The 72,089-nt window shown below is 40.8% G+C and overlaps 1 protein-coding gene and 1 non-coding gene across 2 annotated transcripts; both read right to left on the bottom strand.

The window, feature by feature from the left end:
- Positions 1-5,728: 5,728 nt before the first annotated feature.
- trnag-gcc lies at positions 5,729-5,800 on the bottom strand. The gene has a single exon. It is a non-coding gene; the product is annotated as a tRNA-Gly (tRNA).
- A 37,992-nt stretch (positions 5,801-43,792) lies between these two features.
- eef1e1 (eukaryotic translation elongation factor 1 epsilon 1) lies at positions 43,793-70,040 on the bottom strand. The gene is made up of 4 exons (XM_034171049.1): positions 69,909-70,040; positions 57,000-57,197; positions 49,550-49,645; positions 43,793-44,632 (listed from the first exon to the last, which is right to left on the bottom strand). Exons 1-4 carry the CDS (start codon positions 69,990-69,992, stop codon positions 44,489-44,491), a joined length of 522 nt encoding a protein of 173 aa, XP_034026940.1. The 5' UTR covers positions 69,993-70,040; the 3' UTR covers positions 43,793-44,488.
- Between the last annotated feature and the right edge of the window lie 2,049 nt (positions 70,041-72,089).

Here is a 72,089-nt window from a genome sequence, read left to right as displayed (position 1 = left end):
GGTGCCAGTCTCTAACAGCTTCTGAAAAAATTCTGATGGAAAAAAAGTCCTTTTCATTCCGCCATTTCCAGACAATGAAAATCCGACAAGGGGGCAGGACCACTCCTTCCCAAGGCGTGCTCACAGGCGAATGACGTCACCGACAGGCGTGGAAAAACTCACGCATGCGCACGAGGGTTCAAGCATGTCTGACGTAAAAACATATGAATGAAATCCACACAGTTTTTGAAAAAAATAAAAAGGACCGTTACTTTATTGACAGACCTCATATACTTTGTTTTCGGGGAAAAAAGGCTGCAATCAGCGTCAGGGAATATCGCCTCTTTTCTGCTTAAAACGGCCTCGTTTCTGCTTAAAACTGACTTTAGAATGATTTAAGAGGTTTTACCTTGTCATCTGATGGTTAATAATACCATTAATCCATCTGATCGCTTTGGGTGAAGAGACTTTCTCAGATGAGCTGCTGAGCTCCGAAATGACGCATGCGCAGTAGAGGCAGGGCGGACCAATTTTAGGGGTGGGGGTGGGGGGGAGCATTCAGTCTGCGACACCAGGACCTTCTTGCGAGACAATAGTATGAAATATTAATCCATCGTGCTGCGCCCTTGATTAAGATTGTTCAACATTTTGATTGCTCTGTGATAGACTGCTGGTCTGTCCAGAGTGTACCCTGCCTTTCACCCAGTGACCACTGGGATAGGCTCCAGTCTCCTGTGACCCTTAACTGGAAAAAGCAGGTTCAGAAAGTGGACGATAGATGGGCCATTTCAATACTAAATTGTCAACCTGTGCCACTCATACGATGGAAATGTAAAAGCACGGAATATAATTCCTTAAAGGTTGGCAAATCAGAATCAAATTTTTTGTCCACATACAAGGAATTTGATCTGATGTTCTATTGGTGCACAAACAACAATAAAAAGAAAGGGAAAAAAATACTTCTGTAAGAAGCAACTCGTGCATAAACAACAATAAAAATAAAAAGGAAAAAATACAAAGAAGTGAAGTATGAAAGAAGTGAAGGAGTCAAATAGAGAAATGGACAATTGTCAAATAAATATGACATGGCGGAATGGGGCTGTGCAAGGCATGCAGATGTACAGTACCTTTCAGTGCAGGGATGATCAATCTGTACTTTGTGGGAGTGGAGGGGGGGCAACAGGGTAAATAGGGGTCTCTGGCATTATTTATAAGTCTAGCTGCGGATGGAAATAAGCTGTTTTTGTGTCTTGAGGTTTTAGTCCTGATGGACCTCAGCTGTCTGCTAGAGGGGAGGGTAACAAAAAGTTTGTGTCCTGGGTGAGAGGGATCGGCCACTATTTTTCCTTACTTGTCTCAGTGCCCTGGAGGTGTACAGGTGTACAAGTGCTTTGAGTGTCTGATGCAGATGGAAAAGCGCTGTATAAATGCAGTCTATTTACCATTCCATTTACAGGTCTTGTCGGGCAGATTGGCAGATTGCAGCCAATCACCTTCTCTGCTACGTGGATTATACACTGCAGTCGGCTCCGGCCCTTAGCAGTGGCAGCAGCGTACCAGACTGTGATGGCACCGTAGAAGTTCACCATCATTGTTTTTGGCAGATTGAACTTCCTTAGGTGCCGCAGAAAGTACTTCCTCTGTTGTGCTCTCTTGGTGAGAGAGTTGATGTTCAGCTCCCACTTGAGGTCCTGGGTGATGGTGATCCCCAGGTAACAGACGGACTCCACAGTGGTGATTAGCATGTCACACAGGGTGATGGGGTTGGCCGGGACTGGGTTCTTTCTGAAGTCAACAACAACCAACAACAACAAAGCTAATTATTTAATTCTGATGTAAAAAATGCAAACAGATGTGTGTATGTGTGTGTGTCAGGTCTGGAAATATGCGATAGTGCCACATGTGACTACATCTACCACAGTATGGAAACACCCCGGGTTCCGATATGTTACCATTCAGGCATCCACCCATTCCAAACCCACCTCTGAAAGAAGCTATTTCCTGTCACCACCAGGTGATACGTTGAGGTCCCCTTGGCCTCCTCCATTTGCTGTGGTCCTCAACACTGAGGCACCTAAATAGCTAACACTGACTCACAATACAAGCAGTAGTTCATGGTGAGAACCAGAAGATCCAACAAATCAGCTGACCAATGCAACACTTGATGCTCCATCATCTCCACACGATGGGATAGTAATCAATTACAGCTTTAAGGGGTTGGCTTTGTCATTTGGCCATTCTCTCCCCTCCTCACCTCTCTTCTCCTCTGTTCTCCTCTCCTCTCTGTTTGTCCCTGGAGGTGCTATCTTAATGTCTTTGACGAAACTTCAGCCAGTGTTGACAGTGACGGTGCCCCATAGGAAAGCTGTGGAGAGGACCCCAGTAGGACTATAATGTCGGGTTTGAGCGGAGGGTCCATCACACTGTGTCACTTATATAAAGCACAAAAGCCAGCTGGCAGGGTGTATGACACTTCTGACTATAGAGACAGAAAAACAAAACAAAACAAACAAGAAAACTTCTTTTGACTTCCAAAGAAATGCTGTCGAGAGGAGGTACAGTTTCATTTGTTGGCTTTTTTGTATCACACGTCACTAACTGTTGGTTTTTAAAATTATTATTAAAGCTTTGTGGAAAAGTGGTATTGCCTTATTTTTGGTCCATAATATAAGAATATCTAGTTTTAATACGATACAAGGATAATCCGAGTTTTCAAATTCTCTCCTCTAATGAACACTGCCCCTGTAGTTACAGTCGGTTACACAAGATTGATTTTGTTCAGATTAAGCTGCAACAGAAATGGAACCAATTCATAATTTCTGGCAACAAAGTGACACTAATTTTCCACCATTTAAAAAAGTATTTTGGAAAACAGTACATTTCAAAATGCACTAGTTTGTGCTAATTTCTTTTGCTGTCTCCCATTTTCTCTGGGTCACCACAGTGGATGGTTAGTATGTAAACAATTGCTTATATATTAACTGTCAGAAAATGTTAGCATATTTCCATAATAGCATTACACATTGTGAGCTTGCTAAGATGCTACACAAAAAAAGAAATGCAATTCATGAAGCAGTACATGTCTCCTAACATTATTATTATTCAATAATAATAATAATAATAATTATTATTATTATTATAACAACAACAATTTCCTTAGGGTACTGACATTAAAATGACTGTAAAACACAATTACTCATATTTTAAGTTGCATTTTTCTTAAAATAGTATTTGAGGTCCTGCAATTTACCTGCACAACTTATATACCGAAAAAAAAACACACGTAAATAGAACCCAGTTTTTATCGATTATCATTAAAGTTGAAATTCATCACACATTTCACTTATTTCTGAATATTTATCAGGTTTTCATAAATTTTTAAAGCTTTTATGATGAATTAAATATGCCTAAAACACTTGCACATGATTGTACACTCATTGGCCACTTTATTAGGTACACCAATGTAACTGCTTGTTAATGCCAATAGCAAATCAGCCAATCACATGGTAGCAGCTCAGTGCCTTTAGGCATGTAAATGTGGTGAACACAACTTGCTGAAGTTCAAACTGAGCATCAGAATGGGGAAGAAAGGGGATTTAAGAAACTTTGAACATGGCATGATTGTTGGTGCCAGATGTGCTGGTCTGAGTATTTCAGAAACTGCTGATGTACTGTGATTTCACACATAACCATCTCCTGGGTTTACAGAGAATGGTCCAAAAAAGAGAAGATAATTCAATGAGCAGCAGTTGTGTGGACAAAAATGCCTTGTTGATGTCAGAGATCAGAGGAGAAAGGGCAGACTGGTTGAATGGGTGACTGCATGAATCCATCAAGTCAGTATGGACCAACATCTCTGAGGAATGATTCCAACGCCTTGTTGAATCTATGCCACAAAGAATTAAGGCAGTTCTGAAGGCAAAAGGGGGTCCAACCCGGTACTAGCAAGGTGTATCTAATAATGTGGCCATTGAGTGTTTTTGTGTGTGTGTGTGTGTGTGTGTGTGTGTGTGTGTGTGTGTGTGTGTGTGTGTGTGTGTGTGAGTGAGAGAGAGAGAGAAAGAGAGAGAGTGATTTTTTTTGTGTATTAAGCATGCCAATGCTTGTTTGTGTGTGCTAAATGGTATTATCACATGCTCCTGTCCCTGAGGTTATTGGATAAATGAAAGTTGTAAAGTGCATCATGACAGCTGTGAAAGTCACAAGGGAGTCTGTCAGCACTGTAACTAAGGCAATGCTGTGCTGCCCCCCCATACACACACAGATACATCTGTAAACAAATAAGCTCTCAGATAAGTTTCCAGTTCATAAAAATAAAAGCGATAAAACTGTTTTTTGTTTAACATCCATCAGCAGAGTGCGTTGATTTGGTACTGATGCTTCATTGTGCACATGCTGTCTTGTGGTCTGCTGTTGTTTATGTTGTCGACTGGCCGTTTAAAGTGTGAGTACCGCACTCATGAAACACTGACCAGCTTCTACTCCACCATATCTCAGCGGCAGTCACACTACATTTACTGCTTTAGCTTTACTTTCCTGCTTTGGGCCCCTTCACACATAGTGCGAATTTGGTCAATTTGTACATAAAGTGCACACGAAGCAGGAATCGTGCAAAACGTGTAAAATCGTAGCTGCCTCGTACACCTGTTGCTACAGCTATTTGCGCACACCAGCGGCTGAAAGACAGAGTGTACGCTATGCAAGCCCATCGGTCCATTCGCGGCAAGTGTCGGCCAAATTCCAGGTGACACACAAACATCTAACACTGCTCGCATGGCACTTAGACAATGTGTGGCCATTCACACTATTAACACAACAACAGTCAGCATGCACTGTGTTCCTGCTCGAAAGACACCGCCGCGTGCACGAACCGTCGCACCGGCATCTCCTGACTTCATCCCAATGAATCCTGGTGTTCCTCAAGGATGTGTGCTGGCTCCTGACTGTTCAGTGCTTGCATGGACCGAGCATTGGGTAGGGTTGAGAAGATCACCGGCTTAGGTGCATTTGTTGGCCAAGAAAGTTTTAATGATATTGACTTTGCAGATGATGCCGGGATCTTTGTGGAATCATTGGATGTCCTGATTGCAGCACTGGAGGAGTTGGAGTGTGTTAAAGATTTTATATATATATGTTATCACTGTTAAACATTTGTACCTTTTGTCTTCTTTCTGATGAGAACGGTGTTGTGCTGTTTGCACTTAAACCCGAGAATGTACGTGTTATTCAACCTTGTTTTAGCATGCTGGGGTCAATCTGAACTGGGAATGAGGAGCTGGATGTACTTATTATTATTATTACACAACTTGTTTTCGTAGCCGCTAACGACTGGGAGTAAAAGAACTGAAGGTTGAATTTGACTGATTGTGATGTGATGCTTAGTGTTCCAGGCAGATGCAGAACAGCTGATAACTGCGAACGAGATGTGCTGACCTTCGACGATAAGAGTAAAAGAAAGAAACTGTTTTTGCTTACAGCTGCACTTATTGACGTGTGTGTTTATGTTACGGGAAGAAACTTGTCTTGCGTCATTCCCCCACCCTTAGGACAAGTTTTTGTTTATGTGATGAGGGATTCACTAATAAAAAGAGCGGAGCGCAGGCCAGACTTTAGTGTAGCCTTGGTGTACAGCCTGACTGCACTCCGCGCGTAAAATTTGACTTTCTGTCTCACTGGTGTTTCTTGACTCTGTTTGTCTTGTTAAAGGTTTTAAAAATGTTTGGAGGAGAAAATACCCAACATTGACTGGGGGCTCGTCCGGGATTTGAACCCGGGACCTCTCGCATGGCAGGCGAGAATTCTACCACTGAACCACCAATTCAGTTGATGGACTGAACTCCATTCGTGGTCCAACTCTGCTCCAATCAGTGGCTGACAAAGCTGTTATGACTGTCAGTCCCAATTCTTGCCATTCTGTCAAATATGGCTTACAAAGTGACACATGCAAAGGCATACCTGTGAATCTCAATTTTAAAATGTCTTCAGTGGCACCTGTCACTGTTATGACAGCTGTTGAGTTGCCATCATGAATCAAATCGGTCATTGTCAGCTTCACAGGTGAAATATTTTTCAATTTGTTTTCATACACTGGTGTTCCTGGCAATATGCCACTATGGACTCTAAATACACTCTCAAATCTGCATCTAAACTCTGTCCATGGTTCTCCTTCTTTCTGTGTTGTCCTGGTAATTTCAGTATAATTTATCTTTGGTCCTAACACACCTTTTGCACGTGTAATCATAGCTTCCACTCTTGTTTTCAAGACTGCATCATCATGTGGCAATGGTACGCCATCCTGGTCTGCAGGATTCCAGTCTCCGCGTATCTGACTCCATTTTAGGGCCACATGCTTTCATCCACACCTGTTGGACTTCAGGTCCACTAAGGTGGTAAGAACTTCTAATGTTTTCTATATCCTGCATAAATCCCTCAATGTCGACATGTGGCGATGGTATCATGTCGACTGCTGCTTTGATATCATCAGCATTCCATGTTCGATATACGAGCATGGTTGATCGATGTCCTGCTGTTCCTGCACGAGGATTTGGTACTTCTATCATAGGATAGGCACCTCCCTGGTCACTGTGTTCTACCATGGGAGGGGCTGTGGGCACTTTCGCTTGACTGCGTGTTTGTGGTTTTTCTGGTATTCCAAATCGTGGAATGATGTCTTTGCACAATGCCTTAGCCACTGTAAGTGCATCTGCATGTTTTGTAGGGAACAATTCTACCCATTTTGAGAAGGCATCAATTATGACTAAACAAAATTCCTTCCCTTCATGTTTACTCAGCTGTATATAATCCATATGAATCACTTGAAAGGGATATTGTGGTGTTGGAAATTTGCCTCTTTGGGGTCTCAAATTGCTTTGTGAGTTGTGTTTTGCACATGTCATGCATGCTCTACAATGCTGTTTTGCATATGCATCGAACCCATAAAGACAAAAAATAGATTGCAATTGCGATATCATACCCCCTGATGAGACATGCGTCACGCCATGGCTCATAATAGCTGCCCATTTAAACATATTTTTTGGCAATATGGGTTTCTTTTGTGGTCATACGTACAAATCATTTGCATACGTAGCTCCTTTAGCTATCCACATTTGTTTTTCTCTGTCAGTTGCCTGCTGTTGCATGTCAGCAAGCAGTGTATGACCTAAATGCAAATCTGGAGTAGTTTCCTGTACAACAAAAATAGAAGAAGCTGCTGCTGCCTCTTTTGCTGCTCTGTCAGCAAAATCATTTCCTTTTGAAATACTGTCAGAGCCCTTGGTGTGAGCCGCACATTTGCATTATAGCATTTGTTTAGGCAATTTCACAGCCTTCAGTAGTGCAGTTAGGAGTGTGGCATGAGTCACTGGCTTTCCAGATGATGTCACCATTCCACGCTCTTCCCACAGTTTTGCAAACACATGCACTGTGCTAAAAGCGTACTGGCTGTCTGTATAAATTGTTACAGCCGTACCTTTAAACAGATAGCAAGCTGCAGTTAAAGCAACTAATTCAGCTGCTTGTGCTGAAAATGAGGATGGCAATGAAGCAGAATCCAATACTTCTGAATTTGTGACAACAGCATATCCAGATTGTGTTTGTCCATAAGCGTTTTTAGTGGAAGAACCATCCACATACACAATTGTACTGTTTGGGATGGGTGTGTCCCGGAGGTCTGGGCGTGCTTTCGTACAGACCGTAGCTACATCAAGACAATTGTGCGGCTCACCATCCTCAGGTAAAGGTATCAATGTGGAGGGATTCAATGTTGTACAGCGCTCTACCGTAAGGTGTGGTTGTGATAATGGCAAGGACATGCACGAAAGATGTCTTGCTGGGGACAAAAGGCTCATGTTTGTCTGCAACAGAAGTGCAGAAACTGCATGTGGAACTTTCAGTGTCAACTGATGGAATAGAACAACATTACTGCTACTTTGAACAGCCATAGAGGCTGCAACAACAGCCTGTACACATGGTGGTAGAGCACTTGCCACTGCATCCAGTTTAGATGAGTAGTAGGCAACTGGCCTTAATTTTGAGCCATACACTTGAACCAAAACACTAGTCATGAACTTATTCTTACAATCAGCTGTTTGAATGAATGGTTTACTATAATCTGGTAGTGCCAAAACTGTGGATGACACTAATGTTTGTTTTACTTTTACAAAAGCTTCCTCAGCATCTTTGTTCCATTCCAACACGGTTGACATTGAAATATCATCCTTGTACATCAAATCAGAAAGTGGACTAGTCAATTATGCATAGCAGGGAATCCATGCCCTGCAGTAATTAGTCAGTCCAAGAAATGACATCATCTGCTTTTTGGTTTGTGGTTTTGGAGCGTGCAAAATTGCTTCCTTCCTGTCAGACAGGATCGTGCGCCCTGTGGCTGATAATTCATGTCCTAAATATTTTACTTTATCCCTACACAACTGAACTTTGTTTTTACTCACTTTGTGGCCATTATCAAATAAGAAACATAATAATGCTACTGTGTCAGTTATGCAGTTTTCTCGTGTGTCAGAGGCAATCAGAATGTCATCAACATACACTAATAGTTGGCTATCTGCCGGTGGAACAAAATTGGCTAAACATGCTGACATGACTTGAGAATAAATAGTTGGACTCTCTGCGTAACCCTGCGGTAATCTGGTAAATGTATATCGTTGTCCTTTAAAGGTAAAAGCAAACCAGAATTGACTATCTGGGTGTACTGGCACAGAGAAAAATGCATTACTTATGTCAATTACTGAGAAACTATTAGAATTGGTCTCAGTGAATTTAACAAGGTGTGTGGATCTGGGACACATGGTGCTCTTTTAATCACAGCAGCATTTACTGCCTGCAGATCTTGAATCATTCTCCACCCCACTGAGGGCGGAGCCTTTTTTACAGGAAATATGGGTGTGTTACATGGTGAATCTGGACATGGCACTATTACTCCTGCTGTTAATAAATTCTCTATTACTGGCCTGATTCCTTCAATTGCATCAGGTTTCAATGGATACTGTCTTACACATGGTCTGTATTCTGTTTTTGGTCTTATAACTACAGGTTGTGCATTTTTTATCAGTCCTACGTCTGAAGGACCTGTTGTCCACAATCCTGATGGTACAGAAGAGAGAAGATCATCCTCTTCAGGACTCAACTGAAACACTCAGGATTGTGAAGTGGACACATCAATGTGTGTTCCAGCTGTCAGCACCAATGAGACATTAACTGGCACTTTATACAATTTAGTTGATGGACTGAACTCCGTTCGTGGTCCAACTCTGCTCCAATCAGTGGCTGACAAAGCTGTTATGACTGTCAGTCCCAATTCTTGCCATTCTGTCAAATATGGTACAGAGATGACCACAGAAGCTTTTCTAGGAATGCAGGCTTGTATACCAAATCGGTACGCATTGTTCCTATCACAGCTATGTACTGTGGCATTTATTATCGGACTGGGGTCTTCGTTACTTCTTTTTGGTCTCTGCAATCTGCGGAGGTGATCCTTATTATCATGTCTCGTGCTTATGGCTTTTAATAATAAAGCCCAATCCGAAAAAGAAAAGTAGCATAACAAGGACTGTCCATGGGGTCCAGAAACCCTCGTTCTTTTGGGTTTTTTTTTTTCTTTCGCCATTTCTGCACACTACAGCACACCTATGTTCAGAACAGTGGCTTCTTAATGTCTTCTGCTAGCTTTCGTGTCTAACCTGGATCTTAACACCAAGCTCACACACTATTACTAGTCTTGTCCTACTGTTTTTACTGTTTGTCTGTGTCTGCAGAAATGACTTTCTTACAGTGAGTCAAATGAATCCATGTACTTCTTTCCCCAATTTTCAAGGCTGTGGGTGTTGTGAGTAGTACTTGATGGGGCCCTTCCCATTTAGGTGAATGCCAGTGTTTTCTCTTGATGCTTCTTATCAACACCCAGTCTCCAGGTACCACTTTAGGGTCCTCCTGTGGAGAAATGGGATCATCAGTGTTTGGAACTCTCCCTCGTTGTCCTTCTAACATTTTTCTCATGTAATCCGCCAAATTGGCTTCCTCAGGTACATCCCAAATTTGTCCATAATATGGCAATCGATATTTTCTGCCAAACAATGTTTCATACGGTGTCAACCCCATGGTACTAGTTATGTTTATATACATTTTTACCAAATCTACACAATGCGTCCATGGTCTGCCTGTTTCCTCCATTGTCTTTCTAAGTCTGTTTTTTACTGTTCCATTCATCCTTTCCACTAATCCGGCGCTTTGTGGATGATAAGCACAATGATTTTTGAGATTGACCTGTAGCGCTTCTCCTACGTATTGCACTATTGTATTAACAAAATGCGCTCCATTATCTGAATAGACTGTTTCTGGTTTCTGTTTTCAAAGAGAAAACACTGGCATTCACCTAAATGGGAAGGGCCCCATCAAGTACTACTCACAACACCCACAGCCTTGAAAATTGGGGAAAGAAGTACATGGATTCATTTGACTCACTGTAAGAAAGTCATTTCTGCAGACACAGACAAACAGTAAGAACAGTAGGACAAGACTAGTAATAGTGTGTGAGCTTGGTGTTAAGATCCAGGTTAGACACGAAAGCTAGCAGAAGACATTAAGAAGCCACTGTTCTGAACATAGGTGTGCTGTAGTGTGCAGAAATGGCGAAAGAAAAAAACAAACAAAAGAACGAGGGTTTCTGGACCCCATGGACAGTCCTTGTTATGCTACTTTTCTTTTTCGGATTGGGCTTATTATTAAAAGCCATAAGCACGAGACATGATAATAAGGATCACCTCCGCAGATTGCAGAGACCAAAAAGAAGTAACGAAGACCCCAGTCCGATAATAAATGCCACAGTACATAGCTGTGATAGGAACAATGCGTACCGATTTGGTATACAAGCCTGCATTCCTAGAAAAGCTTCTGTGGTCATCTCTGTACCATATAGTGCTCTTACCCATGGAATATGGGGTGGTGGGGTGGTGATAACAGAATCTTTGACAGACTGCCACGAAATGTGTCAGGTTATTGTGCATTAATATCATTATTGTTACCAGTTAAAGCCATACCCATGACCCCTGAAGACGTTACGACATATGCAGCCTCTCTTATTCCTGAAGATTGGCAGAAAGGCATAGCCAGACATAGAGTAAAAAGAGAGTGGAAAGGAGTAGGAAATCCAACATATATTGACGCAATAGGAGTCCCCAGAGGAGTGCCTGACGAGTATAAACTGGTTGATCAAATAGCAGCTGGATTCGAATCTTCCATCTGTTGGTGGTGTTCAATTAATAAAAACGTGGACAGAATAAACTACATCCACTACAATGTGCAGAAATTAGGAAATTGGACTGAGGAAGGATTTAAGGCTGTCCATTCACAGTTAGAAGCCACGTCCCTTATGGCCTTCCAGAATCGTATTGCTCTGGATATGTTGTTGGCGGAGAAAGGAGGTGTTTGTGCCATGTTCGGAGAACAATGCTGCACATTCATTCCCAACAACACGGCTGCAGACGGCAGTCTCACTCAAGCCATCGACGGGCTGAGGACGTTGAACAGGAAGATGAAAGAGCACAGTGGAGTAAACACCGAAGGCTGGGATTGGTGGCTGGAAGGGATGGGAAGATGGAGGTCTTTGATTTCTTCACTATTAGTGTCTATAGCAGTACTTGCTGCAATTCTAACATTGTGTGGATGTTGTTGTATTCCATGTCTCCGAGGCCTTGTAAATAGAATGATAACCGCAGCAATAAGTCCAGGACCAGGAGGGGGACCAGCATCATATCCACTCCTGGGGCAAGACGACACCGAGGAGGACGATGACTCCCATGACCTGTACCCAGACCCATGGAAGTATGACGACCCAGACACCGATGATGGTGACAATGATGACATCACCTCTGGGGTGTAAGCCTATAGAACATACCATGATGAACCTCTTAGTGAAAATCTCAAAAAGAAGTGCTAAGCTAGGTGATAACTACTACTGTGATACAGGTGATAAACAGGAGGGGAATGTTAAAGATTTTATATATATATGTTATCACTGTTAAACATTTGTACCTTTTGTCTTCTTTCTGATGAGAACGGTGTTGTGCTGTTTGCACTTAAACCCGAGAATGTACGTGTTATTCAACCTTGTTTTAGCATGCTGGGGTCAATCTGAACTGGGAATGAGGAGCTGGATGTACTTATTATTATTATTACACAACTTGTTTTCGTAGCCGCTAACGACTGGGAGTAAAAGAACTGAAGGTTGAATTTTGACTGATTGTGATGTGATGCTTAGTGTTCCAGGCAGATGCAGAACAGCTGATAACTGCGAACGAGATGTGCTGACCTTCGACGATAAGAGTAAAAGAAAGAAACTGTTTTTGCTTACAGCTGCACTTATTGACGTGTGTGTTTATGTTACGGGAAGAAACTTGTCTTGCGTCATTCCCCCACCCTTAGGACAAGTTTTTGTTTATGTGATGAGGGATTCACTAATAAAAAGAGCGGAGCGCAGGCCAGACTTTAGTGTAGCCTTGGTGTACAGCCTGACTGCACTCCGCGCGTAAAATTTGACTTTCTGTCTCACTGGTGTTTCTTGACTCTGTTTGTCTTGTTAAAGGTTTTAAAAATGTTTGGAGGAGAAAATACCCAACAGAGTGTCTGGGTTTGCGATTGTCCTGGATCAAGACTAAGATCCAGGTATTCAATGACTTTCTGCACTCAGTCATCAGATGTTTATCTTTGTGCGTTGAAAGTGTTGAACTTGTAAAGAGATTATATCTGCAGTGATGTTCATGTCTCTCAAGGATGGAGTATGTGATAGTGGCTGTAATGTGTTTTTACATCAATGTGTGAGTTGTTACATACAGTATGTAAGATAAAAGAGTTCCATAAGCCTCCATAAGTCATTTGATAGTTAAACTGGCTTGGGGACTTGATGGCGTTGAATGTTACACCACTTAAAAGATGGGAATTTAATGAAATATCAGTTTTTGCATATTTTTGCCTTGAACTTTGATGACCCCTGGTAAGGTTGGATTTCGGTCGAAAAATTTTGGGAAAGTTTGTGTCTTGGTAGGTTCCATCTCTGAGCCATGTTTTGTTGAACTCTGAGTTGGCTTGAATCACAGCCTGCCTGATCCTTAAAAAAAACTGGCTCTTAATGTCTGAAACCCCCCCACTCCTAGTTGTGCTCCAGCTGTGGCCACCACAAGGAAGGAAATACAGTAGTGTATTGTATAGTGAATGAAGCTTAGATTTTTCCCTTATTATTCTTACTTCAGTGTTATGCCCGCCAAGCACGTAATAAAATCATCAGTGTTTATTTATTTATTTGTCTGTCTGGCTGTTTGTTATCAGGATTATGTCAAAACTACTGCAGGGATTTTGACAAAACTTTCACCACAGATAGGTATTTGGCCATGGAAGACTCCATTAAAGTTTGGAGGTGATCTGGATCCAGGTCCCAGATCAAGATTTCACTTTATATAGGTTTTGAAGGATTACATCAAAACTACTTCACGGATTCTCATCAAATTTGCACCTCAAATAGATATTAGGGAGTGGAAGATCTCACTGAATTTTGGAGGTGATCCAGATCCAGATCCGGATTCTGAATGACTGTATTAATTAAAGATAGATATTGAGGGGGAATCCTACTTAAATTGGTCTTTTCAAGCAATGTTAGATAAGATGAAAAGCTGAAGTTGGAGCTACTTGAAAAAGGTAAAATGTTAGAGCTTCTCCCATCCGGTGGGGTGGTCCAGGCCCCACCTCTGCACCCAACCTGATCATGCACATTATACAGACGGGGGAGGTGATGGTCTAGTGGCTAAGGTGTTGGGCTTGAGTCCAGAAGATCATGGGTTCAAATCCCCACCTGACTGGAAAATCACTAAGGGCCCTTGGGCAAGGCCTTTAATCCCCTATTGTGTAGTGAGTGCCTTGTATGGCAGCACCCTGACATACAGACGGTATGTGGAAACCCATGGAAACCAGGCGTGATGTTTGCGTTACCCTCTCAGCTCCTGAGTGCAGGGTGTGAGACAGGGCCAGACCAGTATTTTTGTGTTCCAGCAGATGACCAGGAGATAAGAGATGACTGTGTGTTTCTGAACAAATGCTGATTTCACACCCTGTGATCAGCAGTGCATCATGTGCTGTTAAATTTATCCTGAATAAAGACTCTTTTACAGCTCAAACAGCACTAAAACACTTCTGACAAATGCTAACAAATTGTGCCTCTGTGTTTCAACTAGGAACACTTTTTCTGTTTATGTGAAAAATAACTTAAAATAATACCCATCTAACCGCGATCGTAATCATCATTTACTGTCTTCTTTTAGGGAGCAGTTGGAATGTTGATCTGGAGGTGTAAATGAAGGTTCTCTGTCCTCTTTGACTAAAAGGACCACCATCTTTTTTAGTGTGGAGACACTATAATTTCACGAGGCAGACTCATAAAATAAATGTGCCCCCAACAGAACATTGCAAAATCAAAAAATTTGTTTGGCTTTAACTTTTCAGCCATCTGTTTACGTTCCGCCTACCCACACCTGTTAGACACTTCCTTGTGAATCAGTTAAACAGTAATAACTCAGAACCTCATGATCAGCAGGAGCGAATCTTTACACACCGCGAGCTGTAACCTTGCAATTTTCTGGATTATGTGGAAAAAGGTCAAGTAAACCATGGTTTTAATGCAACAACTTTAAATGACACTGGATACCCTGCATCCTGAAAGTATTCATGGCGCTTCACTTTTTTCACATTTTGTTATGTTACAGAGGTGGTGTACAAAGTATTCCAGAAAGGGCCAAGAGGATGCAGGTTTTCTTTGCAGCCACTGACTCCAGCAGGTGATTTCACTGATGAACTCATCCCATCTGCTCAAAGTGATGTTAATCAGCTCCCTGAATAGCTCAGTTTATACGGGCGGCCAGCTCTAGGAAGAGTCCTGGTGGATTTGAAGTTCTTCGATTTACAGATGATGGAGGCCACTGTGCTCACTGGGACCTTCAAAGCAGCAGAAATGTTTCTGTACCCTTTCCCAGATTTGTGCCTCAAGACAATCCTGTCTCTGAGGTCTACAGACAATTCTTTTGACTTCATGCTTGGTTTGTGCTCTGACATGCACTGTCAACTGTGGGACCTTATATGTAGGCAGGTGTGTGTCTTTCCAAATCATGTCCAATCAACTGAATTTTCCCCAGGTGGACTCCAATTAACATCTCAAGGATCATCAATGGAAACAAGATGCACCTAAGCTCAATTTTGAGCTTCATGGCAAAGGCTGTGAATACTTATGTATGTGTGATTTCTTTTTTTTTTTTTTTTTTTAATAAATTTGCAAAAAAAAAAAAAAAATGTTCACATTGTCACTATGGGATACTGTGTGTAGAACTTTGATGGAAAAAATGAATTTACTCCATTTTGGAATAATAAATTTGGAATATGGAAAAGTTGAAGTGCTGTGAATACTTTCCAGATGCATTGTATATTTCATTTCTGCATAATGTATGCATGTGTATCGTTTAAAGAGATACATGAATACAGTACACAGAAATAAAAAAAAAAGTTTTATAAGAAACTGCAGAGAAAGACTATAAAAGCCTGAAATTGAAGGTTGACATTTCAAATTAAAACCAAGTATAATCTAAAAGATGCAGAATAAAAAAAAAAAAATCACATCCTTTTGATGCAGATGAGTTGGAAAAATATGCAAATAAAGAATGTGCTGCTATTTTTTTCTCCATAGTGAAGGTTAAATTGCAGGAAATGGCTGAGGGCAGTGTTCTCTGCCCACCCAGGAGTCTGTTAGTTCCTCACCCTCTCACCCACCAAATATATCCTCTATAGTTATTTCAAACACTATCCATGCTGTGCACTACTTTTTAACCCCCCTTCCCACCATTGCCTCAGAATACACCCCTTCTCCTTGTCACAGGGTTTCAGCTGCAATTACTTTTAGTATCAGTTCTCGGTGAGAAGTCAACTTCCCCGGAGGCTTCCTATCAGAACCTATTACAGCAGGGGGCAGGCTGAAGCTAAGTGGCATGACCTGTGGGGTTGGATGGAGCGGGGGGGGGGGGGGAATAAATGTATGGCTAATTTGAGTAACATTTGAATAAAGGGACGAGAATCATGACTGGGCCACACAAAGTAAAAGTGAGGCACATGAGAAGTCCTTGAATCAGCTGGAGTGTTGAGTGCTACAGTGTGGAATTCAAATATCACGTGTTGGATTTAAAACCCTGTTATAGGATATGTTGTGTTTCATTAACTAGTGTAATGATTTGCTGAGAAAATCAAGTGCTGAACTAGTTCAGCTGAGCGGGAGTCTGGTTTCATGTTCACGCTCATTTCCTCATTCACTGAGTCAAGCCGAACATTGAATTATGACGTTCACACTCCAGTGCCAGATTGTCTGGCTTTTCATGCCTACTTTCTCACATTACGCTTTCATGTTTGATGTCCTCGTTCCAGCTCTCACTGTCTCTTTGTGTTCCTTGAGCCTTGCCTGGCATTTTTGGACTGTTTAATGACTGTGTTTTGACCCTGTGCCTGTTCATCTGGTTAATGTGATTGCAGCTTTCCTCACAGACATTCTTGCCTCACAGACTGCCTATCAGTTTTTCCAGCCACTGCCTGTTTCCACATGGACTCTTTTTGAACAGACTGATCTTCCTGAATGTTTTACTATAGTTCCACTGGCTGCTAATAAAACTGTTTTAACTTTACATCTGTGTGGTTCTCTGCTTTGGGGTCCCCAGTTTTACAGCCTCAAGTCTCACAATCATACAGTAAGGGAAGTACCAGGGCCCGAAAGACTTAGAACGTGTTCAGACTGGCAGTAAAAATCCAATTTATGTGCATCTTCAATGTGAATGTGATCCCATTTTGCAAGTCTGAGCAGTCAAAAGTTGCAGGAAATGCATTTTTTCCAAATCGTTTCAAGCCTCATTCATAAGTGGTTTGAAATGTTATTCAAACAGCATTTACGTAAATCCATTTTAGTCTGAATGCTCAGATTGATTTCTGAGTGTGTTATGTTACATCTTTTCATGACACATAAAATGTTACAAAGTGAGAACGATGGTGAGAGTTGTACTATCACATTGCCAATTGTCCCTACCACACACAGAAAAAAGCAACCCAGAAATGCAGCTTTTTTTTTTCTTTTTCTTCAGTCAGCTGAATTTCTGGTCCCATTGTTTACAATGCTTGACATTCACTTTTTCTTTTTACATGTCCAGGGTTAGAGAAATATTTTTTAAGCCTACTGGTCAGGACCAGTAGCACCAATTTTGTTACTGGTCCTCCTGGTCCAAGGTAGTGGCCCCAAGTATTTGGAAGCTCAGAGCCTGAGTGGGCGAGCCTCAGCGTAGCATTAATCATCACATTATGTACATGTATTCAATCAATATTGTATTTGAAAAGCTATATGATAGAACATTTTAATTTTGTATTGAATGTATGTAAAGTAATAAACATTTGCTTACATGATCGTCTGCTTTCATGTGAATGTACTGTGCGCCTTATACTTGTAATTCTGTAATTCTGTTTAGCCCAAACACTGCCTTTACTCATTATTACTTAATCTATTGTTGCTGTGTAAGCTCTATAATTTCTCTGATTTTTTTGGGCAACAATTACATCTATTGCTTCTCAGAGTAGCATGATCAAAATGTTATGATTGTTGAAGAAAATCATGTTAAAGTTTCACATCACCTTCAGATTTTGTAGCAAAATACAATTGATGTAGCTTAACTTTTTATGTGTGCATATATGCACATGCAGCGTTGCTATGATAACTCTTGCTGTGTCTGTCTATGGACCTGCTCTGTCTGTTACTCTTTCTGTTTGCTGCTCCTGTTAAATTAAAGATGTTCTATTTAAGCTGAAAATAGTGTGTGGACACTGCATACTTTTACTTTGTTGAACGAGCTTCATTCATGAAGTCAGTAGTGCGACTGAGTGGCACAGTGCAGGTTATTATAATATGCAAACAGCAGCTCAGTTATTTAAGGCGCAAGACTGAAAAAAATCGTCGGTCTTGTCGAACACTTTTAATCGCTGGACCAACTAGACCACATGGCAGCCCGCCTGCAGTTTGCCAAAAGGCACCTGAAGGACTCTCAGACCATGACAAACAAAATTGTCTGGTCTGATGAGACAAAGATTAAACTCTTTGGTGTGAATACCAGCCATCATGTTTGGAGGAAACCAGGCACCATCCTTACAGTGAAGCATGGTGGTGGCAACATCATGCTGTGGGAATGTTTTTCGGCTGCAGGAACTGGGAGACTAGTCAGGATTGAGGCAGTGGTGTAGTCTACATTTTTGAAGTGGGTAGACTGTGTGTTTTGCCCGTCATCAACCCCGCGCGTATGATCATTTATATTCTATATTTGCCACTATAAATGTGAGAAATGTGTCAGAATGTAAGTAAGTAATTTGCACCAATTGCAAAATACAGTATACAACAGTAAATCTAAAAGAGTGATTAAAATACAAAGATCCAATACATTTATTTTTTGGCATCTGAAAACCTAATTTAACAAAGAAATTTAATCAGGTCATAAACCAGGAATAAACAATGTTAAAATCCAGCCAAAGGTATCACATGCAAGCTACTGTGTATTGTTTAACAGTAAATAAGACAACTTTAAGTCACAGTCACTCAAAAAAAAAAAAGTGACTGTGACTCCTTGTTATTAAGAAAGAAAAGTTCTCTTAACAATAATAAGGAGCAGATTATTGCCTCCCAACTAAGTATATTGCAAGAGTTCACTTTTCCTCCCTCTATTTAGTATCGGATATGAGCCTGTACTGTCAAATTCAGCAGCTGCAAGATTCACCCTTCATATAATCTGCATGCCCCCACGTTGTTTGTGTACAGTTTAGACGCATAAACAAGAACAAAACAGAACACACCGGTCTACATCCGCATGCACTGGCTGCAGAGCCTCACACCTCCTACCACAATCTCTGTTGAAGTTGACAGTCCATCATCAGGGTCAGATGGGGGACTGGAACCTGTAGGCTTTGTGGTCCATAAGGAAACCTACCCAGTATAAACAAGCTAGTATTAGTATACGTTAAGTTCCATTAAAACAGCAGCTAGGCTGAAGGACAGAAGCTAGCTCCCAGAAAATTCACATCCAACAATGAAAATATGGTAGATGCTTTACTTTGCAGAAACCTTTTCAACCCAGGACAAAAACATTGTAGGCCAAATCAGTGGCACAAAAGTACAGTATGAAGACAACCATGCAGCTAATACTGGAGAGTATGCCACCTACCAATTCCAGTCATTTTAAAACTACACTATCCAACAGCCAACGGGACTCAAGCTCAAGAGACATCTGTAGATTACGGGTAAAACTCTATAATTTTTTAAAAAAGTGTTTCATTTTATATTTTAACAATAAATGAACGGATCATTAAAAATGTCCATAAATCAAAGTCAAAAGACATTTGCACAAGTAGAAGCTCTCCACTTATTGTGCTCAAATTCATATTTTAGAAATTACTCTGTCCTGATAACATTAAAGGCAATTACATATTTTGGTGAAATTAGAAGTTGAAATGACCATTAAAAAATTCATCATGAGGTTTACGTCACAGAAATCCTACTTTACAATCACTGCAGTCATTGTTAAATTATTTCCTGTTGCATTTATAATAAACATTTGTATTTATTTACAGTGTCTGTTTTTCTGGTGGAAATGAGATATACGGTAGTGTTCAGAATAATAGTAGTGCTATGTGACTAAAAAGATTCATCCAGGTTTTCAGTATATTTCTTATTGTTACATGGGAAACAAGGTACCAGTAGATTCAGTAGATTCTCACAAATCCAACAAGACCAAGCATTCATGATATGCACACTCTTAAGACTATGAAATTGGGCTATTAGTAAAAAAAAAAAAGTAGAAAAGGGGGTGTTCACAATAATAGTAGTGTGGCATTCATTCAGTGAGTTCTTCAATTTTGTGGAACAAACAGGTGTGAATCAGGTGTCCCCTATTTAAAGATGAAGCCAGCACCTGTTGAACATGCTTTTCTCTTTGAAAGCCTGAGGAAAATGGGATGTTCAAGACATTGTTCAGAAGAACAGTGTAGTTTGATTAAAAAGTTGATTGGAGAGGGGAAAACTTATACGCAGGTGCAAAAAATTATAGGCTGTTCATCTACAATGATCTCCAATGCTTTAAAATGGACTAAAAAAAAAAAAAAAACAGACGCGTGGAAGAAAACGGAAAACAACCATCAAAATGGATAGAAGAATAACCAGAATGGCGAAGGCTCACCCACTGATCAGCTCCAGGATGATCAAAGACAGTCTGGAGTTACCTGTAAGTGCTGTGACAGAAGAGGCCTGTGTGAAGCTAATTTATGTGCAAGAATCCCCTGCAAAGGCCCTCTGTTAAATAAAAGATGTGCAGAAGAGGTTACAATTTGCCAAAGAACACATCAACTGGCCTAAAGATAAATGGAGGAATATTTTGTGGACTGATGAGAATAAAATTGTTCTTTTTGGGTCCAAGGGCCGCAGACAGTTTGTGAGACGACCCCCAAACTCTGAATTTAAGCCACAGTTCACAGTGAAGACAGTGAAGCATGGTGGTGCAAGCATCATGATATGGGCATGTTTCTCCTACTATGGTGTTGGGCCTATATATCGCATACCAGGTATCATGGATCAGTTTGGATATGTCAAAATAATTGAAGAGGTCATGTTGCCTTATGCTGAAGAGGACATGCCCTTGAAATGGGTGTTTCAACAAGACAATGACCCCAAGCACACTAGTAAACGAGCAAAATCTTGGTTCCAAACCAACAAAATGAATGCCTCGCAGATGTGAAGAAATCATGAAAAACTGTGGTTATACAACTAAATACTAGTTTAGTGATTAAAAAATTGGCTAGTTTAGTGATTCACAGGATTGCGAAAAAAGCAGTTTGACCATAATTGTTTTGAGTTTGTAGCATCAATAGCAGATGCTACTATTATTGTGAACACCCCCTTTTGTACTTTTTTTACTAATAGCCCAATTTCATAGCCTTAAGAGTGTGCATATCATGAATGCTTGGTCTTGTTGGATTTGTGAGAATCTACTGAATCTACTGATACCTTGTTTCCCATGTAACAATAAGAAATATACTCAAAACCTGGATTAATCTTTTTAGTCACATGAGCAGGGGTGGTGGCCAAGTGGTTAATGCGCTTGGTTTCAGTTCAGAAGGTTCCGGGTTCAAATCCCACCCCTGCCACATTTCTCCATGTAATGTGGAGTTGCGTCAGGAAGGGCATCCGGCGTAAAACCTGTGCCAATTCAACATGCAGATCCACCTTGGATTTGCTGTGGCGACCCCAAGTGCAAACAAGGGAGCAGCCAAAGGGACTTACTAGTCACACAGCACTACTGTTATTCTGAACACTACTGTAAATAATCTACCATACTTAAAAAAATGTACAAATTTCCATGTTATTTTGTCTAAAAATAAATGTCCAAGGTTCCTTATGTTAAACAAGAAATTATCTAATCTGAAATAACAAGTGGTTTTAATTTACAGATGAAAGGTTTCTGAAGAACCATTTATTGATTTATTTAGCTATTTTAATTACAAGTGTTCTAAACTTTTTTTTTTAACAGTAATCAGAAATTCTGAGGTAACAAACAGCAACAACAAAATAACATTTCCAAGGATTTTTCTTCAGGAAACTGCTCCATAAATGAGCAGTCCTGTGACACGTTTGTTTTGTAGAGATCAGTGGTTTCTGTACCAATCCATTTTGTAGAGATCAGTGGTTTCTACACAATCCATTTTGTAGAGATCAGTGGTTTCTGCCACTAGTCTTCCGTGTTTTGGCCCAACGCCTCATTCCTATTGGACAACGCAAAGGTATGTCACAGCTCAGAGCATCGAAAGTTGGATTGGATTGAACTTTGACCGCGTCAGCCTGCCGACAAGCGGCAATGCGCGCTCCTGTCAGAAGTGTCGGTTTAGCTCGGCTTTTGATGCAACGCTTCTGACGCATCTAAAAAGCAACACGTCTCATTGAAAATAATGCTTTTTAGACCGTTTTTTGATGTGTCTGATGTATTCAGTGTGAAAGGCCCATTAGCTTAGTGAACAAATAAAAAAAACTAGCTGTCGTAGGCTAGCCCACTTACCAGCAATGCAGACAGCACCAGGTTTATCTCCTCCACTCAGGGTGCAAACTTCATCAATCGGCCCTGAAGCAGCAGGAGGCCTGTTTTCTTTTCATTTTTTCGGGTAATAATCACCATCGATACTTTCTCTAGCATTCTTCTTGTTCATGTGTGGCTTTCGCGCTGATTAGCTGGTAGCCCAGCCCCATCTATCTATGAGCCAATTAAAACTCTTATCTAGCAGAGCGAGCGGGAGTGGGGGGGTGGGGATGGGACACATACGGTGCACTCTGCAGTGATGGACGCCTGATGGCTGTCTTTTAAAGAGAGAAAATAAAATTACAGTCAATAAGCACTCATTTTATTTACACCGTCACGTTCCCTGGGGCAATTTGAAGTGGGTAGACGGAAATTCCGGGCCTTTTTAGGTGAGTAGATGGCGTCTACCTGCGTTCCACGTAGACTACACCACTGGATTGAGGGAAAGATGAATGCAGCAATGGACAGAGACATCCTGGATCAAAACCTGCTCCAGAGCGCTCTTGACCTCAGACTGGGGCGACAGTTCATCTTTCAGCAGGACAATGATCCTAAGCACACAGCCAAGATATCAAAGGAGTGGCTTCAGTAAATGTCTTTGAGTGGTCCAGCCAGAGCCCAGACCTGAATCCAATTGAACATCTCTGGAGAGATCTGAACATGGCTGTGCACTGATACTCCCCATCCAACTTGATTTGAGAGGTGCTGCAAAGAGGAATGGGCAAAACTGCCCAAAGATAGGTGCACCAAGCTTGCGGCATTGTATTGAAGAACTGAGGCTGTAATTGCTGCCAAAGGTGCATCAACAAAGTATTAAGCAAAGAGTGTGAATACCTATGTACATGTGATTTCTTAGTTTTTTGTTTTTAATAAATTTGCAAAAAAAAAAAAAAAAAAAACTTTTTTCAAGTTATTATGGGGTGTTGTGCATAGAATTTTGAGGGGAAAAATGAATTAAGTCCATTTTGGAATAAGGCTGTAACATAACAAAATGTGGAAAAAGTGAAGCGCTGTGAATACTTTCTGGACGCACGGTATGCGTGAGTTACAATATGCTATATGTGCAAAAGTAAAAATATATGTTTGTGCGAGTGAGAATATATGCATGTGTGAGGGAGAACATAAGTATGTGTGAGTGAGAATTTATGAATGTGAGTGAAAGCATATGCATGTGAGATTCTAAGAATGAATTATGGTCTGCCCAGCCCCTAATATTCCACTCTTAATTCACCTCCTACCCTGAGGCCAAAACCATAACCTCATAAATTGGTCCATGACCACGGATGTAAAAATGAGAAGAAGCTGCATGCAGCTGAGGTATCTCAGAGGAGGGGGTGAGGAGCGATCGAGGTGGCTAATTCAACAACACTCATTTGTGTGTGAATTTAAAAAAAGGAATGAGAGATAGCGAGAGAGCAACTTAAGGTGCAATCTCCTTGCCTGGGGTCACACATATGTACTTCGGCACTTACGTGCCGAATCAGCCACCCATCTCTCTGATTGATGAGCTGAGCGGTTGCACCTCATAAAAACCCAGATCTTGCTGCACACCTGGGATCCTTATGCAATGCAAGGTGATGGTGCCTCGCAAGAATGAGACAGACAGAAGAAAGGCGGCAAAAAAGAGAAACTATAAAAAGACCTGATGAAGTTCTTCTATAATGCATACATATGGTAAATGAGCATTCGTCAGCCCACAATATATAGAAAAACCCTCCAGACATAATCCCAAGAAAACATTCAAACAGATGTCTGTCAAAATAACGGCGTACTAAGCCACAGATGGCAATAAAAGGACCATCAGGCAGGTATTCACCAGACATCTAATGTTAGAGTCACTTAAAGGGACACTCTTCAATAATTGCTAAGGCATGAAACAGCACCCCCGAATCCTAGCTGTCCTCCTCAAAGGCATTGTTTTTGGTTTGGGTTTGTGAACATGGACATACATTGTCTCAAACAAACAAACAAACAAACAAAGAACTATGCCATAGGGTTAAAAACTAGCATCTGGGGCCATTGTTTTGTCCCAGAATGAGTATGAAGGATGGCTCCTTAATATGTGTGGTTGTGAAGTCATATGCCCACATGGCCAGGTCAGGTCAGGTCTTGGAGCAAGCGCTGGTGCTGGCCACTGCCACATTCACCACCTAACAGAATTGCAGTGGGGTGTGATTTGTGAAAACACAAACTAAAGCTTCTTCTGTACCTGCTGAAAGAAGTCATCGATCGATTGCAGCCAGGTGATACGTGTCCCCTTGACTTCATCCAGTTGCTGGTGTGCCCCTACACATTACATCATGCTTAAGCAAACACACCACATGGCTGTAGTCTTGTAAGTGACGTTCTCTCACAATGCAATTCATACATCTCATTTGGATGTTCTTAATGTAACAAGGTGAAGTCCAGATTGAAAAGATATTCCTACTACCTTGGCTAGTGGGAAATTCCTCTTTGGCTAACCTGGCAGAGCCTGGGTCTCAAGTATGGCTGATCTGGAGTTTGAACCCCACCATGACTGTAGCCACAAAGCTATGTCATTCAATCACAAACTGTTGTTGCTGGCACGATGTGGCAGCTGACTGGGTAGTCACAGAACTTAAATACACCCGTGACCTTGGGTACATCTGAGGTTAAAAATGTAACAAAAATGTAAATGTAACAAGGTGAAGTCCAGATTGAAAAGATGTTTCTACTAGCTTGGCTGGTGGGGAAGTCATCTTTGGCTGAGCTGATGGAGCTCTGGTACCGAATACATAAGATATGTATTCTGTGGCCTGAATCCCAACCAGTGGCTCTGAGGCCACTGGTTGGGATTCAGATCTCACAACCATACAGTCAAACCACAAGAACCAGGGTTCAAACAACTTGGACCTTTGTCCTCCTACAATGATATTAGCATCACCATACACCTCTTTCCAGCACTTTCATTATTCCATATGCTTTTTCCAAATGGGTTTTGACATTATAGCATGAGCTGCCAAAGACATGAATGTCAATTTCCATAAGGCAGTTATTTTATAAATGAGGACTGTTATATCTACAGAAGTATCAACTGTGAGTTCTGTCATCCAAAAATGTCAATGACCTTGCTCTGACTCCTTTGCTGGCATTAATATTACCATAAGGACAGGTTTTTCATGCTCTCAAAGTCCTAGTTGGCTCTGAGAAGGGCCATCTGTGTGCATGGGTGTTCAAAATTCAGAATTCTTGTGGTCATTTGTGACAACCAGAAGAATTAGAAGAAGCAGAAGAAGAAACTAACTTTGCATCCACATAGTTAGCATGTCCTAACTGACATTAGTACATTCTACCCAATCTTGCTGTAGTACTTAGAAGTAAGCGAGCGAGTGGTAAGGACACAATTAGTACAAACTACACCACCACTATTTTACCTGTCTTCATTTGGAGGTTTACAGATGACACATACGTATACATGCAAATGCGGGCAAAAGCACCTCTGTGCCTTTAGAGAGGTAAAGACATTTTTCCTCATGTCTAGGGGAGTAACCTTACTGGAAGATCACTGCATAAAAACACATATTCCCTCTCTCTGCTTGTGTCTTTGCTCACACATGCACATAATTGCAAGAGACAATCAGATGCCATATTTTATGGTGCATGGTGCATCTGTCATAATCTGTAAGTCAGATAAAGCGAGGCCGATAAGTCATGTCCAAACAGCTTCCAACATGCTAACGCTTCCCTCAACACCGGACGCTGTTGATTGTTCCCTCGAATCAGTCAGTGAGACACTGTGAGCTCTGTTCTTAGCAGATGTCGTAGCCAATGCCTTCTTCTGTCACTGATCTTGTTAACAAGTATTAATGTAAGGTGGTGGCGATTGTGTGGCTGTTTGCTGAATGGGCTAGCATGGAACGTAACTACAACATTGCTGGGAGGATGCAATCTGGTTGCTCCAGAAGTAACCTTGTGTTGACGTGGTAGAAAGATTTTTGGAGATAATGATCTCACTCTCTTGATTGAAATGTTATGTTAAAGTCACCTTGGTCTGCTTTTGCCTCACTATATCCCTCCAAAAATGATTCACTTTCAAATTTTCACAAATCTAGTCATATTAAAACATTGTTACGCAGCATGGTGGCATAGCGCTTAGCACTCTTACCTCCTAGCTAAAAGGTCCTTGTACACCTCAAATTTAGTAACATTAAAATGTGATTGTAATAGGCAGAATGGTGGCCGTGTTTCAAGTTGGTCTGTCTGCAGCCACCGTAGCTCCCTTCCTTCCATCATGCCTTCCAGGTAGTTTCCAAATGGCTATTCAGTCATTGGCTAAGATGCCGCTCCCTATAACTGGTAGGCTAACTGAGACTACCAGTTCTCCATGTTCTCTGTGTGATTGTCTGTGAAATCTGTCCTACTCTTTTCCAAACATTTCCGGGTAGTATCCTGATTGGCTACCAGTATCCTGATTGGCTACCAAAGGTCTTGTGTGGTACTGGATGGCCCAGTAGTTTGCTATTGTGTAAGGCTTTTAATACTCCAGTTTTTTAGTGTTGAAGCTGTTTATGGGGCAGGCCACCGGATCTGAGTCCCCTTCTAATGTGCACCTCCCCATTTGCTGTGATCACTTTGTTTACAGTGTCTGTACTACAGATGAGGGCAAATTGCTTACATTTTTTTTTACTTTGCACAGAAAAACAAATTTATTTCACAAAACCCGAAAAACTACCAGGGTCAACATTATTAGCCTCCTTAAGGACTGACCTTTTTTGCTGAGCCACAGCACAAACCACTGTTGTGCAATGATGTGCTTTAACTTTCTAATGCTCAAAGCTCATGAAATCAAGTTAAAACTGAGGATTATCTTCCAATGTACACACAGCATAAAAACCCCAGTTAGGGTTTGAGCTGTCACTTGAGAAAGCATCAAAAGAAATCAGTTTAGACCCAAGAAAAATAATTAGTGATGCTCACAAAGCAGGAGAAGGATATACAAAGTTATCACAGTGTCAAGAACTGGAGTGAGAAGTATCTTCAAGAAATTCAAAGAGAGTCTCACACAGTACAGAAAAAGCCTGGCAGAGGTAGGAAGTGAAAGATTTCAAAGACTGCAGAAAGAAAACCATTGAGAGATGTGTCTAAAGACCCCAGAAAAACTGCCAAGACACTAGTGAATAACTTAGTTAAGTCTGGAATTGTAGTCTCAAAGAAGACACTCACTAGAGCCCTGGGCAGAGAGGGACTGTGAGGTTGCAGACCAAGAAAAACAACACTTCTGAAGAAGAGACACCTTCAAGCCAGACTGAAGTATGCTAAGGACAACCTGGAGAAAGATCATGCATACTGGAAGCGTGTCCTTTGGGCAGATAAGTGAAACTAGAATTCTTTGGGCATAGAGACATTGCTTATGTTTGGAAAAAGAAGGGGGGGGGGGGGGAGTATAACCCAAAGAACATCGTCACCACAGTGAAACACAATGGTGGGAGTCTTAAGCTGTGGAGATGCTACAGTCCGTATGGAACTAGGAATCTCCTCAAGGTGGAAGGATTTAACCCAGTCTAGAAGGAAAGATATGTAAGATTTTGAAAGAAAACCTCAAGCAGTGAACAACAAAACTGGGTCTGGGCCATCACTTTGTCTTCAAAAATGACAACAACAACCCAAAACATATGCTGCTTTGGTGAAAAGCTACCCCCAGAAGACCAAGTGAAAGGTTACTGACTAGCCTGCACAAAACCCTGATGTGAATCCCATTGAAAATCTGTGGGGTGAACTGAAGACCAAGGTCCATGTCAGGGGATCATCAAATCTGGAGGAGCTTGAGAGATTCGCCAAAGAAGAATGGACTGGGATTCCTCAGGACACGTCTGAGATTTACTGAAAATTAAACAAATGACTGCAGGCTGATATCCAGCAAAAAGGACACACAAATTACTGTTAGTAGCAGAAGGGCTAATCATTTTGATCCTGGTATTTTGTTTTTTAATTTTTGTGAAAAGATGTTTAGCAATGCTGTGTTGAAAATTACTTGCTCTGTTTAAAAAAAGCAATTGGGAAGTTTTTGAAGAAAATGTTACATTTCATAGGGAGACTAATAAATTTGTCCCCATCTGTATGCATGTGTGAGCAGGTACCAGATTTAAGACCAGGGGTGGTGTGTTAGTCCTTCTTTCAGGACAGGTAACCAGTCTGTAACAGCTGACTAATTTATGCTCCATGTCGTTGTTTCAATAGTGACATTCCAGTGGTACCTATTGCCTCTAACTTTTGCTGCATGGTCCTGTGTGTGGTGAAGGTGTAATATGTTTTGACCCTCGTGTGAAATATGAGAAACTGCAATGTGACTTTTAAATTTAACTATTTGTAAATTTAGCTTTTGTACTGAAATCATGTGTCTGTCATCTTATCTGTGTGCGCGGGTCCTCTTGTTTCAAACAAGCTGTTTAGAGGTGTACCTGAACTCATAATATATCTTAGGGTGAAAGACCCCAGGTGGTGATGTGGATCACATTAGAGCCAAGACCTGCTGGTCCTGGTCTGTTTCCCAGCCGGTGACAAGAGCACTCACACACAAGAAATCATTAAACAACAACAACAAAAGAGTTTGGTAAGGAGTGAGTAGGCCTCATGTATCAACGTGCGTACGGTGATATTTGAGCGTATATGGGGTGTACGCCAAAATGGCTGCGCTACTTGGCATTTATCAATGTGGTCGTTGGCGTACGCTGCGCTGAAAATATACACCAGGTCGAGAGGTGGTGTAAATTATACGCCAAAATGAACCAGCGCTGGAATCCACATAAAAATGAAACTGATCAACATGACAAATGGTGCCATTATACAAATCAATGCATATGTTACATAAATAACACTTTCCTGATTATACTACATAATAATCAATACAAATCCCGCTTTTGCGGGATTGCTAGTCTATCGAGCACGATCCGTGGCCACAGCGCTGACCGCAAAGAAAGCGCTGCTCACCTTTTTCTCCAGAGCCTGGAGCCAGAGCAGCACTGAGCTTAACTTTATGTGGTGTGATCGTTTTAGACTATGAAACTGATAATTACAACTGTAGTTTCGTCATTCCCTTCACCCGTGCTGCAATCAGGTTTTGTCTTCTCCATTCGTTTGTTACAATAAAATAAATACATTTTAAAAATAAAGAAATCTGACAAATTAGGCGTGTCTTATTAATTGAGCGAGCAAATATCCACATGTCAAGAATTATTGACATGTGAAAAGAGAATACAGTGGTCCCTCGCTATAACGCGGTTCACCTTTCGTGGCCTCGTCGTTTCGCGGATTTCTTTAGTCCAATTTTGCATGCTTTTTTTTTTTACAGTGCATTGTGGTCTGCGTGTCTGTTTATAAGAAGCTTCTTGCCCAGAAGAAAAAAGAGCGCCAACAACTACCCATAACTGTGTTTGTCACTCGGAAACAGACACCTGCAGCCAGGTGTGAGTGGAAAAAGGCGCGGCGTCAGGACACAGAGGCGCGATCTGTGACATACTGGTCAGTCACTATTAATAATTTCTTATGTGTCCAACCTTGTAGGTTGATCGTTAAAATTAAATTCGTTAGTTCTAAAAGCCATCATAATTATTTATAGGAAAACGTTCTATTTTTATTTTTCAAACAAATGTTTGGGCCTGAAAACAGTTTGGTCTTATTTTTCTACTAAGGTTTGAACTTTGAGAGTGTTTACACATGAGATAAAAGTGAGAAAATGTTCATGCCTGATTGAGAAAAGTGTATAAAGTGGTTTTACAGCTTTGAAACGTCTATAATAATTGTAAAAAAATAATGCTGACTACTTCGCGGACTTCACTTATTGCAGGCTATTTTTAGAACGTAACTCCCGCGATAAACGAGGGACCACTGTAACACTTTTTTGATTATACTACAAAACAAATGATGCGACGGCCGCTTTTGACGCTCTATTGGCACGCGTCGTGATTGGTGGAGTTCTTTTTCTTTGCCGTCTTCCTGGCTTCCATGTCGTAAAATGAGGGTGTGTCTGAAGCGGAGTCTGAATATTTATGGGCGTGTTCATTATAATTACGATTGTTTTCACCCGCTGCATTTATCAAGGTCACGTCAGGCGTACGCTGGAAATGGGCAGGTGCGCACTGCTTGATACATGTCACGGCAACTTTGGTGTACTTCAAATTTACACTGTAAATTTACACAAGTGCGCAACTTTGATACTTGAGGCCCAATGAGAGCAAAGAAGGGATCTGTGCTAGGAGTGTAAATGATCCATCCTGTACTCAAAATAGCATCAAATTAATGTTAGCAAAGCATTTTGTAGTCACTGTCACATCATGGCCAGCTAGGTGTATTGTTTTTTTTGTTTGTTTGTTTTTTTTTTTTTACAAGTTTATGTCAAGCATCTATCAGTTTTAGTTATATAAAACTACATACCAACTATTTCAATGTATTTGGTTAATTTATTTCAGAGCTATTTTAGTTCGAATCCCTGCTAGTACCTGAACAGTGAGACAGAGAGAGAGACAGAGAGAGAAAATCAAAAGTAAATCTCAAAGATAACCCTAGTTTATCCACCCTTGACCTCTCCCCACTAGGTGGTGGGTAAAATTGCAGCTTCATTTGGCTGCTGGGGGGAATTAGGTGGGTCTCAGTGAAGGGCCGAGCTGAAGTGCTCCTCTGGCCTTCAGAAGTTGGGAGAGAAGGTCGCCTCTAATTAGTGTGTGTGTGTGTGTGTGTGTATTTGTGTGTCCTCCTGGACTACCTGCTGTGACCTCCTCATTTGGTCTAGCTTTTAATGCACTGGGGTTTGATCGTGGAGGAACCTGACTGTGAGATGAAGTATGCTGGATTCTGCTGCACTCAACTAAGCTTTCAAATGACTGACGCCACCATAAAGACTTTGAAGTCCATTTTATGGCAACACATTTAAATATCTAAATAGAAATCACATGCAACGACCTGAGTTTTGTTGTATAAACGTAGCTGGCCATAACCTGAGAGGTGCCAACTTGTTATACGAGGTCTGTTAGAAAAGTATCAGACCTTTTTATTTTTTGCAAAAACCATATGGATTTGAATCACGTGTGATTGCATCAACCAAGCTTGAACCTTCGTGCGCATGCGTGAGTTTTTTCACGCCTGTCGGTTGCGTCATTCGCCTGTGAGCAGGCTTTGAGTGAGCACTGCCCCCCCCCCCCGGCGGATTTTCATTGTGAGGAAAATGTCTGAACGGCTGGAGCAGCGCTGCATCAAATTTTTCCAGAAACTGTGAGAGACAACCAGGTGGACACCAGTCGGAAAATTCAGATGGTTTTCAGGGACGATTTTATGGGCATCACACAGATTAAGGAGTGTTACTGTTGTGTGTTGGGGGGGGGTTGGCTGGACAAGGTTGGGTTGTTTTGTGTTTATTTTCCTTCCCAGGTGATTTGGGGCTGTTCTCTGAGGAAAATGTGCTGCAGAAGAGTCTCTCTCCTCTGTTACGATGATTGGCTGCACCTGTTGCATTCTCGTGCGGGTCTCTATCAGGACAATCCACAACACCTGTGATGTTCACGTGTAGATCTGAGGACTTCCAGCTGGTACCAATGTAGTGATGAAGAACTACATTTAAACCAGCAGTGAGTTGGATAAGATTGCCGGAGAATACGACCTTGTGACGACCGTGTGGGGATGCTGAGGGCCGTTTCAGAGTCTGACATCGCGCCTGTGAAGGAGGACGAGGGTGAGAGGCAAACGTTGTCAGCACACGACAGAGGTGAATATTCTGAAAAGTTTATCCGTGAATGTAAATTGGCGTTTATACGCAGCTATAAATAATTATTGGTGGAAATTGTTTGGCGTGCTCCTCACGGCAGTGGCGTGCGGATTAATGATCCTCCACTAGCTGTGAGCAGCAGCCTCTTTGAACTAAGTTTGAAACCAGACCTAAACGTGTAGCTGATAAGTTTGCCTCTAAACAATATTTCATAGTAATAAGTGTTGAATAATCTCATCTCTGTTCCTCCTTCGCAGAGTACAGTCTGGGAAAGTACCCTGGGGGGGGTGTGTTGGCGGAACGCCTGAGTCCTGAACGTTCGGACTCCGACTGTTGAGAGGCTGAGAGAGCGCGCTGCCTTTTCACCTCACCGGAACTTTAATTATTTAGTATTTCATGTATAGCACAAAGGGAGAAAAATAAATGTATTTTCTTTTTGGAACTGCTTCTGATTATTTCATGCTGGGTTCAGTCAGATACTGGACCGCTCCTCAATCCGCGTCTTATCCATAACAGTTACAGCGGGTTTAAAGACGGAACACAACGGCGGAGGGCGCGCCGCGCTCCGAGCGGCGATCGACAGGCTGAAACGACCAGATCATTTCCAAACTGAATGCTGTGTTGATCCGGGACGTTGTCTGACTACCAGAGAAATGGCAGAAAAGGTGGACATAGCACTTTCCCGGCACATTCCACTGTTAAAGGAGATTTTGTCATGAAAACATGAGCGGAGGAACTCACCACGGAGCCACTAATGACGTGGAACGAAAGCACCTCAGTGTTGGTCTCACAGAACATGTTGTGACATGCTCAGCTCTTCGACAATTTCTCGGATACTCACTCGAATGAAAAGCCACCCAAAGCCGACTGAATCTTCCGAATGGTGGAAGAGCTGGACATGTCCCGTGAGACTTCCAACAGGGAGGTGCATTTTGTTCTGCGCCATTAACGGCTCCGTCCTGACGCGCGAATTCCGCCGCATGTCTTTCATTACAAAATCTCCTGTAACAGTGTAATGTGCCGAAAAAGTGCTATGTCCACCTCTCTTGCCATTTCTCTGGTAGTCAGATGACGTCCAGGATCAACACAGCCTTCACTTTGGAAATGATCTGGTCGTTTCAGCCTGTCGATGGCCGCTCGAAGAGTGCCCTCAGCCGCTGCGGGCCGTCTTTAATCTAGTTGTAATGCTCCTTAATCTGTGTGATACCCATAAGATCTTCACCGAAAGCCATCTGAATTTTCCGAATGGTTTCCACCTCGCTGTCTCTCAGTTTCTGAAAAAATTTTGATGCAGCAAAGCGGTAGTTGCTCGGCCATTTTCCTGACAATAAAAATCCGCCGAGGGGGCTGGACCACTCCTCCCACAAAGCGTGCTCACAGGCGAATGACGCAACTGACAGGCGTGAAAAAACTCACGCATGCGCACGAAGGTTCAAGCTTGGCTGATGCAATCACACGTGATTCAAATCCGTATGGTTTTTGCAAAAAATAAAAAGGTCGGTTACTTTTCTAACAGACCTCGTACAGTAGTGTTCAGAATCATAGCAGTGCTATGTGACTACAAAGATTAATCCAGGTTTTGAGTATATTTCTTATTGTTACATGGGAAACAAGGTACCAGTAGATTCAGTAGATTCTCACAAATCCAACAAGACCAACCATTCATGATATGCACACTCTTAAGGCTATGAAATTGGGCTATTAGTAAAAACAGTAGAAAAGGGGGTGTTCACCATAATAGTAGTGTGGCATTCAGTCAGTGAGTTCGTCAATTTTGTGGAACAAACAGGTGTGAATCAGGTGTCCCCTATTTTAGGATGAAGCCATCACCTGTTGAACATGCTTTTCTCTTTGAAAGCCTGAGGAAATTGGGATGTTCAAGACATTGTTCAGAAGAACAGCGTAGTTTGATTAAAAAGTTGATTGGAGAGGGGAAAAGTTAATACATAGGTGCAAAAAATTATAGGCTGTTCATCTACAATGATCTCCAATGCTTTAAAATCGACAAAAAAAAAAAACAGAGACGCGTGGAAGAAAATGAAAAACAACCATCAAAATGGATAGAAGAATAATCAGAATGGCAAAGGCTCACCCATTGATCAGCTCCAGGACGATCAAAGACAGTCTGGAGTTACCTGTAAGTGCTGTGACAGAAGACGTTTGTGTGAAGCTAATTTATTTGCAAGAATCCCCCGCAAAGTCCCTCTGTTAAATAAAAGACATCAAAACCTGGATTAATCTTTTTAGTCACATAGCAGTACTATTATTCTTAACACTACTGTATACAACCCCTGGCAAAAACTATGGAATCACCGGCCTCAGAGGATGTTCATTCAGTTGTTTAATTTTGTAGAAAAAAAGCAGATCACAGACATGACACAAAACTAAAGTCATTTCAAATGGCAACTTTCTGGCTTTAAGAAACACTATAAGAAATCAGGCAAAAAAATTGTGGCAGTCAGTAACGGTTACTTTTTTAGACCAAGCAGAGGGAAAAAATATGGAATCACTCAATTCTGAGGAAAAAATTATGGAATCATGAAAAACAAAAGAACGCTCCAACACATCACTAGTATTTTGTTGCACCACCTCTGGCTGTTATAACAGCTTGTAGTCTCTGAGGCATGGACTTAATGAGTGACAAACAGTGCTCTTCATCAATCTGGCTCCAACTTTCTCTGATTGCTGTTGCCAGATCAGCTTTGCAGGTTGGAGCCTTGTCATGGACCATTTTCTTCAACTTCCACCAAAGATTTTCAATTGGATTAAGATCCGGACTATTTGCAGGCCATGACATTGACCCTATGTGTCTTTTTGCAAGGAATGTTTTCACAGTTTTTGCTCTATGACAAGATGCATTATCATCTTGAAAAATGATTTCATCATCCCCAAACATCTTTTCAATTGATGGGATAAGAAAAGTGTCCAAAATATCAACGTAAACTTGTGCATTTATTGATGATGTAATGACAGCCATCTCCCCAGTGCCTTTACCTGACATGCAGCCCCATATCATCAATGACTGTGGAAATTTACATGTTCTCTTCAGGCAGTCATCTTTCTAAATCTCATTGGAACGGCACCAAACAAAAGTTCCAGCATCATCACCTTGCCCAATGCAGATTCGAGATTCATCACTGAATATGACTTTCATCCAGTCATCCACAGTCCACGATTGCTTTTCCTTAGCCCATTGTAACCTTGTTTTTTTGTTTAGGTGTTAATGATGGCTTTCGTTTAGCTTTTCTGTATGTAAATCCCATTTCCTTTAGGCGGTTTCTTACAGTTCAGTCACAGACGTTGACTCCAGTTTCCTCCCATTCGTTCATTTGTTTTGTTGTGCATTTTCGATTTTTGAGACATATTGTTTTAAGTTTTCTGTCTTGACGCTTTGATGTCTTCCTTGGTCTACCAGTATGTTTGCCTTTAATAACCTTCCCATGTTGTTTGTATTTGGTCCAGAGTTTAGACACAGCTGACTGTGAACAACCAACATCTTTTGCAACATTGCGTGATGATGTACCCTCTTTTAAGAGTTTGATAATCCTCTCCTTTGTTTCAATTGACATCTCTCGTGTTGGAGCCATGAGTCATGTCAGTCCACTTGGTGCAACAGCTCTCCAAGGTGTGATCACTCCTTTTTATATGCAGACTAACAAGCAGATCTGATTTGATGCAGGTGTTAGTTTTGGGGATGAAAATTTACAGGGTGATTCCATAATTTATTCCTCAGAATTGAGTGATTCCATATTTTTTTTCCCTCTGCTTGGTCTAAAAAAGTAACCGTTACTGACTGCCACAATTTGTTTTCTTGATTTCTTATAGTGTTTCTTAAAGCCAGAAAGTTGCCATTTGAAATGACTTTAGTTTTTTGTCATGTCTGTGATCTGCTTTTTTTCTACAAAATTAAACAACTGAATGAACATCCTCCGAGGCCGGTGATTCCATAATTTTTGCCAGGGGTTGTATATATATATTGTCCCCTAGGTGCCAGGGGACACCACAGCAGATCTAATCAAACTCTCATTGGGATTTGGCATGTTTTAGGCCAGATGAACTTCCTGATATGACTACAGGTCACATGCTCACAACTCCTGGTGAACCAAAGTCTGGGATCACCACCTCCATCACTGGTGTGCAGCGGCTCTGCCCATTTTCCAACTCTCCCTGCCCCACCCACTGGTACATCATGACTGGGAATGGTGCCACGCCAGTTGTAAATGTGATAGTTTCCACACAACACTACAAGTTGGAAAATAAGCTGGATTTTAGAGTACAGAGTGCTACAAAAACATATGGTCCACCTAAGAGACTTCATGGAAGAAGACAGGTGGTGCAATTACATTAGTGTTTAAATTTACTGCTCAGTTTGTAGCGAGCTGTTGACGGCAACATTTACAGCATTTGTTGGGTTTGTCAATATTGGCGGCACCAGTTAAGTACACTATTGCAACATGAGCACAGACAGCAGTAGGACCGTACTATGTGCACAATTTCTAAAGCTGAACACAAAAAGGCAGAATCACTTAAAAAAAAAACAAAAAGGGGGTGGGGGGGAGCAAACTACAGCTTTCACTACTGTTGTTGTTTGGAGCAGCCAGCTAGATTTATGAACTTGAGGTATGTGCAGTTTGAACAAGTTGATGTATTGAAATTCCCACTTTAGGGAGCATAATTGGGAACTTTAGACCTCAGAGTACAACAGGAATGGATCATAATACACCATTTGTTAGCCCCTCTGCTTTACACAGTAAGTCATTATTCAAATATCCAAGGGCAACACAACAAAAGCATTCGTGGATGCAGCCATCTCCACTTACTTTGTAAATGTAACACCGTTAACTTGACTGTGACATCATTATGGGCTGCTAATTTCCTGATAATGAACACGCATAAGTTGTCAGATGATTCAAATACTGCTACTGGAATTTGAACTAAAACAACTGCACACTACACCTGTGACTGTTGGTCTCCCGCTTTCCTGTGAACGTGAAGGAAGGACTGTTTTTATAGCTGTTTTCCATCTAGCATCTGCACAAACTGCTTTACAAGTACAGTAGTGTTCAGAATAACGTAGCGCCAGCTGCAGGAACGAGGCTGCGCGAAGGTTAAATGATGTCAACGACAGTCCAGATTTCTTGTTTCGTCAGGGCCTCATCACACTTCGTTAAGTGCCGTGTGACTGGGCCTTTAGCAAACCTGTGAATCACTAAACTAGTATTTAGTTGTATAATCACATTGTTTCTGTGTAGGCTCTCAGTTGTCCAGGTGGTTTCCATAGTAGAGAAGCTTGAATCTTCGACTGGACTGGGTTGCTTGACGCGAGGACGTTTCGCTTCAAATCGCATCAGCTTCCTCAGCTAAAATTCTTGCTCTGGTAGTCTGACTTCTGTCTTGACTCTTGTAGAGAAGAATAAACAGGAGCCACAAAAGCTGGAGTTTAGAACAGGCAGTTCCAGACAGGGGTTTACAGAAAACCCACTCACAATGACCAATATCTGCTCTTTGGCTCAAACCACCCCCTTGAACACAAGCTCAGGGTGATCAGGACTCTTCAACACAGAGCCCTACAGGTGCCCACAACTGCAGAGGGAAGGGCTAAAGAACAACAACTTGTCCGGAAAGCCCTCACAGTAAGTGGGTACCCACGATGGTCCCTGGACAAAGTGCAGAAGTCCCAGAGAACAAAGAGACCAGATAGACAGGAGACGGAGACAAGGAGTGTCTCTCCCTTATTTAGCAGGAGTAGGGGAAAAACTACAGAGGATCTTCAGACAGCACAAAATCCCAGTTTACTTTAAACCAGTTAACACCTTGAGACAGAAATTACTTCACCCGAAGGACAGGATCCCTAGTTAACAGAGCAATGTAGTGTAAGCTATCAGATGTCAGGAAAACTGTAACGAACACTACATAGGTGAGACTAAGCAACCTTTACACAAAAGGCTATACCAGCACCGCAGAGAAGGCGCCAGTGGATCCCAGTCTGCAGTTCATCTCCACCTTCAAGACACTAACCACGTTTGAGGACAAGGAAGTTAAAATCTTAGCCAGAGAGAAGAAATGGTTTGAGAGAGGGGTCAAGGAGGCATTCTATGTGAAACAGTTGAAACCCAGCCTTAACCGGGGAGGGGGTCTGAGACACGCTTTGTCCCCTGTTTACAATGGGGTACTCAGGTCAAAGCAGTTTCAGTCTTTTGTTCATGGTAATGAGTCATTCACGTCATCAGGAGAGTTGTCAAGGGAGCCATCAGGAGAGGGTCTGTCCCATCATTAGGAGGGACAGTTGCCCTGTCATTAGGAGGGTGCTAACTAGAGCACAATAGGTGCTAATTAGAGCTATTGTTTAGTCACTAGCCTATAGCAGTCTGCCTCTCAGAAGGAGCGGTCTGGTTAGGTTTAAAACTCCAACTTTTGTGGCTTCTGTTTATTCTTCTCTACAAGAGTCAAGACAGAAGTCAGATTACCAGAGCAAGAATTTTAGCTGAGGAAGCTTCTGCGATTTGAAGCGAAACGTCCTCGTGTCAAGCAACCCAGTCCAGTCAAAGATTCAAGCTTCTCTACTTTGTATAACCACAGTTTTTCATAATTTCTTCACATCTACGAGGCATTAATTTTATTGGCTTGGAACCAAGATTTTGCCCATTTACTAGTGTGCTTGGGGTCATTGTCTTGTTGAAACACCCATTTCAAGGGCATGTCCTCTTCAGCAAAAGGCAACATGTCCTCTTCAAGTATTTTGACATATCCAAACTGATCCATGATACCTGGTATGTGATATATAGGCCCAACACCATAGTAGGAGAAACATGCCCATATCATGATGCTTGCACCACCATGCTTCACTGTCTTCACTGTGAACTGTGGCTTGAATTCAGAGTTTGGGGGTCGTCTCACAAACTGTCTGCGGCCCTTGGATCCAAAAAGAACAATTTTACTCTCATCAGTCCACAAAATATTCCATTTCTCTTTAGGTCAGTTGATATGTTCTTTGGCAAATTGTAACCTCTTCTGCACATCTTTTATTTAACAGAGGGACTTTGTGGGGGATTCTTGCAAATAAATTAGCTTCACACAGGCGTCTTCTAACTGTCACAGCACTTACAGGTAACTCCAGACTGTCTTTGATCATCCTAGAGCTGATCAATGGGTGAGTCTTTGCCATTCTGGTTATTCTTCTATCCATTTTGATGGTTGTTTTCCGTTTTCTTCCACGTCTTTTTTTTTTTTTTGTCGATTTTAAAGCATTGGAGATCATTGTAGATGAACAGCCTATAATTTTTTGCACCTGTGTATAAGTTTCCCCTCTCCAATCAACTTTTTAATCAAACTACGCTGTTCTTCTGAACAATGTCTTGAACGTCCCATTTTCCTCAGGCTTTCAAAGAGAAAAGCATGGTCAACAGGTGCTGGCTTCATCCTTACATAGGGGAAACCTGAGTCACATCTGTTTGTTCCACAAAGCTGACAAACTCACTGACTGAATGCCACACTACTATTATTGTGAACACCCCCTTTTCTTTTCTTTTACTAATAGCCCAATTTCATAGCCTTAAGAGTGTGTATATCATGAATGCTTGGTCTTGTTGGATTTGTGAGAATCTACTGGTACCTTGTTTCCCATGTAACAATAAGAAATATACTCAAAACCTTGATTCATCTTTTTAGTCACATAGCACTACTATTATTCTGAACACTACTGTATGCTTCCCAGCCAACGCCAGCACCCATTTTTGTACAGAACAATATGCAAATGAAGCATCTTATCAAAAGGACAGACAGGTGGTTTGAGCAAGTTTGAACCCAGGTCTATTGCTAGCTTATGCTCTGAACATGTAGCTCAGTGGATAAAATCAGCTTTAAAATGTTTTACAATTTTTCTGATGGATCACAATGTTGGATGGATGTGCACCCTCATGGAACTTAAGAAGCTCTGTGTACCATTTCATAGCTCTCAGGATGCAGGTTTGCTTTGTGTTCCTAGGGTTCAAAAGAAACCAGCAGGTTGTAGTTTTTGCTTGTTTCCTAGGGATAAAAGAAACCAGCAGGTTTTGGTTTTTGCTTGTTTCCTACGGTTAAAAAAACAAAAACAAAAAAACAGCAGGTTGTAGTTTTTGATTTTGTTTCCTAGGGTTAAAAAGAAACCAGGAGGTTGTATTTTTTTTGCTTGTTTCCTAGAGTTAAAAAGAAACCAGCAAGTTGTAGTTTTTGCTTGTTTCCTTGGGTTAAAAAGAAACCAGCACGTTGCAGTTTTTTCTTATGTTTACTAGGGTTAAAAAGAAACCAGCAAGTTGTAGTTTTTGCTTGTTTCCTTGGGTTAAAAAAGAAAAAGCAGGTTGTAGTTTTTTATTTTTACTAGGGTTAAAAAGAAACCAGCAGGTTGTTTTTTATGTTTACTAGGGTTAAAAAGAAACCAGCAAATTGTAGTTTTTCCTTATGTTAATACCTTGTGGAGCAGTGCAGATCTTATTCCAATTTTGTCCTCATATATGCAGCACTTGACATTGTTGACCTGAAAATACTTAAAATTATTTTTTGTTAGTTCAGCTCAGGTGGAAGTTTTGTCATGTCCCAGGATTAATGGTCTGGTGCTGCACTTTGGAAGCAACACAGATAAAGAATGCAACCCACAGAACAAGAGAACCTTTAATGTTAGACCACATAACAGGCTCTCCCATCCAGTCACAAGGCTTGTTCAAATGGCTGCAAGCTGTTCCTACGTGTCATAACACTTACCACAAAGCCACAGCAAGACGTTACAGGGCTCTACAGTTTCACACTGTTGTCGTCTTGGGATTTATGCAAAACCACTCTTTGGCAAAAACAAGACATGAAATAGGTCATGACATCAGTAATGTGCGTATCCCTTTGATTTATTGACAGGACGAGCAGCATGGTTACAACAGATAATGAACCCAACAGCAGACAGACTTGTTCAGAGTTCATTTTAAAACTGTTAAAAGATTAAGTCAAAAGCTAATCTGACAAAGTAATGCAAAAACAAAAGCCAGCCTCCACAGCAGTCCCAGCGTTCTCATAAGTTTTAGTTTGTACATGTTGTTTGAAAGTTAAAATTATGAAATTGTGCCACTTTGTAATCAACTACTTACAGTAGTGTTCAGAATAATACTAGTGCTATGTGACTAAAAAGATTAATCCAGGTTTTGAGTATATTTCTTATTGTTACATGGGAAACAAGGTACCAGTAGATTCAGTAGATTCTCACAAATCCAACAAGCATTCATGTTATGCACACTCCTAAGGCTATGAAACTGGGCTATTAGTAAAAAAAAGTAGAAAAGGGGTGTTCACAATAAGAGTACTGTGGCATTCAGTCAGTGAGTTCGTCAATTTTGTGGAACAATCAGGTGTGAATCAGGTGTCCCCTATTTAAGGATGAAGCCAGCACCTGTTGAACATGCTTTTCTCCTTGAAAGCCTGAGGAAAATGGGACGTTCAAGACATTGTTCCGAAGAACAGCGTAGTTTGATTAAAAAGTTGATTGGAGAGGGGAAAACTTATACGCAGGTGCAAAAAATTATAGGCTGTTCATCTACAAACATCTCCAATGCTTTAAAATTGACAAAACAGAAACGTGTGGAAGAAAACGGAAAACAACCATCAAAGTGGATAGAAGAATAACCAGAATGGCAAAGGCATTGTGACATGTAGAAGACGCCTGTGTGAAGCTAATTTATTTGCAAGAATCCCCCACAAAGTCCCTCTGTTAAATAAAAGACGTGCAGAAGAGGTTACAATTTGCCAAAGAACACATCAACTGGCCCAAAGAGAAATGGAGGAATATTTTGTGGACTGATGAGAGTAAAATTGTTCTTTTTGGGTCCAAGGGCCGCAGACAGTTTGTGAGATGACCCCCAAACTCTGAATTCAAGCCACAGTTCACAGTGAAGACAGTGAAGCATGGTGGTGCAAGCATCATGATATGGGCATGTTTCTCCTACTATGGTGTTGGGCCTATATATCGCATACCAGGTATCATGGATCAGTTTGGATATGTCAAAATACTTGAAGAGGTCATGTTGCCTTATGCTAAAGAGGACATGCCCTTGAAATGGGTGTTTCAACAAGACAATGACCCCAAGCACACTAGTAAACAAGCAAAATCTTGGTTCCAAACCAACAAAATTAATGCCTTGCAGATGTGAAGAAATCATGAAAAACTGTGGTTATACAACTAAATACTAGTTTAGTGATTCACAGAATTGCTAAAAAAGCAGTTTGAACATAACAGTTTTGAGTTTGTAGTGTCAACAGCAGATGCTACTATTATTGTGAACACCCCCTTTTCTTTTTTTTTTACTAATAGACCAATTTCATAGCCTTAAGAGTGTGCATATCATGAATGCTTGGTCTTGTTGGATTTGTGAGAATCTACTGGTACCTTGTTTCCCATGTAACAATAAGAAATATACTCAAAACCTGGATTAATCTTTTTAGTCACATAGCACTACTATTATTCTGAACACTACTGTACCTCCTCCAAGATTATAGTCATCAACATCTGTTTGTTAGCAAGATTATGCAAAAATGAAGGGGAGATGTTGATGTGGATTTAGATCAAATGGCTTGTTTAGAATTTGATCCAGTTTGCCGAGCAAAGCAACCAGGATCTATGTTCACTGATCAGGATCAAAGGTCAGCAGTCAGGTTAAAAGGTCAGTGAGAGGGATCCAACAAGAATCAAAATTCTGGACCATGATCAGTGGTGGACGATCTACATCAAAAATTAGTACCAAAGATTAGTGATCAGCAACAACGGTGTGGCTCAAAGGTCAGCAATCAGGAGCAAAGTAATAACAATGATCAGGATGAGGATCTAAAGGTGTGCAGGGTTGTGGCCAAGTGGTTAGTGGACTTGGTTTAAATGGAACGGTCATGGGTAAAACCCCACCCCCGCCACATTTCTCCATGCAATGTGGAGTCGCGTCAGGAAGGGCATCCGTTTTAAAACATGTGCCAAATCAACATGCAGATCCACCTCAGATTTGCTGTGGCGACGCTGAGTGCAAACAAGGGAGCAGCTGAAGGGACTTACTATGAGGATCTAAAGCTGAGTCTTTAGGGTCCTGATTGTCTTGAACAAGGTACAGTGATCCAGATGTGGATTGTGAAACACATCTCGTGGACACAAATGTATTTTTGGACAGAAGTGGCCACAAGAGTGAGTGAGTGAAGGATTTGGACTGAATGTAAAGAGGACTGTGGGCCCTCAACAGCAGTCTGCACTCTCCTGAGTGCCTTTCTATCTTATGAATGTAAATCAGTGTTTCCTGTAGTTAATTCAGTATTACCTTCATGTTTATTCACAGGTTGGGTCGCGCTGCCTCAATATGTCCTGTTAATGGTGCTAATAGCAAACACAGCCAGCAGCAGTAAGGGATTCAGAGACGCGGATCATTGTTCACAAGTCACAAAAAGATCCTTCGGCCTGTGGGTGCTCTTTTTCCTCTCTGTCGTCGTCCTCTCTTCATCTTCTTCTCATCGGCGGCCCCGTGGGAGAGCGAGGGTTGAAATGACACACAGTGGCTGACTGTCGCCCAGGGGCCCGGGTTCTGGCCTGGGCTGGCTGGATCTGTGTGGCAGCTGGTGAGCCTGCTGCCCTCTCTCTGGCCTGCAGCATCAACAGTGGTGGTAGCGGGATTGATTAGAGCCTCACTCTGATCTCTGACGCTCAACTGCTCACTGCTGCCCACATGACTGGTGGGAAGGAGGTGGGACACGAAGCAGGGATGCAATCAGGAATGAACACGAACACACACACTAAACCGTGAAGAAGAAAATGCATGTGGAAAATAAAGCCCTGATCAGAGCTCCAATCAGGGCTTTATCTTCCCTTTGAGGACTCAGTACAGTAAAGTGGGATGCAAACAAAATGCAAAATGAGAGAATGTATTGATGCGACATAAAGAAGAGAGCATTACCTGATAATGACAATGATTATGTCAATGACAGAAAAGTAACATCTTAGTAAGACCATCACACTAGAATCTCAGGTTCCAGGCTCAGATTATAAGAAAAATTAAAGTCTAAATAGCAGCATTTCCTATTTGCTTTACCACTACCATCTTGGAAAATGACACAAAAAAGGGTCAAATTCCAAATGTCCCACAGATTAACAATGCAAAAAGATACAAACACCAATGTAAGTGTCACACATCGTTTCTACTGTTTTCTGTATGACATTCAAACACCAAGCTTCATACAGATAATGTGAACATTAATGAATCAATGAGATGTGAAGAGCCCAAACCTTGGTTACATGAACAGCTGGAGAATATCGTAATTAATGATTTGTATTTTCCAAAGACAATATGAGCTGAGCTCAAGTTTTATCAGAAAGCCTCAAATGAGCTTCAGTACCTCATTTTAAATTGCTAAGTTTCATGTTTGGTTCCTCATTTGCCTCCCTAGATAATATTTTGGGGGAAAACAACAACAACAACAAAAACCCAGATGAAACAGATAAATCCCAAGTCTCCTGGCATTCAGGAAATGCGACCCAGAAAAATAGCATTCAACACAGTCCAAAAAGTGGGAACAACAGAAGATCCTTTGCCCAGGTTTGGAAGAGGCCTGCAGAGCGTGAGATCGGGTTTTAGTGGTGTCTGCCTGTGTAGAGTCTGTTCTTGTGCACAGCTACGGGTGGGAGGTGGTGCCGGACGCCGGGGCAGTGCTGGATGTGGTCAAACCACCGTGTCACATTCTCATACTGCTCCTTCTCCTGGACGGACAAGTCCACCTGGGTGTGGGGTGACAGTGGTTAAACGCAGTCTGCTTTGGGCTAATTACAGTTTGCTAAGCCTCGTCCAGTATTACAGGTCAGCTCGGGTGAGAGAGCATGTACTGGTGCCGTACGCAATATCACACATGAATGTTGAAAAATTTCTAGATTTCTAAAAATTACTACTTGAAGAGATTACCATTTGTGTCAAACACCCATTTTCCCCATTTCTGTCAAAAGCAAGCTGGAAAACACATGTGTATGAATTACCAGGCATGCAATTTTCACTTATCTAATTAACTGGAATTTGGAAATTCCCAACAAAGACAGCAATCCACGTAATGTTTGTATAATGTTGTTTTTCATGAATTGAACATCATGACAGGCTGTGGTTGAGGGGTAGCCTGGCTGACCCCTGCTCCCTGAGGTTAAAAAAGACACCGACTGCAAAGCAAAGTGACGCTCATGTGCCTGGTGGCAGAGGGCTACTTTCTATCTCAACAGCCACTGACAAGTCTCTCGCTCCCTCCTTCTCTCCATCTCATTCCCACTTTCCCATTTCTGAACACAGTGTTTTTTTTGCAACCCTGAAAGGCATTACTAACTTACTTGTCCCTGGTCTGGGGCAAAAGACTTTGTGCCTCATCCTTTTACTTCTCTGAAGAGATGTGAGAATGTGTTTAAAACCAAATACTTTATTACCAACTTGTTCTTGGTGCCCTTTGGCATTAAGACTGGACTAATTGTGTGTTATGCAGTGTGACTAACTGCTTATTATCGCTGTGGTTTGACTGAAGTGAGTGCTAATAGGGAAGGAAAATATGGATGGACAAGACCTTGGTAAATAGTGGAAATACCCCCCAAAGTAAGCAATCTTCTACAACCTTGAAAAACAAATAAAAATCTTAAGTAAAAGTTCTTCCACAATGACTGAGATTTAATGTTCACACAGAGAATGAAGCCTGTTAAATAGTAGACCAAGTCCATCAAGTGTTTGACGACATGATGATTTTAAGTCTGATCAAGGATAAGTACACACATGGAGCAACGAGCAATCCTATGTGGATATCAAGGGTTAAAAGATTAACTAGCAGAGAACTCAAATGGTCTGCCTCCCACAAGGACAATATTTACCCAAACTTGCATCAGCGAGCCCAACCTTCATCTTGTGCCTACAGTGGCAAGTTTGATCACGATCCATCAAGACCTTCTGAAGTTCTTGCATACAACAGATGTGAGGGACTTGATTTGAAGGTTGCCTAACAGGGAACATGTCTTAGGGCCCCGTCACACTTAGCACAAACAAGCGCAAATGAGGCCAAATCAGCCCAAATGGGAAAAACAGCCAGAATTCAAGCCACAGTCGCATGGCACAGACATTCACACAGCCGTGTATAAGTGCTGTACGAATACCCAGAATGTGTTTCAAAGCTGCCTCAAACGATTTGTGCACATTCGGAGTGCAGCAGCTCCCAAATCCAGGTCGACAACCCAGAGTGGAGGTCCAATGTGGACGCCCTCACTCTCTCTCTCGTACCCACCAGAGAATTAGCTGTTTGGCATGGGCGCACATGCAAGAAAGTGATCAGCTGTTTATGAGCGCGCACACGCAGCTGAGCCCACATGTTCCAGCCTCACTCGCATGCGGCGGTTTGGTCAGCTGTCGTGACCACACACACAGCGTGGTGTGTGGATGAACCAGCCACATGCACACACAACACTTTGATCAGCTGTTATCCCATCTGGACATAAAGTCGCAGGAGTGGCGAAGGAGGCCATGAAATCGCCGGTGGCCTGTAAAAAGCGCCGGACACCTCCAATGTCACATGGATGCGGCCATGGTGCTAACGTCACTGTATTACGTTACTGATCCATATGTAATGATTACTGACACATATCTGTCAAAACATTGAATAAAAAAAAGTATAAAGATGACTGAGTGTTTGCCCACCTGCATCCGTCCTGCACCTTTCAGTCCAGTGGGTCCATCTGGGGCCATTCCAAAGGTGACTATTTATTCTATTCATACTGTGATGGCTTGGTAATACAGTTGCGACAGCAGTAGGCATGTGGAGATTAATCGATACGAATCGGTATCTAGATACAAACATGCGCGATGCGAGTGCATCGACTCATTCAGTGTGCATCAATTCAATTGACGGTTGAAATTGCGATAATCGGTCGCTGCCTACCACAACAAACATGATGACATCAATAGCCTTTTTGCTTAATGATTCCCTTATCGGTCCTTCAGTTCGGACACCAGAGTGGCCATTGGTTTTGAGGGTGTTTATTGGGAAATGATCATTTCTCTATGTTAATTGCAGATTGCAGTGGATCTGCTTGAAGCAATGAAGCAGCGCTTCAACCCGCTGTTCCCTGGTTCTCTGCTTCGCTTCCAACAGCAGGCCCCCAATTTTTTCATTAACTCCTCTCAAAGTCATTTAAAGATGTCAACTGTGAGTCAGCTTTGTGCCGATTAAAATCACGAACTGGGACTCATCTTGTTGCAGGCAAGAAATGAGAAGCATCCTGGCCGTTCCACACTGGAGTTATACGTGATGGTTCTCTGGTGTGAGCATCAGCTGGTGCGTAAACTGAAGTTGTCCATCAGGTAATGGAAATAATAATAATAATAATAATATCCTCTGTTTAGTGGGACTAAGTGCACAGCTCCATAGAGCCGCGCAGATTTCGGTCAGAATTAATAACTTGAGCTGAATTGCCATTTTATCAAATGAAACCTCTTCCCAAATGTTATAATACAAACAATAAACTACAACTGACCAAAACCGTTTTTCCCCCCAAAATAAGATGTCCTCGGTTTTTTATGAATTACGCCCTGACGTGCGGCACAGCCAGCTGAAAGAGAACAGCTCAGAGTCTAAGTAGTTACATTTGTGTCGTTAATATCTGAAAGGAAATGTTTTTGACAAAAACTAGATTTTATTTATTTCTATTTCGGTCCAGAGATCTAGGATCCACCATGTACATCAAGGATCCAGTGACCATGTACACATTTTATTGGTTTGTATTTATATCTAGAGGTCAAGGATCCAGTGACCAATTTCATATTTATTTACTTTAACCCTCTGGGGCCGACACCGTCGTATATGACGGCTGAGGCCAAGCTTTACTAAATTATAAATAGCTTTTTAATGATATGAGATAGAAACTTACTTTGTTGCTGAAAAGTTAACTCAGCAGACTTTTGAGCCTCCGTCCACCATCTTTGTACTCCTCATAGAAGCTGTGTGATGACGTGCGCAATGTGTGTCCAATCGGAATTGGTTCATCGTCACATAGTTTTCCAAAATCTAATCGTAGGGTAGATTTACCTCATGTAATAAACCAAAAATCATTTTAGCAGTGACGTGTTACTAGTTGGCCCATTTGAATAGCCATCTGGCTGTTGGCTCCAATGCACCCTGCACCATTACGCACAGCGCTCAGTGAAACTGAGCGGACGGAGAGCCTCTCACACAATCTCACATGCTCAAACACAGTGTGTGAGTTTCAAAGATGATCCACTCCTCACTACCTGTGAATGTTATTGAATAAGCCTGTGGCAAGCTCTCTCTCTCTAAAGCACTGTTTACCATATCAATGAAGCAAGGGGGGGAGGGCCGCTTCTCAGAGTGTAAGGAGCCAAAGTGGGCCAAAGTGTGAAATCTGCTTTCAGAGCAGCACAGAACACTCCAAAACACAGTAGAAGTAGAAGTCTGTGATGTGACCTTTGTGTAATAGTAGACAGAAATTGCTTTGAGATGAAGACAAACAAAACGCATAGATCATTTTGTATATATTGTTCAAAATGTACATTTATGTTTATTGTTTGAACCTTTTTGTTGTACAGTCTTTCACAGAAGAGCCCAAATTACCTTTCTAAAGTGTCAAAACAGTTGTTTATCATAGTTTGCTGTGTGTTTTGAATAAATGTGTGTGGAAAATTATTTTCTGCTTTACTTTTTCCTTTCTTATTTCTGAATGTAAACCTTTATTACACTTATAAAACACAACTATAGCATATATATTCTGAAAGTACAGGTTGTCCTGAAAAAAAAAAGAGACATAAAACTTGATTGTGGGATGTGGGGAGAGCTGGTAACAGCAAGAACAAAACATTTATGCCAGGCGAGTGAACTGTCCAAAAAATGCCCTCGGAGCCCAGAGGGTTAAGACTCAATAAAATGTTGACATAGAAAACTTGTTAAGCCTACATTTAGTACACAGAAAATTCACAAGAGGTATTATAAGGGAACTGATAAAGAATCGGCTCGATAAGCGGAATTGATAATGGCATCGATATCGATAAAATCTTATCAATAGCCATTATTAACCCCTTAACGCCCGAATTTATATAGCTGTATATAAAAAAATGTTTTGTGTGTGTTTTTGCCTTTAAGTAGATGGTAAATAATGTTGAGATTATTAATTTCACTTTTGCACAAAAACTAGATAGTAATATTGGGTATTCTGGTAATGACTTTATGTTATAATGTTATAATAATAATGATGGTATGTTGCAAATTTGCGACAACGGTCATACAGGTCAATTTGGTAAGTTGCATATTTGAGTCAGAGATTGTAGCATATATGCGACGATGGGCGTTAAGGGGTTAATCGTATTGCACCAAACTGCATTGTATTGCATTGTCAGGAATTGACACAAGCATTGTCAAAATTAGTTCATTTGGTTTCTATAATGGAGTTGAAACAAAACAATCAAGATGTGTTTGACATGTAGACTTTCAGAGTTGACCAAAAATATCACATTAACCATTTAGGAATTACATTACAGTCATTTTTATACACCATTTTCAGAGGCCACAAGTAACTGGACTGAAACAAAATTAAATAAATTGTGTCCTTGTCCAAGTACCTGTCTGCATGCAACAGCAGCAGGTGTAGTTTGTGGCGTAGATGGTAACTTACCATAAGAGGATGGATTCCATAGTATATGAGAATATCAGCTAAGGTGAACTGGTGGCCAACCAGATACACTTTGTCTTGCAGATAGAGGTTCAGGTCCTGGAACACAGTGATTGAAAGACCAACAGTTGTGCTAATCAATTTATTAAAACAATTAATGCATTTATTCAAAGTATTTCTTTGTAAGTGAACATTTCTTCACACAAGGCACAATCACTGGTGAAGCCTACTTTTAGTAGTCAAGATGGAGAGTTGCAAAAACTAAACCAAACAGAAAGTCACAGGCTGTTTATTATGTTATGTGAGGTACTTCAGTCTGGATTTTACTTTGTATGTGACACTATCTGTATTTTGTGCTATGTGGACGTATATAAACTGAAAGGCTACGTTTTCACTCTCCTCATGATGACAATTTACCCCAAATGTGGTATAATTCAGGTGCTTTGTCTGTACTGCCACTAAATGATGACAAATCTGGTTTGCAAATCTAATGACGCTGTCCTAGACTTGGCTAGAGTGATGTGCATTACCCAGTTCCTGTCTGTATGTGCAAAGTTGGTCATGGAAGTGCTGGTCCCAGGGGATGGAACCATCTTTAGCACTTATACACCGTGCGAAAGAGTACACTCCATGCACACAGAGCTTCTCCAGGGCAAATGGAGTTATTGCGCAGCAAGAGTGAGTGATGCCAAACAAGGCATGAAGACTGCAGACTTCCTCGCTTTCCACAATGAGATCCTTGCTTTTCTTAGCCTAAAGCCATGAAGTTGAAGCCCAGTCGAGCATCAGAAGAGAGACAGCTCTCCTGCCACCCCCACCCAACACATGGCGCTCAATCCCTGGTTGTTCACTACCTGTTTATGCATCTTGATCATACAGATAAAATAAAGACAGTAAAATCTGCAGCAGAATGTCAAGTAAGCACTTTCAGAAATGAAAATGAATGTGGAAAAAGTGAGAAAGTAGAAAGAAGCACATGTGAGATTTTTGCACTTTGTGTAGGTCGTATACAGGTACATCTGATCATTTCTACAAGTCTAACGACAGACCAAGATAAATACAACGCATGCACTGATGCACATTCTCTCTTATAACTTTATACTTATTATTATGTCTGATTGGTCTTATGCTCTATTTTGGGGAAATGGTCACATAAAGGTTACAGAAAGGGCCTTGTGACCAAAGAGGCATAGGTTTAATGCCTAGATCAGGCAGAAAAATCACTAAGGTACTCTTAGGCAAGGTCCTTAATCTCCAGGTTTGAGCTCTGCATACTGTCCTTACCCCTGCCAAAGAGGTAATAGTTTCATTGGGGCTGGTTTTGTGTCTGTTGGCAAGATAACTCAAAATATAACAAGCGCAATCAGAGATTTCTGATGTCTGCCAAGAGTTGATGATGACTCAAAATAAAAGATATGTAATTCACATCATGATCCGGACTTCACCTGGATCCAGATTCCACAACACAATGCAATAATTGCATACTGATCCAGAATGGTCCAACTGATCAAGATGTTGCAATCTGATATTCAATTCACAAGCTGAAACAAAATAGTGTCTTCCTGAGCTTGGTTTTACATTGTGATCCTTAAAAGTCTACAAAGTGAAATCCTGATCCAAAATCCGGCTCAAGATTACCTCCAAAATTTAATGCAGTCTTCCAAGGCCTAACACTAAAGTGTGATGAAAATTTAGTGAAAATCTTAAGTAGTTTTGATGTAATCCTTCAAAGCCTATATAAAGTAAAATCTTGAGCCTGAATCCGAATCCCCTCCAAAATTCAGTGAAGTCTTCCATGCCCTAATATCTATGGTGCAAACTTGGTGAGAATCCATGAAGTAGTTTTTTTTTTTTTTTGACGTAATCCTTCAAAGCCAATACAAAGTGAAATCTTGATCCAGAATCCGGCTCCGTTTCACCTACAGAATTTAATGGAGTCTTCCATGGTTTAATATCTACCTGTGGTGAAAATTTCTTCAAAATCTGTGCAGTAGTTTTGACGTAATCCCGCTAACAGACAGACAAATAAATAAACGCCGATGATTTTATTACATCCTTGGCGGACGTAACAATGAATTTAGTGAAATTTGGTGAGCAGAGATGTTCCAGGAAATACACTGAACAAAAACATAAACACTGTTTTTGCTCCTATTTTTCATGAGCTGAACTCAAAGATCTAAAACATTTTCTGTATAAACAAAAGACCCATTTCTCTCATATATTGTTCACAAATCTGTGTTAGTGAGCACTTCTTTGCTGAGATAATCCATCCCACCTCACAGGTGTGGCATATGAAGCTGATTAGACAGCATGATTATTGCACAGGTGTGCCTTAGGCTGGCCACAATAAAAGTATAGTTTGGACCTTGGATCCATAAGACCTTTTAAGCAATATGCGGCCTTGGTGGAGGTATGCAGTCCGAGTGTCTTTTAGTTGTAAAGAGGTTTAAGAGTCTGCGTCAGACAGAAAAGCGCTATATGAATGCTGTCCATTTACTAACATGCTGATTCCTAATGATTGTGTCTGCACAAACTAGCAATATGTCACACACTACGTCTGTATGTCTTGATACTGACCATCACCCTTCCATTTAAAGAATGACCTTTTCAACATGTATGCTGATCTGTTTGCTGAAATTGGAGCTACATGAAGCCTCTTTCAACAGAATAGTCTTCAACTGATCATTTAAGCAAATATCTAATCAGTCAGTCAAATGGCAGAAACTCAATGAATTTAGGCATGTAGGTCAAAAGGATCTACAGAAGTTCAAACCAAGCAACAGAATGAGAGGAAAGGTGATGTGAATTTAAGCGTAGGGCTGGCACGATTAGGAATTTCTGGAGACGATTAACTGTCAGACAAATAATTGCGATTGACGAATATATTGTCTATTTTTTCTTTTTTCCTTCTTTATATGCTACTATTGTAGTATAATAAGAGCAATATAATGATGTTTTGAACATCAAGAAATAGACAGACATTAGTATCTTCTCCATTCCTTAAGACGATGTATTGTGATCAATCTGCTGCAACAGGGCAAGCACTGAAGCAAACTCACATTCGTCAAGAGCCAGTTGACAGAATGCACCAGCTGCTGTTGGACCGGCTGGCGATTGTGCTGGTGTGGTCTTTCCAAGTTTGGCATATTGCTGTGGGTGGTGGGTCTGTAGCTGTTGTTTCAAATTTGTTGTGTTAGTGCTTGACCGGCACTTTCTTACGCCAAAGTTTACATATCGCTTCCTCCACGTTACTGGGCTCTCCCTTATCATTAGGCTTAAAACCGAAATGCATCCTCAGCAGTGCTGTGGTATGTGGCTTTGGTACAAGAACCTCCTCACCCTCCATTTTATTATCCTAGCCTCGCTAACCATCCAACCAAGATGAGAGGGAAACAGAGTGAGTGAGGCTGCAACGCTGCGTGTGGCTGCTGCTGCTTGCGCAGCATGATGATATCAGTTTCGGAGTTGTTTTATGCAATTTTGTGGATAACATAAATAATTCACGGTAATCACGAATATGAAAAATATTCGCGAATATGAAAAATAATCGTGATTGGCGAATATTGTAATAATTGTGACTGCCCTATTTGAGCGTAGCATGGTTGTTGATATCACATGTGCTGCTTTGACTGTTTAAGAAACTGCTGTTCTGCAATACCGAGATTTTCAAACACACACAACATATCACTTAGGTCGACACAGAATTATCAGAAAAAGAAGAAACATTTAACTAGCAGCAGTGATGTCTGATTGACAGCAGACGTAAGAGAAGAATGGACCGATTGGTTCAGGCTGAGAAAACACAAGTAACTCAAATAACTAAGTAAATAAATAAGTATTGGGTTACATAAAACCAGCAAAATTAATGAGAGTATAGATTGAATTACTGCAATATTGCAGTAGGATGTCCACCCAGTATAGGCTGAACTGGTATGGTTTAAAGCGCAGATTGGAGAAGCTCTGTTATCAATAAGCTCACAGGAGAGCTATTTATCTCCAGATTACATGAGTGACGAGATGTTTACTTTGGTAAAAAGTCACAGGTTGAAGACACCGGAATTTCTTATTTAACACCCCATGGTCAGAAACTTTAAGAACTTCTGTGTTGACACTTTTCATCTCTGGTTTATTTAATGGGCGATGACTGGTGTGCTTGAAAGGCGGGTGCTAAAGATGCAGCAAAGCCAGCAGGACAAGACAGGGGGCCACCAGGCACCAGAGCTGACCCGCTCAGGGCAACTTCATTCTGTAAATGGCACCATTAAAATATTTAAAAGGCCTGTCCAGATAACATGCTGCCACACAGCATGACTCTATAGCCATGCCACAACAGAGCGTCATGCTGAAAAGTGTGCATGCACACAGACACAGACACTGACAGGACAATGCCAAGAGGCGCCTAGTGTCCAGCAGGCCAGTGGCTGGCGATCTGTTTCACACTGACTGGCATCAGGCACATTAAAGTGTTTTTCTGTGTCATGTGTGGCCATGTCACTAAAGGGCCATACATCAGTCTGTATTCCTGTCGCTTGTGGCTTAACGAGACAAATACACACACACACACACACACACACACACACACACACACACACACACACACACACACACACACACACACACACACACACACACACACACAGTAGTGGTCTATCTGGTGGATGGAGAAACGGAAAAGCCGTGGCACCTCTCAAAGTAAAAGACTGATTTCATACTTCTGACTGATAACTGCAGCTGCATTCACAATACATATATCATTAAAATAAGCATTCATAATTTGAAAAATGCTGTACAAATACATTTGGAGATGAGTATCTAAGGTTGGCATGTCACTATTTTGGACATAAATGAAAGTACTTCTTTAAGTTATTGAATTATCTTTGAAAGACTTTCAGGTTACAACAATATGTGTAATTTATCAATACCAACATGATGTGGTACACATCTAAATCAGTAAACAGGCTGCATTTATAGAGATTAAAGCAAAAAAAAAAAAAAAAAAAAAAAAAAAAAAAAATATATATATATATATATATATATATATATATATATATCTTTTTTTTTTTTTTTAAGAGCCAACTCATAAGCTGTTCATCGTTTAGCTTTTAATAGAAACCCTTTCCGATCGCATCCTATGATTTAAGGAAAAACAAGGTGACAGCGAAGAAACAAATCTTTTAAAATACAAAAGATTAAATAAGAGCTGTGTTTCTTTTTCCTGGTCAAAAAAGGATGAACAGAATTTTTAAAAAATGGTTTGAAGTCTGTGTTATTAGTTGAGCATTAGTAATTGTTAATGCGTCACAGGTCTTTAGCTGTTTTTAGTTTAACCACAGCGAGGACAATCAGAGAGGCACAAAGTTATAACGAAAAATAAAAATGTAATAAAATGTGTTTGTAAAGCTCACTGCAGGTGTGCTGTCGTCACCGCACCTTCAGACACAGAGAGACGACAACAACCATTTTGTTCAACTCAGAGCTGCTGCACAAAACAGCAGATGAACAGCTTGCAGCATCAAACACTAAAAGTGGGCAGCTCGGCCAAACCCCAACCTCCCCCTGGCTATGAGCCAGTTTTAATGCCATGCGATCTACCCACACTATCTTTGCTATTGATGTAATGGGCACCCCTGTTCCATGATAATTAGGGAAAATAATTTTAAAATTGCATGTCAGTGCTGCTTTATCATGTATCGATGAGACAGAAACAGCTTGAATTGAACTAAGTTATTATTGAGCCAATATGACACCTGAACCACATGAGGACCCAAATCAATGCTCAGACCTTAACTGGTTCATTGTCATTATTACTTCACAGCCATTTCCAGGTTGCTCACAGTAAAATCAGGATGCATTAAGCGAGTTGGTGACTGCCTTTTTAGCACAGTCAACATGTGGAAAACAAATGATTTGTCTTTCAGCAAAAACCCAATATCAATTGAAAAGCCATCACTTCATGAACAGAAGAAATTAAGGAAAGAACATGTTTTAAAAGAATCAATTTTAAAAAAGAACTGACTGTTGACAGCCTTCTTTGTGGTGAGAAACATTGCTGGAAGTTGTTACAGTGACTGCACGGATTTTCGGGCAACTTTGTGTTTCACCACTTTGGCGTGGTCACGGAGCACTATTTTCATTCTTCAAGTGTTCATGACACCAGATGCATTCAGCTGACTCACGTACTTCGAGAAATCATCACTGACCTCATCCTTTTCATCCAGCCATAACCATTTAAACTTGTTTTTCATTATATCATCAGTCAGTGGAATGTTATCATGCCTTTAAACGTGGAAAATTTAATAGTTTTTGCAGTGTGCCAAAACTATTCAAATATGATGGCATACGAAGGAGTGAAAGCAGAAAAGTGTCAAATCACAGCTTTTTGTGTCTGATTTATCAGGTGTATGTCCAGGCTGCGAGTCCGAGTCTGAACACAGTGCGGGGGGGGGGAATGGTCGGGCTTTTATTCAGGGAAATGACTCCAGTCCCACATGCAAGGGGTTTTTAATGGAAATACATTGCGATTGGACGGGACATTTTATCCGATGTGAGCAAAAAATCTGTTATATATGGTGTTTATTACATGGAAAACAATACAAAAACATTGGGACTTTTTTTGTCCGGTGACTGCGATTATCCAGTTTATACGATGATAGTTTAGTTTATTTTTACATACATGGGACTGAATAAATTTACCTCTCAAAACTTTGATGATAAAGTCACTTCCATCCCACACGGCTGACTTTATTTTCCCAAATTTTACTTCGTTCGGATCTGAAGGGAATCTGTACCTCTTGAACCCCTTATTGTGTCTATTTGTGCATCCAATTGCACAACAACTCGGCATTTTCAGCAAATAAATTAATAAAATACGTGTACAAGTCACCCGTGGACTTGGAAAGCTACGTAACAACAGGCATGTCTAAGGCTGAAAAATGGTTCACAGTTCGTAGTGGACTGTGACCCAGGTGCCACAACTGAGCGCCAAGCCCTACATGATTTCTTCCACCTAAAAACAGTCCAAAAGCCACCATCTTAAGCCAGTGTTGCTAAGCTAATGCTAACGGACGCGCTAGCCGGCCCAACATTACCCTTATCTGGAGTGCCGAATTGACACAAATTTGTCATAGCGACGGAACACTTTAATCTGTGCATTTATATAGCACTTTTATGGTCAAAGTGCTTTACATTGAGGCCTCATATTCACCCATTCACTCTCTCTCTCACTCACACACACACACACACACACATCAGGGCACTGCCAAAAAATGCTCACTACACCCTGGGAGCAACTTGAACATTAAGGACCTTGAGTGATTTTCTAGACTGATGGGGACTTGGACCGAGGATTCTCTTGTCACAAGGCCGCAACTTTAACCACTTCACCATCACTTTTCTAACTTTGTCAGTGTCCAAATATCTATGAACTTGACTGCATTGATGTATCATTTTCTACCTTAAGAATGGTCTTGACATCTTCCTTGGTACAGCTGTTCAGCTTGGTGACTCTGTACTCCAGCCATTGCTGCACCACAGCCCTGTTCTCTGCAGAGTCTCCCAGCAGTTCAGGGCGCTTGGCTTCTTTTACCAGTTGGCAGGCGATGGTCACTAGTCCGACCAGTGGGGAACCATCACTAGTTTGTAATACAGGTGCCTGGAGACAGAGACAGATGGATATTAATTTAATTAAATTTAATCATAAACTCACTCACTCTGACTTTACACCTTCTTAAGAAAGTTCTGCGCCAGTTCAATCATACTCAGTTAATTGTTTTAGCATTAATTAATCCATACATTTTTGGGGGTTTGAGGAAGTGTGTCATATGTACTTCAGTTTGCCACTTACTAAATTTCGCATTTCAAAGAATCATATGATATTCAAACATAAACTTGAATATTTGCTTAAGATAGTTGTTGTCAACTTGTCAGGACAGCCTACAACGGTAACATTGTCTGATAAGTCACAATTTCCAGTGAGAAAAAATTACACAGCCCTTTCCACTGCAATTATGTACTGAACACGTCACCATTTTTCTCAGTAAATATATTTCTAAAGGTCCTACCGACATGAACTTTTCACCAGATGTCAGTAACAACCCAAGTAATCCATACATGCAAAGAAGTACCAAAAAACCTAAACAAATTAGGACAGAAATTAAGTTATATGTAATAAAATGGAATGACACAGGTAAAAAATATTGAACACACTTACTGAAATTTAACACTTTGTACAAAAGCCTTTTTTGGTCGTAGCAGCTTCAAGATGCCTTCTGTATGGAGAAACTAGTAGCATGCATTGCTGAGATGTGATTTTGGCCCATTCTTTCACACAAACAGTCTTCAAATCTTGAAGGTTCTGTGGACCTCTTCTATGCTCTCTGACCTTTAGTTCTTTCCATAGATTTTCTATTGGATTCAAGTCAGGTGATTGGCAGCTTTATTTTCATTCTCTGAAACCAATTGAGTTTCCAGGGCCTTGTATTTGGCATCATTGTCTTGTTGAAAAGTCCACCCTTGTTTCATTTTCATCATTCTTGTAAATTTTTATCAAGATTGTCTCGTCCCATTTTTTATTCATCCTTCCTTCAATTATATGAGGTTTGACAGTTCTGTATGCTGAAAAACAACCCCACACCATGTTCCCACACCCAAACTTCACCGTTAGTAGGGTATTTTTGAGCTGAAGTGTCGTGCCATTTGACCTCCAAACATGGTGTGTATTTTGGCATGCAAAGAGTTTGATTTTGGCCTCATCTGACCAAACTATATTCTCCCAGTATTTCACAGGCTTGTCTAGATGTTGTGCAGCAAACCTCAAAATGCTTTTTCTTCAGCAATGGAGTCTTGTGTGGTGATTGTGCATACAGGCCATGGCAGTTCAGTGCATTACTTACTATTTTCTTTGAAAGAATTGTAGTTGCTAATTCCAGATCTTTCTGAAGCTCTCCACAAGTGGTCCTTGGCTCTTGGACAACTCTTCTGATAATTCTTTTCAGTCCTGTCAGAAATTTTGCAAGGAGCACCTGGTCGTGGTCGGTTTATGGTGAAATTATGTTCTTTTCTCTTCTGGATTATGGCATCAACAGGGCTCACTGAACATTCAGGAGTTTAGAAATCCTTCTGTAACCAATACAATGAGTATGTTTTGCAACAATAAAGCTGCAAAGATCTTCACAGAGCTCTGCTTTCACCCATCATGAGCGGTTTCTTGTGTGACACCTTGGAAATAAGACCTTTTTATAGGCCATCAGTTGGGACTGAACTGATATTAATTTGCACTGACAAGGGACAGGACTGCTTTCTAATTACTGATAGATTTCAGCTTGTGTCTTGGCTTTCCATGTCTTTTGCACCTCCCTTTCTTCAAGTGTTCAATGGCATTTCACAATATTACACAGAATTTATGGATAACTATGGTTTAATTATGTGTAGATTACTTGGGTTGTTCCTGACATCTCGTGAAAATTTCCTGTCCGTAGCACCCTTAGAAATATATTTATTGAGAAAAATGGTGATGTGTTCCATACTTATTTTACGTACTGTATGCTGGCAGAGTAACACCATATGTGTTGTTAATTTCATTGGTATTATAACAAATGCTTTGTGCAGTGAGGGCAGAGACTGAGTTTTTCCCGGTGAATACTGGAGTTTGTCAGGGATGTGTCGTGGCTCCGACACTGTTCAGTGCATGTATAGACTGGGTGTTCAGTTGTGGAAACCAGAAACATAGGCACTTTTTTTGCAGAGGAAAGGTTTGCTAACCTCAACTTCACAGACAATGCCGTGAGCTATGCAGAATCATTGGGTTTAGGCTCTGATTGCAGCACTTGAGAAGGATCCATGAAGTATCCATGAAACAGCCTAAGGTTAAAAATAGCTCCTAGTGATGTTATACTAAGAAAAATCTTAGAATTCCTCAAATTTTTAGACATTCCTTAGAATTTTCCCTTGGTAAGATGAAAGTTGTCCGCAAAGCACCTTAGGCCCTAAGAGAGCTCCTAAGGTGCCAAACTGGCAAGAGTAGAGAGGAGGACTTTTAAGAAGCCTAAGTGTCTTAAGCAGACAAGATAGCAGAAAAGACAGGAGGAGAGAAATTCTCCGTATGTAGGATGACAGTGATTCAGTAACATGCTACCGACTTGATCTACATAATTATTTTATGTTAATTTACTGTCTTAATGTATTTATAAATTGTTTAAGTTCTATTGTCATTATTTACTATTATTATTATCAGTATTATTATTGTTAATTTATTTTAATATTATTTCTATTTTGCCATTTGATTTTAAATGGACCACAACAGAAATAAGTGTTTTCACTTCCTTGTGTCCTGCATGTATTTTAACACATTTACAATTATATTATGTACTTATAATGAGAAATGACGCACAAACATTTTTCGCATCAATATCTGACTTCCACAAGAATTCTACGAGTTTATTGGCGGTTTGCAAACCAACATGGTGTGCTACCGCCACCAACTGTGTGACGATGATGCACCTTAATTGATTCTGCTATCAAAAATAACCCGGAATTGTTCACTACATAAGTAAAGAAAAAAAGAAAAAACAGATTTCAGTGAATTTCTGGAAAACTTTCATCACTGCTAAAAGGATTAAGCCACACTTGCTGATCTCACTGGATTTCTAATCAGATATATTTGATGCTCCCATGCAGACTCAATCATTCCGATTAATAACAGATTACTAGGGTTTATGTAAACACAGCCATAGACTGGTTATTTGCCACGTCCACATCATTAAAGTTATGAATGCGGAAAATACATAAACAGACTGTATGCCATGTATGTGAGTGAGACGCAATTATCTGCTTTTATGTGATGTATAGCATTGTAAATGTAACATCTTTGTCATGTAACACATCACAGCATGTGAGTTTAGGCTCTTGAAAATTGCAGTAAGCCTTATTTGTCATTTATGACATGCAACACATTCAACAATAATGACAATAACTTGGAGAAAATAAAGTCAGCCAAGTCAGGTTCATCCATAAAGGGCCTTTTACATTGAACATTTCATAAGCTTCAGACAATGCCTACCAACGCTTTAACGCGTCTGACGCTTGACGTCAGACGCTTCGCTTCGGAAGCGGCAATGGGGGTGAAGATTGCTACGTCACACTCTGGCTGTTACCACAATCTGAAAAAAGTTCAGCGATCGTCATCTTGAATTTGCGTCGCCTGAACAACAAAAAAAGCTTAAAAAACAGCAGAACGATTCTCCCATCACCCTGTTGGGAGAAGCTTTTTTCAGCTTCTTTTCGGAGTGACACCAATCGAGGGAGGACTGATGACTTGGTGGGATATCGATTGAACCGCGACAGTGGGCCGACCTGCAAGGAGAAGCCGGGATTTGGGGCATCATCCCTGGGCAGCCGGGGTGATGGAGCAAACCCACTCAGCCCGAAATCTCAGAATGTGCAGAAAACCTAAGTATAGATGCACTTCAAAAACTTCCATTGATGAGCTGAACACCATGAAGTCCAGTCGAAAGAAAACATTGCTGCTTTTCAAAATAGGACAAAAGTATCTTCAGCAACACCACCAGAGTTCAAAGCTGCAGAAGAGACCTTCACCTGGTCCTGAGAATCCAGCATAACATCACCTGCTTCTAAATAAAAGGCACTTTCAACAGCAACTATTTTATTATTTTTTTAAAAAGTGGTTTCATTTTATATTTTAACAATAAATGAATACATTTTTTAATTTTAATTTACAGATGAAAGGTTTCTAAAGAACCATTTATTGATTTATTTAGCTATTTTAATTACAAGTGTTCTAAACTTTTTTTTAACAGTAATCAGAAATTTTGAGGTAACAAACAACAAAAAAAAACATTTCCAAGGATTTTTCTTCAGAAAACTGCTCCATAAATGAGCAGTCCTGTCACACGTTTGTTTTGTACAGATCAGTGGTTTCTGCACCGAACTGTTTTGTACACATCAGTGGTTTCTGCCACTAGTCTTCCGTGTTTTGGCCCGACGCGACATTCCTATTGGACAGTGCGAAGGTGCGTCACAGCTCAGAGCGTCAAAAGTTGGATTGGGTTGAATTTTGACCGCGTCAGCCTGCCGACAAGCGGCAATACGCGCTCCCGTCAGAAGCGTCGCATTAGCTCGGCTTTTGACGCCTCTAAAAAGCAACATGTCTCATTGAAAATAATGCTTTTTAGACCAATTCCTGATGCCTCTGATGCTTCCGACGCGTTCAATGTAAAAGGCCCATAAGACAGACTGCAAATAAAACTGAAAAATGGCTTTTACATATCTCCTTAAAAATGGGTAGTTTGGTAAATATAATAAATCATAACACTTCTAGCTGCACTACTTTTCAGTCACCATATCATCTTAGCAAATAGCTAGTGGATATTTTGCCGGATATGGCAAACACGCACCTAACGATATTTGACCGGATCTCCTTGCTGATTGGCTAGTTCAAATGACGTCATCGTAGAGGGCATTTCAACATGGCGGCGCCCTCGGCATTGAGTGTTGGTGCTAATTTTTCATCTTTAAATGCTGTTTTGGGTGCCATAAAGTCATGTGAATCGGAACAGAAAATCACCTAGTGCTGGAAGGATTCTCAGACGCTAAAAGCAGCTCAAAAACATGGCATACAAATAATTTTGGGTACGGCGCTTTTCGCCACGCGGTGGAAAAATTTCGGGCATGGTGGAAATAATTTTTCAAAAAACAAATTCAGAAAAAAAAAAAAAATCACTAATTCAGAAAAAAATGACATTCAACGCAGCCTTGGTAATTTTCTGTGTAGGGTGGGAATGATAAACAACTTATTTTTTATTTGACCTTAAGTGGCCTCATTTTGTGTAGCTGAACATGATAAAACATTCAAAATGCCATGGTAAACAGAAATAATCTCTTAGATTTGTGATTTCCAAAACCTGCAAATTCAAGACAGAATAAAAACAAAAATACAGAAGTCCATGTCGGCACGTGTGTTTATCCTGTTTTTTTCCTCTGTCAGCGTCATGTCTGCAAAGTCTTCGATCAGTCCACCCCTGAAAATAGTGAATGGTAAAATATGCCAATTTTCAATAATGAAAATCACCAATATCGAGCTACTATCACAAATGTGAAATAAAGAGCTTAAACTCCGAACGCCTTCAAGTTCCCGCCTGACCGTGGCCATTCCGTCGTGAATAAATTTAGACAGCCGGCAAAATAGCGCAACCGGCCATTTTGCCGGTGCCGCGTAAGGCGAAATATCGTCCAGTTCAACTTTGCCGGAAGCTGATTTCATCACAGGTTCTGGTACAGACGGTTGCCAAGTTCCGGATCACCTATTTTAAAGTCCCGCTATACGGAGCCATAATGCAACTGAATGTCCTTTATTGGGTATTGTTTTATTGGGCATTTGGATGTTATTTAGCCGAAAAAGTCCTGGTGGAGTAGCGCTTCTACTTAAAGTGTGAAGCCACATTATGTGTGGTGCAAACATTTGCCAGAAATGGATCACTTTTGCCAGTTCCGGATCACGACACTCTGCGTCACTTTGGGGGCATTCCTGGCATCTGGCTGGAGCCCTTCTAATGCAGAATGATGCACTGTGCCCGAGAATGTGTTTTAAACACAAAATTATAGAAATTATACTTATTAAATGAGAATTTACTTTGTTTTGAAAAGCTCCGTTATACGAGGTCTGTCAATAACGTAATGGTCCTTTTTATTTTTTTCAAAAACTATATGGATTTCATTCATATGTTTTTACGTCAGACATGCTTGAACCCTCGTGCGCATGCGTGAGTTTTTCCACGCCTGTCAGTGACGTCATTCGCCTGTGAGCACACCTTGGGAAGGAGTGGTCCCGCCCCCTCGTCGGATTTTCATTGTCTGGAAATAGCGGAATGAAAAGGACTTTTTTTTCCATCAGAATTTTTTCAAGTTTGAAAAAATTTGAATGAATGAATGAATGAAAATGAATGAATGAAAACTGTTTATTTCGAACATTTGATACAACAACAATTACAAGATAGATCAGTAAAGACAACAACAAAAAAGTTCCTACTGTGTACCCAACATGTCCGAAAAGGGGTAGGGTGAAGCATCAGCTTATTTATCCCTACCCCTTCTTCCCCACAACCAGTAATACCCTTTGCCACATATACACATAGATTCCTACACACCTAAATCGATATCAATATATATATATATATACATATACATACACATATATATATACATACACACATCAACATACATACACATATACATACACATATATACACATATACATATATACACATACATAAATATACACCTTCACATACCTACTTACATACAAAATACTATATATTTACAAGCCGAAGCAAAAAACAAAAACACCCTAACCCTCATTACCCTTCCTCCTCCCTATACCCAGAAAAAACCATATTTTTGTACCGCTGTTTGAACTGGTTCATGCTTGGACATTGCTTGAGCCCCACTCCCAATCTGTTCCACATCCTCACCCCACAGACAGAAATACAGAAACCTTTTAATGTTGTTCGTGCCCACTGATGCTTTAAATTAAATTTCCCCCTCAGACTGTAATCCCCTGATCTGTTAAAAAACATATTTTTAATATTTGCTGGAAGTAAATTGTTTATTGCTTTATACACAATTTGTACTGTTTGAAAATGAACCAAGTCTGTGAATTTTAAGAATTTGGATTGTAAAAATAGTGGATTTGTATGATCTCTATAGCCAGTATTATGAATAATTCTTATAGCTCTTTTCTGCATTACTGATAGTGATTGTGTTGTACCTTTATAAGTATTACCCCATACCTCTGCACAGTACTGTAAATATGGTAAAACCAGTGAGCAGTAAAGAATGCGGAGTGAGTTGTGGTCCAGAATATGTTTTGCTTTGTTTAGAACTGAAATGCTTCTTGACAGTTTACTTTGTATATGTTTTATATGAGTCTTCCAGTTTATCTTATCATCTATTATCACCCCCAGAAACTTATTTTCATGTACCCTTTCAATATCTACCCCCTCGACTTGTAACTGAACCTGTATGTCTGTATTACAATAGCCAAATAACATGTATTTTGTTTTACTTAAGTTTAATGATAATTTGTTTCTGTCAAACCATATTTTCAATTTTCCCATTTCTATACTGATCCTCCTCAGTAACTCCTGCAAATCCCCCCCTGAACAAAAAATGCTTGTGTCATCTGCAAATAATACTAATTTTAATATTTTGGAAACATTGACAATATCATTTATATAAATTAGAAACAGTTTTGGACCCAATACTGACCCCTGTGGGACGCCACAAGCATTGTCCAAGCATGATGATGTATATTCCCCCAACTTCACAAACTGTTTTCTGTTACTTAAGTAGCTTCTCACCCAGTGCAACACCAACCCCCTAATCCCATACTGTTCAAGTTTATTGATTAATATGTCATGATTAATTGTATCAAAAGCCTTTTTAAGGTCTATAAATATTCCAACTGAATGCAATTTGTGGTCTATGGCGTTTGTAATCTCCTCAACTGATTCTATTAATGCAAGTGATGTTGAACTATGTGCTCTGAATCCATATTGACTATCAGTAAGTAATTTATGTTTATTTATGAATTTGTCTAATCTATTATTGAATAACTTTTCTAATAATTTGGAAAATTGTGGAAGCAAAGAAACAGGTCTATAATTTGTGAAGTGGTGTCTATCCCCAGTCTTATACAGCGGCACAACCTTAGCTATTTTCATTTGATTGGGAAATTTACCGGTTTGAAATGATAAGTTACAGATGTATGTTAATGGTTCTACAATCCATTCAATGACCTGTTTTACCACCACCATATCAATTTCATTTAAATCGGTAGATGTTTTATATTTACAATTATTCACAATGTCTATAATTTCATTTCCATCCATTGCTGTGAGGAACATTGAACAGGGATTTCTTTCTATAAGATTATTATCCCAATCCTCAGATTGGGAATCGGGAATTTTTTCTGCCAAGCTTGGTCCAATATTTACAAAAAAACTATTAAAACCGTTGACTACCTCATCCTTATTTTCCTTCTTGACATTATTATCAATGAAATACTGAGGGTAACTCTGTTTTTTATTACCATTTTTGATAATGCTATTTAATATATCCCATATTCCTTTAATATTGTTTTTGTTATTATATAATATGTTACTATAATATTCCTTCCTACATACCCGTATAATATTAGTTAATCTATTTTTGTATTTCTTATATCTATTTTCTGCCTCTTTAGTCTTTAGTTTTATGAATTCTCTATACAGTGTATTTTTCTTATTACATGCATTTCGTAACCCTTTCGTCATCCATGGTCGAGCTTGGATTTTTTGTTTTCTGTAGTCTTGTTTAATTGGACAATTTTTATCATATAATGATGTAAATATTTGTAAAAAAGTTTCATATGCACTATCAACATCACTTTCACTGTATACCTTTTCCCAGTTTTGCTCCTGTAAATCCTTCTTTAGTGTGTTCATGTTTTCCTCTGTCCGCACTCGCCTGTATTTTATTTTCTCCTCTGGCTGATTCCGCCGATGGTTTCTATTATAAACGATGAAAACTGGTAGATGATCACTAATGTCATTGATTAATAATCCACTCACAGTGTTATTCTCAATATCATTGCTGAATATATTATCAATTAAGGTGGCACTATGGGATGTAATTCTGCTTGGCCTGGTGATTTTTGGATATAAACTCATACTGTACATTATACTGATAAATTCATCTGTTATTTTATGCTTATTTGGATTGAGCAGATCAATATTTAAGTCACCACAAATGAACACAGTTTTTGATTAGTTTTTGAGAACATTTTTCCCATACAGTCAGTGAATGTTTCAATACTAGATCCTGGTGCTCTATATATACAGCTGACTAATACATTTTTGCTTTTTTCTTCACATATTTCAATAGTTATACATTCTAATAAGTTATCAATCACAGTTGTCATATTGTCTACTATTTTATAATCCATGTTCTTATCCACATACACAGCCACTCCTCCTCCACTCTTATTTTTTCTGTTTACACAATTAAATTCATATCCATCCAGTTCAAAATCCATTCCTTTATCTTCATTGATCCATGTTTCTGATATAGCAATTATGTTAAATATTTTTTTAAACTGACTTAAATATTCTTTAATGTTGTTAAAGTTTGCATATAGACTTCTGCTGTTGAAATGGATTATTGATAATTTGTTATCCGTTCTAATGATCCGATTAAACTGTTCATCTGTATAATAGCAACAACTGTCATTGATATTTGAGAAGAAATTATTGTCCGGGTCTATATCATGCTCCAAGTCCAGTACATTGTGGTCTGTGTATTTAAATGTTCTCAGTTCTACTTTTCCATGATCAGCAATCCTTTGAGTTATATCCTTCTTGTCTCCAGATGTAGATGAATAGGTAGTAGATGAATAGGTTCCTCTGGTCTGTGTCATGGTGTTGTGATGTGTTTGTGTCCTCATACCTTATTGGTCATATTTGTCCAGATCCTCGCTTTAAGAAACACTATTGTTCATATTTGTCCAGCTCCTCGATGTTCCTTATTGCCATGACTTTTGCTTGTTCTGGTGATCCGTTCAGTTTGATGAATATTTTACAGTTTGAAGTCCATGTGTGCTGGATTTTTCCCTGTTTCTTCAAGAAGCGTGCTTTCCTGGCGATGTCGGCATTCCGTTTGGTGAGATGTTCATTGATGAATACGTTTGTTCCTTTCAGTTTTCTTCCTTGTTTTAACAGTGCTGTTTTGTGTTTTCTGTTGATGAATCTCATGATGACGGTTCGTTTATCACCGTCATTTCTCCGGGGCAGAGGGTGGCACGCTTCAATGTTATTTAAATCCATTTCTATACCTTTAGATAGGAGGAAATCAGCAACCTGTTTTTCCACAGAGCTGACCTCCTGTTCACTGGGCTCCCCTCCGCTCTCATCTGTTACCGCCCGTGCGTAGGACCGTGGTTTGATGTGAAGACCTGTGATGATGACGTCGTTAATTCTGGTGTACTGCTCCAATTCAGCCACTCTATTTTCCAGCTGCACCAGATGCCGGTCTTTCTCGGCATTCTGGAGCCGTAATGCCTTCACCTCCTCCACCAGATCCATGATTGATTTCTGTTGCTGCTTCACAACAGAAATCTCCTCTGATAGAAAGTCCAGAGATTTTTTAATATCGTCACCTTCCTCCGCTGTCAGAACCTTCTTAGGCCCCATGGTCGGCTTATGAGCAGCTTGTCGATCGCCGATGTTAACAGCCTGCGTTGTTTGTCACCGGGATGGATCTGCACTGCGCTGGTGCCGCGCGGCCGCGGTGTTTCCGCGCTGATGGATCCGCGGTGGCTGCACGAGGCCTCGGGGAAGCGGCACTCGTGACGCGCGGCTCTAATGACGCAGCGCGCGACCTCAGTGAATTCACCACGTTGGGCCTCGGACGTTGTTGCTGTCCAGTCGCGGGGCTAAGTTGCCGGTTGAGGTGGTATTCCCACTGTCCGGGTTGGCAAACACCGGCGTGGCAGATGGCAACTACAAACACCACCTCTGAAAACTCAGGTACAAACTTTTTGCAGCTCGCTCTGACGACACGCAGCTCTGACTGACTGTGACTGACGCAGCTCTGACCTCAGGACATGTTTATCTCGGCTTTCAATGCTTACCAGTCCAGTAAGTATCAGTGAAATTGTGGAGAGCTGGACATGTCCAAACTTGTCCTCTGACACGCCGAAAACGGAGGTGTTCCTTTGTCTCGCTTCCAAAGCGAATCGGTCTTTACGCGCGAAGCCTCCGCTTGGCTTTCCATGACAAAATCTCTTGTTAAAAGTGAAATCTGCCAGAAAATGGCTGATGTCCAGCTCTTGTGGTAACCAGAGAAAGAGCACACGACGGTCTCGTATCCATAGAGCCATCCGTTTAACTGTCCGGTGGCTTGTGCCTCGTCGTCGCAGCTCGGAGCGCGGTGCGCCAAGCATCCTTGAAGGGGTCCTTAAAGCTGTAGTAACAGACCTTATTCTCTGTGAAGCCCGTAAAATTTTCACCGAAAGCCAGATAAATTTTTCGAATGGTTTCCAGGTGCCAGTCTCTAACAGCTTCTGAAAAAATTCTGATGGAAAAAAAGTCCTTTTCATTCCGCCATTTCCAGACAATGAAAATCAGATGAGGGGGCGGGACCACTCCTTCCCAAGGCGTGCTCACAGGCGAATGACGTCACCGACAGGCGTGGAAAAACTCACGCATGCGCACGAGGGTTCAAGCATGTCTGACGTAAAAACATATGAATGAAATCCATATAGTTTTTGAAAAAAATAAAAAGGGCCGTTACTTTACTGACAGACCTCGTACGTTTTTACGAGCAAAAAATGAAGTGTGGAGGTGAGATTTCTCCCGAATTAAAAAGTAAAAGCCCCCACATTCATGTCCATTCGTGATGTTGAGATGACCCCCAAAGTCCACATGGCTCACAAGTACAGACACGAGGCTGCTGCTTCAGTGATCCACAACCGGCAAATTTTCACATCGGAGATAAATGCGCGCAGCAATTAAACAGCAAGACATAACACACTGACATTTTCTACCCAAGTAAGTAAGTATTTTCCCACTCTAGAACCAAAAACACCGAACGGCTAACTCACCTTTGCTACGTTTTAGAGATCGTTACTTTAAAACTTGCAGGAATGAGTAAGTCAGAAATGCGCGCACACCGCAGACACCGGGATGTGTTGATTCCTCTGTTGATCACAAGGATGGCTGGATCCAGTCGAGCTTGTGGTCGTTTATAGACAAAACATCAATCTTTCCATTGGTAACAAGTATTAGCTTATTCGTGCTGATTACGAGAAACGGTGGCGCAAAAACCACAGCAGTGATCCAGAACTGGGCAAGTGACTGTACCAATGACATCATTTGAATTAGCCAATCAGATAGGAGATCCGGCAAAACATTGCTAGCTGTAAGTTTGCTGGGTACGGCAAAACATCCACAACCTAGCAAATACTCAAAGAGTACATTTATTACAAAGTAATAAATGTGTAACTTTGCACTGCTGAGGAAGAGCCAACTGTGCTGGAATTTCTCTCCATGACTCTGCAGAGTTGTGAAAAGAAGTCAACGCCATGAAATGCAGCCGTCTGAATACAATAAAATATCAGCCTAACTGGTGAATAAATGAGGGGTGCCGACGCAGCAACGTGGACAAGCCAAGACAACTGGCTAATATTTTAAACTAGCTCGCTAGCATAACTCGCTAACTGCACTCTTAATAGCAAAATGTCGAAGTCTCAATTCAAACTAAACAGCCGTTTAAAACCAGCGGCGGTTGCCATACCAAGGCATGGTCATGTCACCTTATTATCCTCATGTGTACTGTACTTGTTGGCTTTTTTCAGTCTTAAGTACTTCTCCAACGACGACAGCTCCTTTAACGCCATGCTTCTGACTGACGGAAGAGATGGGCGGTACCGCGTGTACAATTGGACCAAAGCCTTCTGGTCCCGCCCACCAAAATGTGATCGACTCTCAAGACAACCAATGAAAAAAAAGTATTTTCATTACGCTGGGTTGCATCAGCAAAAAATATAAAATAAAATAAAATAAAATATAAAAAGCAAGAACCAAATCAGTGAAATTATGGCTGAGTAGTTTAACACTGATTTGGCATTAATGAAATTGCATATGGCAAATGCGAACATAGTGTTAAAGAAGTTTTTATTTTTAGAATTCATGGAATATTTGCTAATCATAAGAATGTGCAGCCAAATGTGGGAACAGTAAGTAACACACATGTGACAATAACCATCAAGATTTCATTGTAGGTCAACAGTACTGTTGATACTTTTTTGTTACATACTGAATAATGAGAAGTGGGATTAGTTTGCTTTTTTAATTTAGAAGAAAACATAACAACAACAACAACAACATCTACACAAATAATAATAATAATAATAATAATGGCAGCATGGTGACTTAGTGGTTAAGGTCCAGGGTTTGATTCCCACCTGTGGCCTTTGTGTGTGCAGTTTGCGTGTTCTCCCTGTGTTCGCATGGGTTCCCTCTGGGCATCTGGACCCTTGGGCAAGGTCCTTAATCCCCAAGTTGCTCCTGGTGTGTAATGAGTGCCTTGCATGACAGCTCCATAACGTTGGTGTATGAGTGTGTATGTGACTGGGTGAATGCCAGGCATCATTTTAAAGTGCTTTGACCTTCTGATTCAGATAGAGAAGTGCTATATAAATGCAGTCTATTTTCTTTCAGTCTTCTCTGGGTTCCAAAATCTGAAGATGTCCAGCTTTCCACTGAAAATACGCCTCCATATTTGGAATATTAGAGACATTACCTACATAAATAGTCATGGACATCTGCAGATGATCAGCTTATCAGCGAAAGCCAGTCCTGCATGGCTATGTGTAATTTGATCAAGAGTGACTAAATAAATAGACTGACACTGGATCTAGAACAGAACCTTGAGGTATCCCATATTTCAGTGTGGAAAATGCAGATGTATTGTTGTTATAAAAAGCACACTATGATAGACCTGGCAAGTACAAAACAGTAATAAAAGTACCATACCTCATCAGGGATGCCAAAATAGCTCTCACTTCTCTTGAAAAGAATACAGTGAACAACTGTATCAAAGACTGACCTTAAATACAAAAGCAGCAACACCAATGTGGAATCAGCATCCATAGCCAACAATAATTCACCACTTTAGTGAGTGAAATCTGCATGGAATGAAATGCCCTAAACACAGAATGCAAAGGTAATTACACTCAACAAAAATATAAACACAACACTTTTGGTTTTGCTCCCATTTTGTATGAGATGAACTCAAAGATCTAAAACTTTTTCCACATACACAATATCACCATTTCCCTCAAATATTGTTCACAAACCAGTCTAAATCTGTGATAGTGAGCACTTCTCCTTTGCTGAGATAATCCATCCCACCTCACAGGTGTGCCATATCAAGATGCTGATTAGACACCATGATTAGTGCACAGGTGTGCCTTAGACTGCCCACAATAAAAGGCCACTCTGAAAGGTGCAGTTTTGTTTTATTGGGGGGGGGGGGATACCAGTCAGTAGCTGGTGTGACCACCATTTGCCTCATGCAGTGCAACACATGTCCTTCGCATAGACTTGATCAGGTTGTCAATTGTGGCCTGTGGAATGTTGGTCCACTCCTCTTCAATGGCTGTGTGAAGTTGCTGGATATTGGCAGGAACTGGTACACTCTGTCGTATACACCGGTCCAGAGCATCCCAAACATGCTCAATGGGTGACATGTCCGGTGAGTATGCCGGCCATGCAAGAACTGGGACATTTTCAGCTTCCAAGAATTGTGTACAGATCCTTGCAACATGGGGCCGTGCATTATCCTGCTGCAACATGAGGTGATGTTCTTGGATGTATGGCACAACAATGGGCCTCAGGATCTCGTCACGGTATCTCTGTGCATTCAAAATGCCATCAATAAAATGCACCTGTGTTCTTTGTCCATAACAGACGCCTGCCCATACCATAACCCC

Source organism: Thalassophryne amazonica, chromosome 1 (genome assembly GCF_902500255.1).
Source record: "Thalassophryne amazonica chromosome 1, fThaAma1.1, whole genome shotgun sequence".
NCBI classification, from domain to species: Eukaryota; Metazoa; Chordata; class Actinopteri; order Batrachoidiformes; family Batrachoididae; genus Thalassophryne; species Thalassophryne amazonica.
Note: the sequence above shows the minus strand (reverse complement) of the source record. Positions and strands in the feature narration are given on the sequence as shown.

Excerpts from the sequence above, each read along its gene's own strand:
- eef1e1 (XM_034171049.1), bottom strand. The coding sequence starts at position 69,992 with ATGGCGTTAAAGGAGCTGTCGTCGTTGGAGAAGTACTTAAGACTGAAA. Across the intron at positions 49,646-56,999 it reads ATGTCAAGACCATTCTTAAG|GACCTGAACCTCTATCTGCA; the intron begins GTAGAAAATGAT and ends ACTGTGTTCCAG. Across the intron at positions 44,633-49,549 it reads ATGGAATCCATCCTCTTATG|GTGGACTTGTCCGTCCAGGA; the intron begins GTAAGTTACCAT and ends CCCCACACCCAG.